Source organism: Sciurus vulgaris (assembly GCF_902686455.1).
Source record: "Sciurus vulgaris genome assembly, contig: HiC_scaffold_287_arrow_ctg1, whole genome shotgun sequence".
Classification (NCBI taxonomy): domain Eukaryota; kingdom Metazoa; phylum Chordata; class Mammalia; order Rodentia; family Sciuridae; genus Sciurus; species Sciurus vulgaris.
Window position 1 is genome coordinate 172,898 of NW_027632765.1, and position 72,089 is coordinate 244,986.

The 72,089-nt window shown below is 41.5% G+C and overlaps 1 long non-coding RNA gene across 2 annotated transcripts; it reads right to left on the minus strand.

Annotated features, from left to right (window-relative positions):
• Positions 1 to 516: 516 nt before the first annotated feature.
• On the minus strand, positions 517 to 37,473 carry LOC306652560. 2 transcript variants are annotated; one of them, XR_013761454.1, is made up of 4 exons: positions 37,318 to 37,473; positions 36,427 to 36,542; positions 33,386 to 33,482; positions 517 to 1,087 (listed from the first exon to the last, which is right to left on the minus strand). It is a non-coding gene; the product is annotated as an uncharacterized lncRNA (long non-coding RNA). The 2 variants fall into 2 exon arrangements; XR_013761455.1 differs by having other exon boundaries at positions 37,163 to 37,473.
• Positions 37,474 to 72,089: the final 34,616 nt, after the last annotated feature.

A 72,089-nucleotide genomic window follows, 5' to 3' on the forward strand; every position in this document is an offset into this window, starting at 1 on the left:
GGACTGCTATGGTTTGGATTTGGAATGCACCCCAAAGGCCACGTGTTAAAAGGCTATTCCCCAGAGTGGCATTATTGACAGGTGGTGGGGACTTTAAAAGGTGGGCCTACTGAAGGTCTTCCAGTCCTTGAGGGCATGCCCTTGAGGGGCAGAGTGGAACCCCAGCTTCCATACTGGAGAGGAGCTTTGATCTGTCATGCATGCCACACTATGATGTGCTGCCTTGCCACAGGCCCAAAAGCAAGGAATCCAACTGATCATGAACTGAAATTCCTTAAACTGTGGCCCAAACAGACCTTCTCTCCTTAAGAGTTGATTATCTCAGGTGTTTGTTTCACTGAGAGAGCCAGCAGACTAACACATGGGCTCACATTGTCTTTCTCTCACACAAACATGCACACAAGTTGCCTCGATACTTTTGAATTAAACCAAAGAGGAAAATTCTGTTGTTTCAAAGACTATGAATCTGCTGCTTGGCACATAAAGCACTCAACACAGAAAACACACTCACCAGGGCTTTCTATGCACTTATAGTGGTAGGGATTAATGCAGACTTCCTTCTGCTTGAAGTGGAAAGGAAACTTGCAGCACTCCAGGGGCTTCAGCTCATGGAGGCTCTGAAGATCTGGCCAGCGCCACACGTAGCAGTAAATGACATGAGGCAGTGCCTTCTGGTTGGAGACCTGCAGCCTGCTGTCCAGTGGACAGGGGATGGTACACAGTGACTGGGCTGCCCAGGGTAGCTCAGGGCCTTCTCCAGCTCCTCCATGGTTCCCTCCTTCTTCTTCAGTTTTTTCACCAATGCAGTAACAGCCTTCTCTGACCATTTTTCTTCTTCGTCACACTGTTTTAACCCAAGAAGTCTCTTCATGGCTGGACTTGTGAAGGAAAACAAACTCATCACACTCATAATGACGGTGCTGGATAAGCACTCCTGGATGGGGTGAAATACAGGGGTCTCACCATGTAAAGGGGCAGCAAAGGAGATCACCCTTCATTTACATAGGATTCTCTGTAGCTTCTTAGCAGTCCTGATGGGTAGAAATCACTATTCCTGTTGTTCTAAAATGTAATCCAAAGTCAGCAACTAGAGAAGAAAAAAAGGGAGAAATGTTTAGAATCACACAACCATAATTAATTTAATTACTATGTGACAGGTGACTATTTTAAGTACTTTTATGTACAGAAGGTTCCTGGCTTACAACTTTACAGCTTTTCTACTATGTAATGGTTTTACTGGGAAGGAGCCCATTCTAAGTCAGAGAGCATCTGTCCCAGTTTGCCAAGGACTGAATGGCATTTCCCTGAAATTCACATACTAAAGCCTCAGCCCCTTGTGGGACTCTGGATATGGGCCACTAAGGAAGTATTTAGGGCAAATAAAGTCATAAGGGTGGCACCATACTCCAACACGATTGATGGTCTTAGAAGAGGAAGAAGGAGATCCTCAATGCCTGTGTCCAAGAACTGCAGAAGGACTTTCTTAGCAAAGAGTAAGAAGGCAGCCATCTGCAAGCCAGGTAGACAGCCCTCACCAGAACACTGTCCACACCATACTGGACTTTCCAGCCTCCAGGAGTGAGAGAAAATGAATTTCTGTTTAAACCACCCAGTTTAAGATATAGAGACCAATGCAGAACTATACACAATATTTAATCCTTCTAACAATCCTTTGAAATAGGTGATGAACTGTTTCCATTTTACAGATGAGTAAACTAAGGCAGTTTAAAAGTAGTGTGTCAATTTATTTATGTAAGCATTGGGATAGAAACAAATTACACCTTAGTATAATAAGTTTAAATTCTCAACTGATATTGTGATGTCTCTCTTGAGATTCATTTGTAACCCCTTAAAATATACATACCTCAATCAGTAAAAACTGAACTCGATAGAAAGCAGTAAAAATACATCAACCTTAAAACCTCTGATTTATTTCTTAAACTAAAACAGAAGGTAATTACACTTCTGCTATATAAATTTAGCCCATTAGGCTGTTTTCAGTAAACAAGTCTCTGTCTACAGGCAACAGAGCAAGAGACATAGGAAATTAATCTTTGCTTTCACATTGACATGAAACGACACTGCCATGAAAAAGAATGAAGCACATACTGACATGCTACGCCAAAGTCTTCAGTCAAATTGTCTCACTGAACTTTCCATCTAAGCTGCTCCAAAAGAAGACAGAAGAGTTGAGGTATGTTAAGAGACTCACTTTGGCTAAGATGGGGTAGCAGCGAGTACCAGACACACCATTTCTCAAAATACCTCCAAATCAGAAAACAAATTGTCCAGCTTTTTAAAGGCACCACAGAGCAACTCAGAAAAAATTTAAACGTTAAGAATTTTTTAAAAAAAATTCAAAGAGCTAAGATCCTAGAGAGAAGGAATAAGCAAAGACGTGAGCTGAATACCTTCTCTACTTTTCCTCCCCAAGAATTTGTCAAAGCTTGTTAGAGAACTAGCATGTAAGCAGAAAGCATCTATGAAGAAGCTAAAAAACTAAGCAGGGCCCCCAACAGCCCAGTAAATCTGAGATTAAAAAAACCTGTGGATGAGTGTCCACCAGAAAAGAGGAGCCCTGGTGAATACTCTGGCTTCCAATGGAGTCTCCTGCAGGTGAAGGCTCAGTGCAAAGCCAAAACTGAACAGGAGCAGTCTGCACAGCATCAGAAGCCCAGAATGTTCTCATACCTGACTGGGTAAAGGTGATGAACATCACCCTCTAACAGCTGGACAAAGAATGCAATACATCCTCCTGAGGGAGAGGACATCATCTTCAGCCTCTACAAGGTTTTATTCACAGTGTATAGCATCAATCAAAAGCTACCCAGGCATCTAGGAGGCAGGAACAAATGATCAAAACAAAACAGGAAAGAAACTGACCTGTGAGGCCAACAAACAAATGAATTTCAGACACTGGAACTGCCAAATACAGACTCTAAAATATCAACAATTATTGCCAAGGAAATAGAAGACAAGAGTGAGGATTTTAGCAGAGAACTCCAATTCATAAAAAGTGAAGCAATTAAAAATTCTAGAACTAAAAAATAATCAGTGAAGACTTTAAACAGGAAGATTTAAGGTTAGTTACCAAAGAAAACAGGGTTAGTGATCTGAGAGCTCAATAAAAAAAAGTCTTGAGTTTAAGAAGGAAAATAAGAAAATAAAGATATATAATGAATGCATTATAAAGGTCTAGCACTCCAAGGGTTTTCCAAAAATGATAGTAGACTCCAGTCATAAATGCATGAAACAAAAATACAAGTCCATATGTTTCAATGTGTCATCTCACAATAAAATACCTAAAAATCTAAGATAACTCTTTAAAAAGACATTATATTTCAAATAAGGTTGACAGCTATCATTTCAACAGAAACGATGGAAACAAGAAGACAACGAAATGACATCATTAGCATGGCAAATGTAAATAAATAGTAGGTGACTTAAAACTGGCTTCTAGCAGACTAGATCTAAAAGAAACACAGAAGTTCTTGAGGCAGAAGGAAAAATAATTCAGAAAGAAATAAGGAACTACTGAAAAGAATGAGGACCTCCAGAAGGGTAAATAAAGGTGAAGTCTAAAGGAATACTAATTTCACACAACAATGATATAAATATTTTGTTATTTAAAATATATGTAGAATTAAAATACAAAAAGCAAAACAAACAAGAAAGCAAAACGAGTTAAGTAAAGTTGGTGCTCTAAGCTTCTTGTACTATCTGTAACATGGTAAAGCATTATTTATTACTGCTGCTAAAAGTTATAAATTCATAATACAGCAACAACTAAAAGAATAAGCTAAAACACAAGGTAACAGTAGAAACAAAAACAGAATTTAAAAAAATACTTTGACTGCTGGATATGCTGGCATAAATCTATAATTCCAGCAATTCATGAGGCTGAGGGAGAATCACAGATTAGAGGCCAGTCTCAGCAACTTAACATGGCCCTAAGCAACTTAGACCATGCCTCAAAATATAAAGGGCCAAGATACTACAGTGATGCAGCCATATCCATTTTTATAGCAGCTCAATTCACAATAGGTAAGCTATGGAGACAACCCAGGTGCCCTCTAATAGATGAATGAATAAAGAAAATGTGATATATACATATATATATATACATATGTATATATATATATATGTATATATTACACACACACACACACACACACACAATTGAGTATTACTCAGTCATTAAGAAGAATGACTTTATCATGTTTGTCAGATAATTGATCTAGAAGCTACTGTGGGCCCCTTCTGGAAGTAGGCCTATGTGGCATTCTGTCAGGAGACAGACATTCCAAACAGGCCACTTGGGGACTAGGGCTCTGCTATGCCCCATGGAAGGAGGCCAACATGGCATGCACCTTTCAGGCAACTAGGGGACTTGGATTCCGTCACCCTTTTCCTGTGTTCTGTGAACAAAATGTTCTTCTGTGGGCTGTAAGACAGTTCTTCTGTGGTCTGAGAAACTGTCACCTTCTGCATTCACATGGCTGTGTTTTACCTTCTGCTACACATATATAATCTGCCAAAAAATAAACTAGTAACTGCTTATACAAGGCTTAGTCTTTAAGGTGTGTGTTTCGCTTAACTGCAATCATATAAAAGACAGTGTTATACGCGGTAAATACAGAAGCAGCTTCCTATGTGACAAGTGTTCCATCTCTCCTGAATAAAGTTCTCAGATCTTGATGTGTGAATCACTGATTGAGTCCCCCATAGTTGCTAGCATCAGCTGTGAGTCCCCTCCATAGTTGCAGACCCTGTGCAACAGACTATAATGCTAAATCAAATAAGCCAGTCCCTAAAAGCCAAAGGCCTAATGTTTTTGCTGATTTTCAGAAGCTAATGTAAAACAAGGAGGGGAGAGAACAGAACAGTTTAAGCAGAGGAGAATGAAAGAATGGGACAGAGGATAGAGAAGGAAAGACAGTGGACTGCATCTGACCTAACTTTACCACGTACATATATGACTACACCACAGTGGATCTCACCACTGTGTACATCCAAAAGAATGGGGACCTAATTAGAATAAGACATATTCCATGCTTGTATAATTATGTCAAAATGGATTCTACTGTCGTGTGTAACTAAAAAAAAAAAAAAATTAAAAGAAGGGAGGGCTGGTGTTGTGGATCAGTGGTAGAGCACTTGCCTATGTGAAAGGAACTAGGTTCAATTCTCAATGCTGCATATAAATAAATGAATAAAATAAAGGCCCATCAAAAACTAGGAAAAAATTTTAAAAAATACAAAATATGAAAATGAGGGAGCTAGGGATGCAATTCAGTGGCAAAGTGTCTCCAGGTTCAATCCCCAGTACCAAAATCATCATCATCATCATCATTATCATCATCATCATCCAAGCATATACGAGAAAAAGGGAACAAATAATAGATGACAAATGGAAAATAATATGATTTAGGTCCAATACCCAAAGTATCAATAATTACTTAAATACAAACAGACTAAACTACAGCAACTAAAAGGTGGAGCTGGGTGGGGAACACCACTTCATGGTACTGTGCTTACAAGAGACACAGATTAATCATAAGGACACAGGAAGTTAAAAGCCAAAGAATGGAAAAAGCTACACAATGTATATTCTAACCCAAAAGATGGCACAGCCAGTTATACATTCATAGAAAATAAAACCATAAGGCATCTCACCCAAGACTGAAAGGGGGAGGGTATGACATTTCATACATTAATGAGGAGAATCCTAGGGTGTACCAGGCATGGATTCAAGGTATGGACTGGGCTTAAGCACAGAACACTGGGCTCTCTTCATGTCACATGAGTACCCTCTGTGATGAACCAATGCCTCTTGAGGCTTCCTGGTCCCCAGTAGAAGTCTGCTCTTCCCTGTAGTATGGTATTGTAAACATGTACCTGAGCAGTGGCCTGGCTGTCTCATTAATATGATTGGTTCTCACTCCATATATAAACAATTACACTTCCTGAATAAACCAAGTCTGCGTCACAGAACCTGGCTCCCAGTGTCTGAATTAAGGGGTACCTTTGCACTCACTCCCTTCCTAAGAGACCAACCCACATTTGACAACATTTTAGCATCCAATGTGGGGCCTCAGAGGAAGACAAAGCCCACAGAGCCACTGGGTGAGTGACCTCCTTATGGGGAATCTACCGCCTTCACTTTGAGTTCCCATGCGCGAGCATTACAAGTGCTGTTAAGGAGTAGGCGAGTAAAAGACTTGGAATAGGAGGCTATAAAGATATGGGACAATGATATAAATTGTGCCCCATGGGTGGCATTAGGTAGAATATGGGATCCTGGATCATGGGAGAGAGTTATACTTTTAGCCCATATAAAGGAGATACAGGAGGGTAAAACCTACCCTCTCACATTTTATCCATTTGTTACTGCTCTTTTAGCATGTCTTAGGGGGATTCTTGAGGAAAGGCACTTAAGACTTACACGATATTCTGGCTGCACAAGTAGAGCGTGGGGATGGAAGATGAAACAATAAATGCCAATCAACAGGCACCAGTACAAAACAGGGAAAAATAAGAGCTAGAAAAACCACAGGAATTTAGAGAGAAAGAGGATGAGGATCACCCACAGCCAGGGCCTAGTCAGCTTTATCCTGTATTGCCTCTTGTGGCCAGAGTTCTATATTACCATCAAATGAAAGTAGGGAATCACATGGGTAGCTAAAGAATCTGTTTCTCCTCCTCCAGCATATTCAAATAATAAACCTTGGGGGCCACATTTTAATGATTTATGTCAAACTAGGGATCGTAATTCGGGAACTCCCTTACAAACACTTACAGTAAATGTCAATAAAACAGCACAGAGACATTTGCATTGGTATCCTCATGAACAAAAGACAGTTACTATTATTAGGAAAGCAGTTCAAGAAGATGGTATTTATTCCCCTTACGCTACTCAGTTAATAGAGAATTTTAGTTTAGATCTTAACACACCCAAGGATTGGAAAGATTTGTGTCATATGATATTGGACTCTGGTGAGAACCTCCAATGGAGAGCAGGGTTCTATGATCAATGTGAACAACAAGCTGAAAGGAATAATAGAGCAGGAGTACAGTTAATTACTGAAAGTTTACAAGGAGAAGGAATCTATGCTTCATCAGCTGTTCAGGCTCAGGGCCCACCTCAGTATTTCCATCAAGTGCACTTATGTGCCCTGGGAGCTTTAAAAACAAATCCCTAGCAAAGAAGGAACTAAATCACTTTCTCTCTCCCACCTCTTCCTCTCACCCCTTCTCTCTGCCTTCCTCTTCCTCAGCCTTTTATGCTATAATTAATAGTTATTATCACTTTTTCTTCTAGGATTCTTGTTTTATTTTTCTTAAATGCAATATTTTTTGAGCTCACAATTTTGATCCTACATACCTAGGTTAATGATTTTCTGATCAGTTCTATTTTTATTCAACTCTAGAGTTATTTTTGAACATCTGTTACAGTGCAATGGAGATAAATGTTACAAGGTCTTTATTCTTGTGTTATGTGTATGTCATGTGTCTGCTAAAAATTATGTACATGATTTCAAAATTAAGCATGCATAAAATTAAAATTTAAAAAATGGATCCAAATATTTTTGAATCACATGATTTAAAAAGGTTCAATTTAAATTGGGTGAATTAATAAGAGTGAAATGTCTTTGAAATTGCCTCACATGTCTCTAGGTGGTCAAACTAATAAAATGTTGATGTTTATAAATGTCTAATATCGGGTTTTCAAGAGGCAGCCTAGAGGGTGGCTGCATTTCATGTTGCTCCAGGGCTCAGGATTCAAAAGAGGAGATATTGAGACACTTGGGACCAACTCAAAGCAGCCGGGTGACTCCCACTTGTTGGGAAGGTGTCCCGAATGGGACGGTGGTCCCGGAATGCAGGAAACTTTGTGAAGTAGAACTGCCGGCGAGACGCCCCTCCTCCCGCTGGAACAGTGAACTCGGACAACTGGGAGCGCCGTAAAGGAGGCCGCTCGGCACAGCGCTGGGACTCGGAGCAACCACTGGGGCTCCGGCGGCTGCCCAGGGGAGGAGTGGCGAGGAGAGCTGTGTGGACTCAGAACACGGGGGCCTGCCCTGAGGAGGAGGAGGAGCGTGGCCGCTTGGATTCGGAGTGACTGCAACAGAGCTACAGGCGGTTACCAGAGGAGAAGCCGCGCGGCGAGCTGTTTGGACTCAGAACGACTGCTTCTGAACCCCGGGGCCTGCCCTGAGGATGAGGAGGAGGAAGAGGAGTGCGGCCACTTGGATTTGGAGTGACTACACCAGAGCTACAGGCGGTTGCAAGAGGAGGGGCTGCGTGGCGAGCTGTTTGGACTCAGACCACTTCTGAACACCGGGGCCTGCCCGGAGGACTAGGAGGAGGAGGAGGAGGAGCACGGTGGGTCGTTTGGACTCGCAGTGATTGCATTAGCGCTCCAGGCGGCTGCTCAGAGGAGAAGGCGAGTGGTGAGTTGTTTGGACTTAAAGTGACAGCGCCTGAACACAGGGGGGCTGTCTGGAGGGGAAGCGCATTGGGTCGCTTGGCCTCGAGTGGCCGCACCAGAGCCCCTGCCGGTTGCCCAGAGGACACGTGCAGCGGGTCACGTGGATTCAGAGCCACTCAGAGCGACCACTCCTGAACACCTGGGGGGTTATCTGGAGAAGGAGGAGGAACGGGGAGGGTCACTATGACTCAGAGTGATTGATTGCCCAGGGCAACGGGTGGTTGGTGGGAGGAGGAGGCACGCAGTGAGTTTCTTGGACTCCTAGTGACCGCACCAGAATACTGGGCGGCTGTCTGGAGGAAGAGGTGTGTGGCAGGTCTGTGGGTCTCAGAGCGATTGTACGGAACCCCAGGTGGCTGCTCAGAGGAGGGGCCACATAGCCAGGCGGTTAGAAGCAGAGCAGGGTCCCAGGATCTAGGAGGCTTCTGGGTGGAAGACCCGCACAGAGACAGGCTTAGGGGTGGAGGGAAGTTTCCAGGACTGCGGGCAGATTCTCTGAGGAGGGGCAGCTTAAGTAGATTCATCTGCAAAGGGTGAGGCTCCCAGGCCCAGGAGGAAAGGCCGGGCCCCTGGGAACTTTGCAGAGGAAGGCAGCCCAGCCCAGGCGGTAGCTGTAAATTGAGGGAAACCTCTAGAAGGGAATTGACCAGCAACACCTCCCCACCGGGTGAGTCTTTCCTGCTGGGTGAGGTTTCCCCACAAGGACGGTAAAACCAGAGACTCAGGCCCAAACAGGCCTTGCCTCAGCCCGCAGCCTAGGTCCCCTTTGGATGACCATTGGTCAACAAGTGGAGGCACCTCTGCCCACTAGCAGGGATTGTACCCTACCTGAAGGCCACCACTCCTAGAGAGGCAGCTTCCTTGTGGAGCACCACATTATCAACTTCCTCCAAGACTTCAGCCTACTGAAAGCTAAGGGGGGATATATATAGAAATCTTCAGGGACATTGTAAGTCAATAGAGGAAATCTGCAATATCTCAGCGGCCCACTGATACCTGAACAATATGAGAAAACAAGGAAAGAAAATGCTGCAAACAAATCTAGATGTTACATCAATAAAACCCAATGACAGCATGGCAGAAGAAATGACAGAAAAGGAGTTCAGAATGTTCATAATTAAAATGATCAGAGAAGCAAACGATGAGATGGAAGAGCAAATACATGCACTGAATGATGAGATGAAAGAGCAAATGCAGGCATTGAATGATCGCACCAATCGACAATTAAAAGAGCAAATACAGGAAGCAAAAGATCGTTTCAATAAAGAGTTAGAGATATTGAAAAAAAGCCAAACAGAAATCCTTGACATGAAGGAAACAATAAACCAAATTAAGAACTCCATAGAAAGCATATCCAGTAGGATAGAACACCTGGAAGACAGAACCTCAGACATTGAAGACAAAATATTTAACCTTGAAAACAAAGTTGAACAAACAGAGAAGATGGTAAGAAATCATGAACAGAATCTACAAGAACTATGGGATATCATGAAAAGGCCAAATTTAAGAATTATTGGGATTGAGGAAGGCCTAGAGAAACAAGCCAAAGGAATGAACAATTCATTCAATGAAATAATATCAGAAAATTTCCCAAATCTGAAGAATGAAATGGAAAATCAAGTTCAAGAGGCTTATAGGACTCCAAATACACAAAATTACAACAGACCCACACCAAGGCACATTATAATGAAAATACCTAACATACAAAATAAAGACAGAATTTTAAAGGCCGCGAGGGAAAAGAACCAAATTACATTCAGGGGGAAACCAATACGGATATCAGCAGATTTTTCAATCCAGACCCTAAAAGCTAGAAGGGCCTGGAACAACATTTTTCAAGCCCTGAAAGAAAATGGATGCCAACCAAGAATCTTATACCCAGCAAAACTTACCTTCAAATTTGACGATGAAATAAAATCCTTCCATGATAAACAAAAGCTAAAAGAATATACAAAAAGAAAGCCAGCATTACAGAACATTCTCAGCAAAATATTCCATGAGGAAGAGATGAAAAACAAAGAAGCAAATCAGCAAAGGGAGGAATTATCCTAAAGGAATTGTCAAATAAAGGAGGAGCCAAGTTGTGTCAAACAAATAAATAAATAAAATTTAAAAAATGAACCAAATGACCGGGAAACCAAATCATATCTCACTAATAACCCTGAATGTTAATGGCCTGAATTCATCAATCAAAAGACATAGACTGGCAGATTGGATTAAAAAGAAAGATCCAACAATATGTTGCCTGCAAGAGACTCACCTCATAGAAAAAGATACGCATAGACTAAAGGTGAAAGGATGGGGAAAAACATACCATGCACATGGACTCAGCAAAAAAGCTGGAGTATCCATCCTCATTTCCGATAGTGTGGACTTCAAGCCAAAGTTAGTCAGAAGGGATAAAGAAGGTCATTTCATACTGCTTAAGGGAAGCATAAATCAGCAAGATATAGCAATCATAAAAATCTATGCCCCAAACAGTGGCTCATCCATGTATGTCACACAAATCCTTCTCAATTTCAGAAGCCAAATAGACCATTACACAATAATACTAGGTGATTTTAACACGCCTCTCTCACTACTGGACAGATCTTCCAGACAAAAATTGAACAAAGAAACCATATATCTCAATAACACAATCAATAATTTAGACTTAACAGACATTTATAGAATATACCATCCGACCAAGAGCGAATACACTTTCTTCTCAGCAGCACATGGATCCTTCTCTAAAATAGACCATATATTATGCCACAAAGCTAATGTTAGCAAATACAAGAAGATAGAGACACTAGCATGTATTCTATCAGATCATAATGGATTGAAGTTAGAAATAAATGAAAGAGTAAAACACAGAAAATACTTCAACATCTGGAGATTAAACAATATGCTATTATATGATGAATGAATAACAGAAGATATTAGGAAGGAAATTAAAAAATTCTTAGAGGTAAATGAGAACAAAGAAACATCATATCAAAATCTCTGGGACACTATGAAAGCAGTACTTAGAGGGAAATTTATTTCATGGAGCGCATTTAATAAAAGAAGTAAAACTCAACAAATAAACGACCTAACAGTACAGCTTAAAGCCCTAGAAAAAGAAGAACAGAACAGCACCAAAAGTAGTAGAAGACAGGAAATAGTTAAACTCAGAGCTGAAATCAATGAAATTGAAACAAAAGAAACAATACAAAAAATTGACAAAATAAATAGTTGGTTCTTCAATAAAATAAACAAAATTGATAAACCTTTAGCCACACTAACAAAGAGAAGATGAGAGAAAACCCAAATCACTAAAATTCGAAATGAACAAGGAAATATCACAACAGACACGATTGAAATACAAAACATAATTAGAAGCTATTTTGAAAATCTATACTCCAACAAAACAGAAAATTTCGAAGACATCAACAGGTTTCTAGAGACATATGAATTGCCTAAACTGAACGAGGAGGACATACACAATTTAAATAGACCAATTTCAAGTACTGAAATAGAAGAAGTCATCAAAAGCCTACCAACAAAGAAAAGTCCGCGACCAGATGGGTTCTCAGCCGAGTTCTAAAAAACCTTTAAAGAAGAGCTCATTTCAATACTTCTCAAAGTATTCCATAAAATAGAAGAGGAGGGAACCCTCCCAAACTGCTTCTATAAAGCCAATATCACACTGATACCTAAACCAGACAGAGACTCATCAAGGAAAGAAAATTTCAGACCAATATCCTTAATGAACATCGACGCAAAAATCCTCAACAAAATTTTAGCAAATCGCATACAGAAACATATTAAAAAGATAGTGCACCATGATCAAGTGGGTTTCATCCCAGGGATGCAAGGTTGGTTCAACATCAGGAAATCAATAAACATAATTCACCATATTAATAGACTTAAAGGCAAGAATCACATGATTATTTCAATAGATGCAGAAAAAGCATTTGGTAAAATACAGCACCCCTTCATGCTCAAAACACTAGAAAAAATAGGGATAGTGGTAATATTCCTTAACATTGTAAAGGCCATTTATGCTAAGCCCATGGCTAATATCATTCTAAATGGTGAAAAACTGAAAGCATTTTCCCTAAAACCTGGAACAAGGCAGGGATGCCCTCTTTCACCACTTCTATTCAACATCGTTCTTGAGACTCAGGCCAGACCAATTAGACAAACCAAAGAAATTAAAGGGATACGAATTGGAAAAGAAGAACTCAAACTATCCCTGTTCACTGATGACATGATTATATATTTAGAGGAACCTGGAAATTCCACCAGAAAACTCTTAGAACTCATAAGTGAATTCAGTAAAGTAGCAGGTTACAAGATCAATGCCCATAAATCCAACACATTTTTATACATAAGTGATGAACCTTCAGAAAGAGAAATTAGGAAAATTACCCCATTCACAATAGCCTCGAAAAAAAATAAAATACTTGGGAATCAATCTCACAAAAGAGGTGAAAGACCTCTACAATGAGAACTATACAACACTAAAGAAAGAAATTAAAGAACACCTTAGAAGATGGAAAGATCTTCCATGTTCTGGATAGGAAGAATTAATATTGTCAAAATGGCCATACTACCAAAAGTGCTATACAAATTGAATGCAATTCCAATTAAAATCTCAATGACGTACCTTACAGAAATAGAGCAAGCAATTATGAAATTCATCTGGAAGAATAAGAAACCCAGAATAGCTAAAGCAATCCTTAGCACGAGGAGTGAAACAGGGGGTATTGCAATACCAGATCTTCAACTCTACTACAAAGCAATAGTAACAAAAACGGCATGGTATTGGTACCAAAATAGAAAGGTAAATCAATGGTACAGAATAGAGGACATGGACACAAACCTAAATAAATACAATTTTCTCATACTAGACAAAGGGGCCAAAAATATGCAATGGAGAAAAGATAGCCTCTTCAACAAATGGTGCTGGGAGAATTGGAAATCCATATGCAACAAAATGAAACTAAACCCATATCTCTCACCATGCACGAAACTAAACTCAAAATGGATAAAGGATCTCGGAATCAGACCAGAGACCCTGCAGATTTTAGAGGAAAAAGTAGGTCCAGATCTTCATCATGTCGGCCTTGGACCAGACTTCTTAACAGCACTCCCATAGCACAAGAAATAAAAGCAAGAATCAATAACTGGTATAGATTCAAACTAAAAAGCTTTCTCTCAGCAAAGGAAACTGTCAGCAATGTGAAGAAAGAGCCTACAGAGTGGGAGAATATCTTTGCCAATCATACTTCAGATGGAGCACTAATCTTCAGAATCTATAAAGAACTCAAAAAACTCTACTTCAAGAATTCAAATAATCCAGTCGACAAATGGGCTAAGGAAATGAATAGACACTTCACAGAAGAAGATCTACAAGCAATCAACAAACATATGGAAAAATGTTCAACATCTCTAGTAATAAAAGAAATATAAATCAAAACCACCCTAAGATTCCATCTCACCCCAATTAGAATGGCAATTATCAAGAATACGAGCAACAACAGGTGTTGGCGAGGATGTGGGGAGAAAGGTACACTCATACATTGCTGATGGGGCTGCAAATTAGTGCAGCCACTCTGGAAAGCAGTGTGGAGATTCCTTAGAAAACTTGGAATGGACCCTCCATTTGACCCAGCTATCCCACTCCTTGGCCTATACCCAAAGGACTTAAAATCAGCATACTACAGAGACACAGCCACATCAATGTTCATAGCTGGTCAATTCACAGGAAGGAAGTACTGTATAGAGGGAAAAGAGGGGTGGGATGGGTGGGGGGAAGGGAAAAAATAACAATGAATCAAACAACATTGTTCTATGTAAATTTATGATTACACAAATGGTATGCCTTTACGCCATGTAAAAACAGAGAAACAACATGTATCCCATTTGTTTACAATTAAAAAAATATATAAATGTCTAATATCAATTGATTCTAAGACTTTTCTTCAACAGAAAAGAGCTGGTAAATACTGTTCAGTACTATTGTCTAATATCTTGTTTTTAGAGTAAAATAAATGAATTAAGCTTAACGTGTAAGAATACTCAAATGTGTTTGTTAGATACATCTGATTGATTTGCAAAGTTAAAATGCTAATTATTAAATAGCATCAAGTACTTGTAACTCCTTAAATTTCAGGGGGTAACATACTTAAACGTTATTGGTATTTTTGTAGATTGGTGGAAAAAAAGTGTTTAAAGATTGCTTTGTGTTATCACTAAACACAATGTAACTAAGAGTTAAGTCCTTACAGGCACAATTCTGTATACAAAAGGCTCCAAATGTTTTAACTGTGTTTCCATTAGAGTACTATAAACAACAAAGTGTTTCTGGGTAAGAAAATACTTATGTGGTAAACACGAGGGTCTAAGTAAGTGCTAAGACAGTCTATGTGTAAGTAAAGGGCAAATTTCAACAAGTTTGTGTGTAACTAAGTTGGTTATATGTATGTGAAACAATCATATAAAGCTACTTAAGATTTATTCTAAGGTCAAATACTAATGTACTGATATAAACCAATGTTCAATCTATATGTTAAAATGACAAGGATTTCTTAGAAACACAAATTTACTCTTAACATCATGTCTATTAAGTTTTCTTCTTTAGAACAATTACTCTTGAAAATTAGGGTTTATCCAATTATGGTTAAACAGCAAATGTTATAGAGTATTGTACTATGTTACGGAGTCTAAAAGAAGCAATAGTTAAATGCAATTTAAATAATACACTTGTGTTAGCATGCTAGAATTTGTAAAGGCTGGAAGCTACAAAAGACAGATTCTTAGACAAGTGTGCCTATATAATTTTCAAGAAAAACTGCCAGAGTCAGAAAGTTTTAGTCAGTTTAAGGCCCAGAGACCTTTGTAAGCTACACAGGTAGGCTTAAACTATTTTTACTAGTATAATTATCTAGCCCTAAATAACAGAAATTATAGAGATCTCTACTAAACACAGGTATACCAATAAAAGGATATTTTACAAAAATCAGATGACATCAAGTAGCTTAGCAATATTTTCTGGGGACATCAATGACATTGAAAGTTAAATGTTGTGTTTACACTCCTAATAACCTGGACAGTGTTAATTTTCCCACACAAAGGTCTTGTCCTCTCCAGTCTTTGTTAGGCCTTATTATGGGAACAATTTCTCAGTTCTTCTACCTCCTGGTAAGAGATTATTAACTTCGGTCTTCATCATGATATTCATTGACATGTTCCAGATGCTGCAGCATTTATTTTGTATTAATCTCATTTCAGTACTCATTTCTCTTCTTCTCTCACAGAAGCACCTACCCCCAGATGCCTTTACAACCTGCTCTTCCCCAACCAGACTTCTCCCTTGGACCCCTCAAATAACCTGATTTCTAAAAGGGAACTCCAAACTGCTTGCCCCACACCATCTCCTCCCAGTTTGAAGCAGCTAGAGCCATCATCACCACCTGTCTTTACAGCACTAAGGAATTCCTAAAGCAAAAAGGGAAAAATAAAGCCAGAACTGGGGACAGGCAGTTAGTGTAGAAATAGGGGATAAAATTGAGGAAACTGAGGACTTGAAATCCATGTGCCTCTGGAATTTAGATGCCCTGCTGGCCCCCACAAAACTGGAGAACAAAAGAGAACTTAACCTATAAAGGATGTAAGGTGTGCTTGCTTCTTGGGACATTAGAACATCAACTGTGGTCCCCTTCTCCCTCCCAGGAGAGGTCTGTGTTATCAACTTTAAGTAGAACCTGCTTAATATGCTGAATCCTACTACAATGTTAGGATTAGCCTGCATATTCTTCCTTATAAAACTTGCAGTCCTTAAATGTTTGTGGTCCATTTTCAACAAGAGACTCATAAGGGTTCAAGTCAATGAGGTCCTCCTGAAGGAATCCATTGTCCTAGTTCTTGGCTCACAGCAGTTATGTCTCAAGGATGTAAACTTGCAGAGGGGAGCATTCCACTCTGACCACCTAGGAGTATAAAGAACTGCCCCCAATTGGGCCATCAAAACAGACAATGGACCTGCATACACCTCAAACAAATTCAAAAGTTGGGCATCTCCTTGGAATATCAGAGTAATTACAGGAATCCCATACAATCCATAAGGGCAAGGAATTATAGAAAGAACACACCATGCGATATAAACTCAGTTACAAAAAGGAAAAAGGGGAAAAGAAGGAACACGTATGCCCCCGTCATACACACTCAATCACATTCTGTTCACTCTTAATTTCTTACCCTTTGATGACCACAGTATTTCACCAGACATGAAACATTGGGGTTCCTTTCCTGGTAACACTCCTCTGACATTGGTGTATTGGAAAGACCCCCTATCAAATTGCCTTCATGGACCACACCCTTTACTAACTCAGGGGTGAGGTTTTGCCTGTGTTTTCCTAGAAAGTGAATCTACACCAATTTGGAAACCAGCCAGATCAATCAAACACGCTATGTCATATGGAGGGAACAAGAAAAAAATGTTGGCAAACCACGATGGAGGAAATGAAGAGACTCCGCCTTGAGTACACAGAGGGCTCCTCAACTAGGCAAGGACAATCATCAAAACAACAAGAAAACTAAGAAAGAAAAGAGGTCAACATGTACCTCCAGAAACTTGGGGGGTGATTAAAAAGGGTAGCTCAGGAGGTTCAACAAATGGCTCCTGATGTTGATACTTCCCCATCCACTTTGCTTTTCTTAAAGTGTGCTGTTATCACTGTCAATTCACAGTGCACTGGTGCAATGATAATTGGAATCCCCAATCCATCCATGGTGCTGCCATTAGGCTTAGATGCAGAAGTCCTGCCTTCTGTCTTAACTTCTAGTATTTTCTTAGGCATTCCTGCCACTTCAGCACCTCCTCGTCAAGCTCAATTTAATACTACTGCTAACACTACTGACAGTTGACTATTCATGAAGTTGTCCAACTGTTCATTCACTTCTGAACTCTCATTATGTGATCACGTGATCTGTTTATGCCCTGATACTCTCCTAGATCATACTATAGGAAACATCACAGGTCTTAGACCAGTTAAATTAACTTCTGTACCTAAGAATAGTTCTACAAATGTCTTCCCCAGCCTGCCTGTCTGCCCATGGATTCCTGCCAATATCACTAAAAATGTAAACAGAATTAGACCATTGGCAGACATCCATCCCTGCCAGTGTGTGCAGTCACACTCCCTTTAGAGTTACCCAGTAGCTTTCATCCTTTGCCAGATCTTTAGTAATAAATGACTCAGAATCTGCCCCAAGATCACAGAAAATATATTATAATTCTTCTGGAAGTGCCTCACTATTAGGTACTCAATTATTATGTAATCAGAAAAGATGTTAAGATAAAGCAACTATACTTTTCCTCAATGGGATTCATTTTAATGGAACATCTTCACAAATGTTTAATGTGCCTCACTGTGCTCAGCATCATTTTATTTCATTGTCTCTAATTAAACCACCAATATATCTATATATTGTGATGATTCTACACAGAGCTTCCTGACCAATTGTTGGTCTCCTGGGCTTTCAACTGCATTGTTAGCTAGAGTACCTCCGTACATTTGGGCTATATCAAATGATACTCATACTATCTAACCAATAGTTCTTACTAAAAATGTACAGTTAATACATGCTATAGGAGATTTTGGACTTATTGCATTGCTTTCAAGTATCATTATCACTGTCCTATCTGCTTCAACTGCTGCCATGATAGCCTTAGTACAAACTGGTGCTAATGCCGCAGTGCTAAATGCACAGGCTACCAGAGTCAGTGAAGCCTTTGCTCTTCAACACCAAACTAATACACTAACACAAGGGGTATCCTAAATTTGCAGCAACAAATAGATCTCACAAGTGAAAGAATAGATATTATGCAAATGACAATGCCTCTGCAATGCAATTCCACATTACCTTATGTTTGTGAAACTATGGCTACACTTGACAATGTGACTAAGTGTAGGCAAGAATTAAGTACAGATTTAAGGGGTCCTTGGAACACCTGGTTTCAGAACTTAACACTCAAACTAGGTCATGCAATCATGTCAATCAATGAAACATGAGCCCAAGTTGTACTAAATGCTTCTTTCTCCACACGATTATGGAACAAAATCACCTCCATATTTGATACTGTAAATATTGTGCTATTTGGTCTTTCCCTTGCTGGCATTGTAATATCATTTCTATGTATCCACCACCTTTGTAACAGAGCCTCAAAAATTGAGACTAGGCAGGTCATGTTAACTCATGTTATGGTGGCAAAAAAGAAAAAGTGGGAAAATGAGGAGAATTCTGGGTTGCACCAGGCATGGATTCAAGGTATGGAATGGGCTTGAGCACAGAACACTGGGCTCTCTTCATGTCACATGAGTACACTCTGTGATGACACAATGCCTCTTGGGCCTTCCTGGTCCCCAGTAGAAGTCTGCTTTTCCCTGAAGTACAGGATTGTAAACATGTAACCTGAGCAGTGACCTGGCTATCTCATTAGAATGATTGGTTCTCACTCCATAAATAAACTATTGCACTTCCTGAATAAATTGAGTCTGCATCACAGAACCTGGCTCCCGGTGTCTGAGTTAAGGGGCACCTTTGCACTCACTCCCTTCCCAAGAGGCCAACCCACATTTGACAACATGTTAAGGGTTGACCCACCACACAGTCATCTCACCCTCCAATTTATATGCAAGTTATAACGGCATCCATAAACATAAAGCAAAACCTGAAAAATGATAACCTCACAATCCAGGAGGGAGATTAAAATATTAACTGAGAAAACAAGCAAACAAAAATTGATACATATAGAAGAGAGACATGATTGAAAACTTGATCAACTTCATTTATGTAGATCACTGTTAGGGTTTAGATATAAGATGTCCCACACAAAAACTGATGTGTAAGACAATGCAAAAATTTTAGAGGTGAAATGACTGGGTAATGAGAGCTTTGACCCAATTAGTGCATTAATCTGCTGATAAAGATTAATTTGGTGGTTAACTGTTGGCAGGCAGGTTGTGGCTGGAGGAGGTGGGTCGCTGGGGGTGTGCCTCCAAGGTATATTCTGTCCTTAGTGAGCAAGTTTCGTCCCTCTATGCCTCCTGGTTGTCATGTTCTGAGCTGCTTTCCTTCTCCACACCTTTCTACCATGATGCTCTGCATCACCTTGGGCCCAAAGCAATAGAATTAGCCATCTATGAACTGAGGTTTCAGAAATCCTGAGCCCCAAATAAGTTTTTCCTCTTCTAAAACAGTTTTTTCAGGTCTTTTGGTCACAGTGATAATAAAGTTGACTAAAAAATCACTATACACCACAAATGTAGAATACAAAATATTTTCAAATACACATGGAATACTTACCCAAATTGACGACATATCAAGCAAATCTCAACATGCATCAAAGAAGTAAAATCATTTAATTACTAAGATTCTTTAACTTTTTTCTCTTTTCTATTATCAGGAATTGAACCCAGGGACACTTAACCACTGAGGCACATTCCCATCTTTTTTTATATTTTATTTAAAGCCAGTCTTACCAAGTTGCTTAGAGGCTCCCTACATTGCTGAGGCGTACGTATTTTGAACTCACAATCCTCCTGCCTCAGGCTACCCAGTTACAGGGATTACAGGTGCACCAGGCTCCTTTAATCTTAATTTAAGAAATCAACAAAAATATTATCACTGAAAACAACCACACTTTTTAACCAATGAATCAAGGAAGAAATTAAAGTGGAGACAAAATATTTTTAACTGAATGAGTATAAAAATGACACATCAAAAATTGTAGGATGTGAATTGAGCTATTATTAGAGGAAAATTACAGCTTAAATGCATACATTAGGGAAAAAAAAAACTTTTCAGTATTCTATGTATCTACCACCAAGAGGAAAAAGGAATACTAAATCAAACCTAAAAAAGTAGAAGTAAATGAGAACAGAAAATTTTCTTTTAAAATACACTACAAAAGAACCCTGTTAAAATCAAAATTGGTTCTTTGAAAATACTAATAAAATTGGAAAAATCCTTAGCAAGACTAATTAATAAAAGATAAGGCACAGATTACCAATAACAGGAATAAAATGGCAGAAATCATTACTGAGTCCCAAGTTTAACAAGATAATTATGAACAACTCTAAATTGCATAATTGTGTAGGCTTGCAACCCTGTGTCTGTTACAGGGTGACAATCTACACATCCCTTCCTCACTGGAGAAGGTGACTTAGGTACTCTACCGTTTCCCCTTTCTTTGGAGTCTGAAAGTGTACCTGGCACAAAGCAGATTATCAATAAATGTCTGATGAACTATTTTAGCCCTCTAAAGAACTAAGAAAACAAAATGTGAGGGCTCAATTTTATTCAGTAGGTTACAGGAGGTTAGTTTTCTATTTTAAAGAAAAGAACTTTACCAAATTTATGAATTATTCTGAGGCTGGTACTGTTGCTTTTAACAAGAAAGAGAAAAAAAATCAGGCTAGTATCAAAAGTCACACTTGTTCAGAGTGTACCTACTGGTATGGTAATTTACTTTTTACTATAGATTGGTTTTGCACAAGAACCAGAAAGACAAATTCTCTTCAGCCACCAGTAACAATTCATAGAGGAACTATATTTCTTCCTGCACTGTACCTTGTTTTTTAATCCCCAAATATCTTTTTAATCAATGATTTTCAAATAGAGGGGGTAAATTATTAAAATCACTTAGGGCAATATCCAATTCTGATGGGAGTGATTATATGAAGGGAGTCTATTGGAGGTGATGTATTAAGAACAAATATTTCAGTCCCTTGTTTTAAGTATTCTAATTGAGAATCACAAAGCTGTGTTAAGTACCTGCAAGAAACAGAGATAAAGAGATCCAACATCCTAAAGGAGCTAATTAATGATTCAGAGGAAGAGCCCATGTGTGAACAACTGACTCCACAAAGCAAACTGCTAACTTGCCTTCTGACTCCAAAGCGCTGTACTGAAAAGTTTTATCAGGCCATTCCCAGGACCTTGGCCAGAAGACATTTTCAGTACCAAGGTCAACCGTGGGCATAGAAACAGAAAAAAAGGTCCATGTACTGTGGATTTGTATGCTGCTCACAATGATACAGTGTGATAAACGTTGTAAAACAAGTACAAACAAAGGTGAGGTCTGCATGTTTGTGCCCCCATCCCCACAATGTCTATACTGAAATTCCAACTCCTGAGGAGATACTCTGTGAGTTGGGGGTCCCTGGGAGGTGTTATGAAAGAAGAGTCCTCTTAGATGGGATGACTACACTTACAAAAGACCCCAGAGAGATGTCTCCACTCTTCCACTTGGTGAGATTGTAATGAGAAGAGGCCATCTGCCTAGAAGGAAAGAAGGGTGCCTCACCAGACACCCACTCTGTCGTCAGAACCTTAATCTTGGACTTCCACCTCTGGAACTGCAAGAAGTAATGTTCTGTTGTTTGTGAGCCATAGTCCAAAGCATTTTGTTACAGGAGCCCACGTGGACTAAGGCAAATCTAAAATGGTGCAGAAAAGAAAAGAACAATTAATTCTAGGAAGTTTTTCCAAAGGGATAGTAACAGGCAGGCCTTAAGGGATGAGCACAATTTTGCAAAAGCAACAGAACTCAGTGGACAATGGACACGGTTTCATACCTCACATCTACTGACTCCTTTGGCCTCACCAATAAACTCTGAAGCAAAGGCTGCTGTTGTCCACATTTTATAGATAGAGAAAGTAAAATATTAAAAAGTTAAATATCTGGTTCATATTTACATACAGAGTTGTAAGTGGCAGAGCCAATTTCTGAATCCATTTTGCCTGACTCTAGAACCTGGGGTTTTAAACCACCTTTCTAACCCACTACCTTCCAGCAAACAGGTGATAACAATGACAGGCTTAATCTGGGTGGAGATGATACAAAGTTAATATGAAGGACAGGGGCGAGACTGGAAGGGGTCTGTGATGCATCTTGCCTGTGGACAAGTAGAGGTCTTAAATCAGTGTACCAGTGTGATTCAATCTACATTTCAGGAAGACAGGTAAGGCAATTCTTCAATACAGAGAGACTTCCACGCAAGGAGGAAAATTTTTAAAAAATTAAAATTTTCACCTCACAAAACTGGAGGAGCCACCTGGACAGTAAATAGCTAAATGCCATTTACAAAATTAAAAGTGAAAAAACATAAACCTTCATATAAACCTGTATATAAACATGCATAGAAAAAATAGAATATAGACTGATGACTGATTTTTACCTACTTGATTTAAGCATGTTTTATAAATAAATCAAATATGAAACCTACCTTACATAAGGGACTCAAGTGAGTCCATGATACTCTGGCCCTGGCAAGATAGTCAATACTATCTGTTCCTTTTTATACTTCCTGACTTAGTTCAGGTCAAGAGGGAAGAGGACTTATCAGTCTAAAGTGCCAAATAAATACATGATTCAGCAAGCAGAGATTTCCTTCCCTCTTATCCAAATACAAACACTTCACATGGATGGAAAAGAAAGCACCCATCCATCAAAGAACCACCACCTCCCCACCCCCAAAGCCTTAAAAAATATAAGGAACTTTTCTTCAGAAGAAATTTACTCTAAGGAAATATTATAAAGTGAAAAGGAAAGAAAGTTTCACACAATGATTTTCATAAGAGAATGATTTACAACAGAAGAAAAGGGAAACTCCAATAATCAGAAAATAGCTGTCAACTATGTGAATCCACTCAATGGAATACTATGAAGCCCTTAAACTTATGTTCACAAAAACTACATAAAAATTTTAAAAAGGGTTTGGGGTGTAACTCAGTGATGAAGTGCTTGCCTGGCACGTAAGAGACCCTGGCCTCCATCCCCAGCACCATACATACACAAACAAAAAATGTCCTTTGTAGCCAAGCTTGGGAGTGCACACCTGTAATCCTCACAACACAGGAGGCTGAGGCAGAAGAATCACAAGTTTGAAGCCAGCCTCAGCAATCACATGAGTCCTTCTCCTCCCGCTCAAAATTAACAAAAATAAAGGGACTAGGGGTATAGCTCAGTGGTAAAGCACCCATGGATTTCAATTGCCAGTACCAAAAAATTAAAATAAATAACTTGGAAAAAACTATAAGCAAAATATAAAATGGAATATATGACATGAACAGCTATGTAAATATAATAAAATAACAGTAGCTGAGTCTGGGAGGTTAATTCTCTCTATTTTTCTAAACTTTTCCAAGTTTTTTAGTGAAAAATCATGATTCTTTTTTTAAGTCCTTCTATGCCAACATTTGATAATTATAAGACACACACACAAAGGAATTCATGAGATAAAGTCATATATACACTGTACTCAGAAGTCAGGTTGATTTCCTCTGTGCTCCAATTCTGGAAGTAATAACGATGAAGCTTAAGGCTGGGTTCTAATTCAGAAGCCTTTCCTATGAAGTCACCCCCAAGAGGATGATTTCTAATAGGTCTAGACTACATCATTGTAATACCTAGAAGATGTCCTTATAATACTCTTCCTTAGATATGGTATTCCTTATTTTTAAAAAGAAAAAAATCAAGGAATTTTTAAATACTTCTAAGAGCTGTGTAACCAGCCTCACATTTAAAGAACACCTAATGAGCCATGGCATTCTCTCCACCATGGCCTCATCAAATAAAGAAGCATGTAATTATCCAATTGTGTGAGTGACAATGATACACTCTCCACCACTGCACATGTTACAGATCCCAGCTTCCCAAAGGAAATTCTAAAGGACAATTATTCTAGCTTGTGTCTGAAGGTACAGTTGGCCCCCAATGCCCATGGGTTCTGTACTTGTGGATTCAACCAACGGTAGACAGAAAAGAAAAAAAAAAAAAAAACTGCACATGTATTCAACTTATATGTTTCCTAAACAATAAAACTATTTGGACAGTACTTACATTGAATGAGGTATCACAGAGATGATTTAAACATAGAGAATGAGGTGCACGGGTTATGTGCAAATTCTAGGCCATTTTATATAAGGGACTCAGGCATGCATATTTTGGTATCCTTGGGGATCCTGGATCCAACCACCCACAGATGGGAATGAAGCTTTAAGATAAAGATGAGGGGAGAGGAAGGCAAAAAATGGCCAACACTCTATCAGCTTCAGCGAGATGCTATTTTATGATTCTTGCACTGGTATGGAAACCAGGCAACTAGACAGTATAAATGAATCCATTAAATACTGAGGACACAATTATTCAGTAAGAAAAAACATGGATTCAAAATATGACTAGGGAACAAAAACCAGACTCCTACCTTATAAAAAAGGAAACTGACCAAAGATAAGTGGCCTACAGTCACTGAAGCAAGGGGCTCATCTTTCCCCTCACTTGTCCTTTGGTTCACTACTCTGATTTAAGTAATGGTAAAATATCATGGCATAAAAATCAAAAGAATTGAGAAACAAAAACATATTATCGATTAATTTGCTTTGAAACTGTTTAACAACTGGATAAGTTATTCAAGAAAAAAGACAACTTCATAATAACTCTATAAACCAATTGAACACATATGTCCAGACTTATGCCAGGGTGCTACCTTCTTAAACAGATAGACCAAAAAAGCAAGACCTGAGCTCCTGCAGCAGATGAACGAGGGGTCTTCACAGTACTAATGAGCCAACTATTGAATTTTGTAGTCAAGTGTTTTTACAACATAAAACCATTCTGCTGTATGCTTGCTAGATACCACAGAGATGTAAAACACCTCAGAGGTAGGAGGTAAGTCACATAAAGTGATCAGTGGTGATATTAATTAGCACTGAGGAAAGGTCTATGTAATCTAGCCTAGCATCCAATTTTAGATGGTTCAAGAACTGATGAAGTTAATTCCTGCCTCCTAAGATACTTAAATTAAAACATCAAGAAGGGTCAAAGGGGAACATACCAAGGGACCTGTAATGCAACTTCCATTACTGCTTGATTTCACTTAAGTACTGAAGTCAGCTGTGTAATTCTAACAAAAGCAGAATCATCAAAACAGATTTTAATTCCCAAGGTTTTTTCCAGAGACATCCTAAAATTCCTGACACTCACAGAAACCACAGACTAACAGAAGACTAGACTAGAATGGGGATTCTCACAGGACTGCATCCTGTACCTAGCAGTGGAACATATAACCCAATTGTGGGTGCACAGGATAATGGATGGGAGTGTAGTCTTTCATTAAGCAGTTTAGCTACATGATCAAACACTTCATTTAACAAAAGAGAAAAAAGTTTCCTTCCCATCCAGGTCCCCTTTCTGCTAAACATTCAAATGTACGTTGAAATTCTTAATGCACAAATTTCTAAGAAAAAACATTCTGTTTTATTCAAATATCTCCAAGAGTAATTTGATCATGATTCTTTTCTAATATACAAAGCAGCACTTGGAACAATAAAATGTCTAGAAATCAACATTTATATAACCACTGGGGGAGGGGACATTAAGATCAGCCAGATGTCACTCTATGTGACAATCAATGACACCTGGTTTTCAACCTGCCAAAAATTGGAGTGGACTAACAATTGTTCACTTGACCACCTCCAAAGCAGCCCTCTTCCTGAGTAGTAAGAGCTCTCTCAAGCTAAGAGCTAAAAGAAGAAAGTTCTCCCCTGCTTTTAGAAAACTAACCCTTCAGATATAGGTAAGCACTGTCCACAGAACCAGGTGGACCTGTACCATAAATCTAGGCCTTTGGTGCCTTCGATGTCAAGTTCAGTCCACTTCTATCCCATAACTTCCCTACAGTGACAGACTTACCAATCAGAATTGAAACAACCATGCACTGCACTTCAAAGACCTGAGAATTCAAGTTCTCCTCTTGTATGGGTTCGACATCTAAGACACCAACTATAACTGAAAATATTATCTAAATGTTTACTACCAACATAAAGATGTACAGAATGAAGAGGAGAATGATACTGTTCCTACCACCACCATGCTCACCAAAATGTGTGCATGAGATGCATGGGGAAACATCTAGTAGGGTGCCCTGTGGTAAGATCACAGCAGTATGTTTGGGCTGTTCATCTATGGAGGAACACATGTTCAGGCATGATGGCCAACAGCCTGTGCTGTTGCCTTTACTACCATTGCATCCCATGCATCCCTAGCTTCATGTTACTCACCTTGCAATGGAAATCTAAATGAGTTCAATTAACTATCAACTAGTCACACTATGGGATATGAAAAATGGAATGGATATTCCCAAGCAGCCTCAGCAAAAATCAATTGCTGCTTTGGAATGCATTATGATTTAACCAAAAAAATCTTTTAACTACTTCTATTTATCTTAGAATGACAATAAAGCTACTATGTAGACAGCAGATAGTAAATTTGACAGAACTTCCTGTTGGAGATTCAAAACTTGTGGAAAATATGTAAGTGGATGACAGCTAACCCTCGCAATTTTCTCATATTATGAAAACCTTTAACATGTGATTCTCTCTATCCTCCTCTTGGAATTTACAGTATCAGCAAGAAACAGGCCTTTTTAGAGAGTATCTGAAACATTCTGGCTTGAGAAGACACTTTTGTCACTCTTGTCACTAATTTCAAAGGGAAAGAGTGTTGTGACAATCTATGGAGAACATCACCAGGGCCAGTGCCAGTGCCCATCAATCTTGAACGCAGCTGAAGTCTTCAAAAAGAATGAAAATCCCCACATCCTCCCCACCATCACCACCATGCAGGCACTTGACCTGTGCCACCTCTCTCCATCCTGATGAGACTACTGTGAGCAATACTTTAGAGATGACAAAAGTGACGGTCAGATAAGCTAAGAATTGTGCCTAGGCCCTACCCCACCCCTACCTCCTAGAAACCTCCTCCTTTCTTGATTATAAAGCTGAAGGACCCACAAGCAAAGATTCACTTCTAGTTTTGTTTTCATCCCTCTATGCTTCCCTTCCCAACTCATTTTTGTGTTTTTGTTTCTGTTTTGTCATTTTCCTTCATGACACCTTCCCACTTTTCTAGAATATGTAAAAACCAAGAATGTTACCAGGGCAGAAATGAAAAATTAAATTCATTTTCATCTAAAGAGCTTAGAATAAACTTAAGTTATAATTTCACAAGAGGAAATTAGACCTCGGCTTCACATCCATAGCTCATGCCTGTGTTGAACTTTTAATATCCTTTCTTTATGATGAGACTGTGAAATGTTGAAATTAAACTCTTTTTAAGAATTCAGTTTCTTTACATTCTCATGGATTATTTTATGGAAAATAAAATAATACAAAAAATTAGTGGCTCAATATTCACATTGAATAATATTTATCAAATACCCATTTGTAGTGTAAAACACTACAGTATCCACTGTGATGCCTGGTGTACAGCTGTACATTGCAGTGCTCCCAGGACTCTGGAGGACTGGGGTTGAGGGGTAATGAGCGCAGGGAGAGAAAGTGTACATGTAAGCTACAGCAGCCACATGGTCAGCTAGCCACCTGCCTCCTGACCCCTTCTCTACCCTCCACCACAACTCTGTTGGCTTCAGCATCATGAGGAGACCAACTAGCCTCACAGGCCCCTACCTTACCAGATGCCAACAGTGAGGTCCCTCCCCCTACCCACTTCCCCAGTATGACAGTCAGAACCTTTCCTGGGCTCTGCTGGGCAAACAACTCTATTCCACACTCTTCCTCTCCTTTCTCTGTAACCTCAGCAGCTTTGTGTAGCTGTAATTCTAGACTCAGAATCAAAGAAGTGCTGGCTGCTTCCAGGGAAAAGGGGGACATGTCAAAGACAGAGCTGTTCTCTCTTCTCAAAGGAAAAAGAGGGAACAAAAATCAGCTTGGCTCTTAAATCGCATGCCTGAGCACCTAGGACAGGCTCCTCTGTCTCTCAAGTGCTCCTGTGAGAGAAGACCTGAATGGCTCATACCCACAGCACTCACAGGCACCAGAGCACATTTCTGGGCATGTTTTTAAAATCATCAAAATGGAAATATGCAAGCCGTGAGCAACTGGTGTAGTGTAGTTCCAGGGGGACTTTTTAAAAGCTTCCCAATATAACCCTGGAAGAGGGTCCCCTTGGGTTGGCAGACTGTTCATGAGACTCTGACATGCAGATGTGGGGAGCACTGTGCTCCACATGGTACCAACACCAGGATCAGAAGACTCTGCCCATACCCTCAGGGGACTCGGTCCATAGTTAGTGCAATAGCTGGAATCTAGGTGTCCCAACAGAAGCCAGACTAGACAAGCAGGTTTGTACTGTTACTCAGAGTTACAAGATCCTACATTTACATTCTGTATCCCAACTTTATCAAGCTGTATACGCGATATGCTATGAATACAAGTATAAACATACACTCAAACACTTGCTGACAATGAACTAAGTAAGAAAAGCAGGCAGGAAGAGAAAGTTCTACCAATTACATCAAGCTTCTTTCCCAGTCCCTTGATCGGGAGCCCTATCCCACTTAGAAGTGAAATACCTTCAATCTAAGACCAAGTGATCTAAGACCAAGTAAAAAAGGCTTGTCATTTAACTTTTTTATATTGCTGTCATCTCTTCTTACCAGTTAGATTAATTCTTTAAAGTAGAGATTAGTATTGCACTGTCTTCTCCTCTACAACCATGGCCCCATGATGGATGCATGGTACTAATCCATTGTCTTTTTGTTTCTGTTTTGTCATTTTCCTTCATGACACCTTCCCACTTTCCTAGAATGTGTAAAAACCAAGAATGTTACCAGGGCAGCAATGACAAAATTTGTGGTACATTTGTGTTTACTGACAGTTTTTCCTCTCAGTGGTACAAGAAACAATGTCTCATAATTAGCACCACCTCAAATTAGATAAAATATGGAAGAATAATTTCATCTCTGTAGCAATTCTGAGACTGACATTGAAGCTTTGCAAATGCAAGTGCTGGGTCTGGATTTAAGCCCTGGCAACCTGACTGTAGGGTCCCACCTCTGAACCTGTTTGCTATCCCCAGGTCCACCATGCCAGAGTGACACTAGAAGGCAGTGATTACCTCTGCTCACCCCAGGCTTTTCTTCCACTATTTAGAACTTGAATCTTCTCTCAACTCTCTGAAATACTATCAACAACAGTTCTGACAAAACTTCTCCAGATTCTTAAACTCCCCTGCCATTTGCTGATTCCCTCACTTGTCCACCCTGACACAGGAACTTACTTGCCTCCTGGGAGAGTGGTAGCTGGCATGAGCCCTGCAGTGTGCATTCCTCTAACCTCGACTTCCATTCTGTTGCTTTTGAAGACTTGTCAATGCATTCATTTGGTCATCTGACCTTCATTCCTTCACCCTGAATCTCAAACTTCCCTCTCTAGATCTACTCTGGTGTTTCTTCCCACAGCTTCCTGGTTTCAGCTCTCCTCTGACTCTCTACCTTTCTTCCAGTTCCTCCTTTTTGTATATTTCACACAGGCCTCTTCCTTCTACTAACTCCTGTGGGCTCCAATGCAGTCAAAGCACTGGATGTTTATTCATGGGTCCCTCAGAATAAGAAGCAGGCAGCTGCCAAGGGAACCCACACAAAGCTCAGAACTCTTCCCTGAACTTCAGGTATGCCCCTGCAATGTACCTGAAGAACTCTCAGTCTCCCCACCTTAAATTCAACATTTCTAGTCAACCCCAACTTATCATTCATACAAGGCTTTCTCCTTCCACAACCATTTCTCCCCTGCTAAGGTTGGAAATTTAAGATCCACCTCTGACTTCTTTTGTTACTGTACAGCCAATCACCAGTCTCTGCCATTTTGCCTGCAAAACTTTCATTTTTCCACTTCTACTTTCACCAGAAATTTAATACCACACAGATAATTCAGTAGATTTCTTATAAATCTCCTGGTATCTAAGTTCTACCTGCTTCAATCCCAACTGCAACCCCAACACTTTCAGTGACTTCCCAGTGCTTCCTATTTAACACATCAAGGCTTCAAACTGTCATACCAATCCATCCATTCTGAACATCTCCTCTGCCTCACCCTGCTGGGTTCCACTGGGAACACCAGAGAGGTCAGGTGGAGATGTTCACCAGTCACCATACCTGGGCTGCTTCATGACAGCCATCATGGTTACTGAAACAGAAGTAAGGTAGGACAAAAAAATGCAGCTCCCAGTTGTCCTGGCCACTTTCTAAGTGCTTGGTAGCCTCCTGTAGCCATAGATATTTTATTAGCACAGACACAGAACATCTGCTTCTACCGGAGAGTGCTGCTCCAGCCTATTCAGCACCTGTGCTGATCTTCCAAGCACTCTGTACCCAGCAGTGTCTCCATCCTACCTGTGCAAAACCATGTGTTCTTCCATACCACAGTGATCTTCTCATGAGCTGCAGCACAGCTCATTCCTACATTAATTTGTTATAACTCTTACAATGTTGTTGCATTTAAGTTTTCATTATTGTGTCTTAAATTATTGTGCCTCTTAGAACTAACAAATATTCATTGAATTAATTAAGAACATGTACTTATTACAATACCACACCAAAATTACCAAATATGGGTGTAATTAATATTCCTCCTTCATTAAAAATGATGTTTTCCTTTGCTCTAAAAAAATGAACTTGCATTTAGCTAAATGAATAATTTAATGCCCAAATATAATAGTTCAAAGATAGCTAGTTCTTTGTTTTATGATGTTTGGAATTGAAAGGAAAAAGCTATACAAGGTCTGAAATACCTCCACTTTACATAAGTGTACCACAAAGAAACCACAAAAGATAGATCAGGACAGGAAAATGAAGGAACAGTATGAGTAAATATACTCTAACAATCTGAGATTGTAGGAAAAAATATCAATATTAGACTAGCCCTAAAATTAGGAGAAATTATAAATATAGCTTTAAAATTTTTGTATAAAATATATTTTCAAAATATATAATAAATACATTTATATTTATAAATATATAAATATATATAAACATACATAAATAAAATATATATTCAAATCAATAGGCAGACTCTTATATCCCACTTCTCAAATATGACAATATTTACATCTTGAGCTCAAAAACACACATATGCATAAGTTATTCTTGTATGTATATGTGCTCTTTCTTTAAATCCAGTTCTCTTATCCAAAAAAGAGTTAAGAAACCAATCCACTATACCACAGAACTGGGTTCTTGTAAAAGGATATAGCTCCTTTTCCAAACACCAAGAACCAAGCAGAAGAGATTTGGGAGAATCACACCAGGTAGATTCCTCAGACCTTAAGAGGGTAGGAAGCTTTATTTTCAAGAGAGTCTTCTCTAAAGTTGTTAGTTGATGACAAAACTGGCAGAGATGCTCAGTTATTCCAATACTGCACGTCCAGTGACTTCTGAGGTACCATTTATGAAAGCTTTTGTTTTTCTATCCAAAAGATATAAGTCCCTTATGCAATCGAATATTCTAGAGCCTGCTTATTTCTGCAAGTCAGCCAGCAACAGAAGTAAATGTTACTTTTTTGCCTATAAAACTAACTGCTATAAAACTGACATTACCTTAATGCATACATCAATGAAGAATTTAACTTAGATGGTAAGTAGTACATGCTATTTAGCGCTATCATTCTTTTCTTTTTAAAGAATGCTATAAGTTTTAAGTGTTAAAAATACTTTAGAGGGGCTGGGGAGATAGCTCAGTTGGTAGAGTGCAAAGCCCTGAGTTCAATCCCCAGTAACGCCAAAAAAAAAAAAAAAAAAATATATATATATATATATATATATATATATATTAATAAATATATATATATATACACACATACTTTAGGTATTTTTCCCTCAAATCAAATAAGAGATCACCTCATCAGACTGAGTATTTGTCTACCAGATAACAGCAGAAAAGGCAGATGCAGAGTCAAGAGCTTTCAGTTTGAGGCCCAGAGGCAATGCCCCTGTTTCCAAAGAATACCCTGCCATCATCATACCAACAATTAAAGCTATATATAGAGAAGTACCAGAGCACTTCTACCTCACAGTTGCTTTATGACTTCATACCAATGTTCTCTACCATTTTACAATTAAATTATCCTTATTCTTCTCACACATTTCCAACTCTCTCCCTAGTGACCCCTAGCCCTTCTCTAAAGACCCAAACTTCAGCTTTTGGTGAAGAATGTGATCTGCTTTGGGGAGTCTGCAGGAGTTTCATGTATCCCTATGTCAGAACTGTCTAGTTTAATCTGAATTTTGTACAATCTTGGAACTCTCATTTTCTAATAAGGTCCCATTGATTAAATTAGACATAGGGTTTTTCTTCTCCATTTCTAGAATGAAAGAAAAATATCAATTTCAACATGGAGACACAAGTATCTCTCTGTCAGACTTGATTTCTATTTAGCTCAAACAAAAGATATAAACTGTCAGTATGATGCCAAATAAAAACTCATCTCCCCTCTCTTGGCCCAAGCTCTACTGGACATGCTCAGTCCAAAGCCTCAGAAATGTAGGGAGTGTGGAAGGGAAAAACAAACAAGAGGAACACCCTGTCCTCATATATAAATACACCACCAAGGTAACCACACAATGCCTGCCTGGGTGCATTAGATGCAAACCAAAATCATGCACAACTGCAATCATGGAATCCTAATTGGAACAAGTTATTCTATGTATATATAATATTTCAAAATATACTCTACTATCATGTAAATAATAATAATTATAATAATTATAATAAAAATAAAGAATGCTTAACAACACTAGGAGGATCCAGGGTTGGCTTCTCTGCTTGCAAACACTATGGGGGTAACTTTAGACCAGCAGATCATCTTCTCTCAGCCTCACACTGATCATCTCAACATGAGCCATCTGGATTAGAAAGTCTTTAGAGCAATGTTAAACATTAAACATTTCTAAATAGGCAGTCATGAGTCATTTTTTATGAAAGCACCTGGCAAGACAGTCCCAAGGATGTACTTCACCTGAAGGATCATGCCCTGGGGTTGCATAAGTATATACACAAACTCACCAGGACATGGACATTTTTGGATGGGAGGATGGAAGAGAAGATACAGGACTCTTGATTTTATCAGATTCTTAAATGGTCCACCACTCCATTCAAAAAGCTGAGAACAAGTGAAAGGTAAGACATTAAACAAAAGAATACTCAAACATTTACCAAAAAAATCCCCAAGGAATTTGCAATGAACTAGTCTTACCTCACAATGCATGTTTAACCACTCAGGAAAAACAGGGTAATGTCAATGAGATAAACTGAACTACTAGAACTTTCTTCATAAGTACCCATTACCTTGTGATTATACAATAAAACTCAAGAAAAGTGGCAGGAATTATAGAGAAAAGGTGAAAGGAAAAACTAACTGGGCTTTGAAATGCATTACTTCTATGTCAGATTTTCTTCAAATTATGTGTTCCTTAGATAAATATTAAAATTACTTTTCCCTTTTATACATTTACAAGGGGACAAATAGAAGACAGCCCCAAAAAAGAACAAGAGGGAAAATAAGTCTAGAGGCCTAAAAAGTAAGACTTTTTACACTGTCTTTTGTACACTGTCTACACTGGCACAGTAAAGCACTGCCATACAATGCCTAACTGGGTGCTCTAGATGCAAACCAAAAGCTCAGCTAAGGATGTGGGTCTGGAGTCAGGCTGCCTTGTCTGGATCCCAGCTAAGATAATAAATCATAATCACTCACTATTTATGAGCCTGAGGGAAGACAACATACCACTCTGTCCTCAGTTTATCTGTAAAATGTGACAATAGTCCTTAGGAGAAGTTTTGAGGCTAAAAACTATTAAAAATAATGCCTGGCATGGCACTTGGTAAAAATTCTGTAAACAAAGTACCATTATTTCTCTTATCCCATGCTGTAAATCCAATTAGAATCCATGACATTAATGACAAATAAGATCTACAGGAAAGTCAATCTCATTTTATCCAATAGCTTCAACTGTCACTTCCAAACTATGTGTTAACTAGAGCACTTAAAATAACCAATATATGTCTGTCTCCTTCAACCTCCTCAATTCACTAGTAGCTATAGGAGACAAGTGAGAAGAGAAGGGAAGGTTCTCAGGAAGCACTATCTAGACCTTTCTATGATGATGGAACTATCCTATATACACACTGCTCAATATGGAAGCCACATATCACGTGTGGCTATTTAGCACTTAAAATATTGGCAGTGCTGAGAAAAAATTTAAATTTAATTATAATTCATTTAAACAAATAACCATATGTGACTATGGGGCTACTTTACTAGACTACATGGCCACAGATGATCCATAAACTAAAAAAGAAACCTAAGTAATTTGAGCAAAAGCAAGGATATTCTTTTTCAAAATTGCTCATGTGTTCAATGCAAATATCTTTGTGTTTAACAGAGATCTGGTCACTGATGAGTTAGAGAAATAACATGTCAACTCATGCATCAATACAGTGCAAACTCAGTGCTAATGGAAGGATCAGGGATAAAGAATATGTGGTCCTTTGATACTGTAAAAGGACCCTAAAGCCAAGTTAAATTCAAGCTCATGTAAAGCATGATTCAATACACAGACCAGATCTGCAAAGGGCCAGCACCAAAGCACTTGTTTCTATACCACCAAGTGGAAAGCTACTTGATCAATGCACACTGAACATATCTGCATTTGTCTTCAATTTTTGCCTCAGAAATTCATAGTTCTGTAAGTCTTTCACTCCTTTAGAAACACTAGTGTTCTTGGCTATCTTTGCCTTTCCATTATGAACAAAATAAATGGACCACCCATGTCTGAAGTATAATGCCAGACTCCTGCTTAGCTGCCCCTGTAATGTGGTTTAATTATGATAACTGAACTAATAAGCTGACATCATACAGCTTCACAGGCTGACCCCATGTCAACCTGATGTATCACTCTGTACCACTTCAGTGCTGTAAATCAGTTAAGATCTCAAGCAAATTGAAAAGACTGGTAATGATATTTTCTCTGCCATCTCTGTAGATCCTACTTCATACACAACTTACATTATTTATAATACTTCAGGGTGCCTCCATTAGCCTTGTAAGACTACACAAATGAGATCTTTTATACACATACAACTTGGACTTAATTATGTAGGCTACTGCAGCTTTTTTCCAGTCTACCAAGTTATTAAATTTTATCTTGAACCCAGAATTGCTAAAAATAAAAATTAGAAACTGAATTTTTATTTTTAACTAAAAATGTAGTAAATATTGCTTGAAAAATGAGACTTACTTCCTCTAATTCTTTAATGAACTTAGCAGGAAAAAAAAATTACTTAAGTCTCAAGAGGTCTAAGAGGTTAACCTTGTTAATTGCCTAAAAACTGTCATTTCTCTAAAACACAAAGATCATCAGCTCTGCAAGGAAAGGAAAATGCATTTGGTTACATACCTATGGTAATAGGGGTCAAAACTGAATCAAGGACAAATCCCTACCCTCAGAAGAAATCTGATCCTGTCTAGGCCCTCTGGGTACTTTGGCATCACCATCTCCAGAAAATCACCTTTCAAGATCCTAGTTACAGTTTCCCAAGAATTGCACTATTATACTGAATGGTACACCTGCACAGACATACCAAATAACTGCAAATGGTAATGAGGGAGAGTGGAGGACAAACTCTTTGATCAGTACATCATATTTAAGCCTGGCACCTACATCAGAGCAACGCTAATGCAAAAACATTTACACTCATTGAAAATGCTGGGCAGTGAACACAGGATTTGCCTTGATTCTTTTTAAAAAACACTCGTTCCAATACAGCTCATCTGCCACCAATACAACGTTGGGTTGCAGTAATAAACAACAGGTTAAATCAACCTGGGCCAGGAAGTTTTCTCCTGATGTTCCTGAGGTGTGAGTACCTTATCCAACCTATGCAATTTGAGCAAAAGATGTTCTTTCAGAAAAAAGGGCATTCTGTGATTCGGCCACTGAGAGCTTCTGCAACAGGAAGACAGAACAGAAATTATGCACCTTTTCTATCATTCCATACTTTGGGGGGAACCAAGGAAAGAGAAAGGGCAGGCTGTCAGTACTCACGAAAAGGATGCTTTCTCCAGAGATGGCATCTCGCTGGTTATCTCCAGGGAGTATTTTTCAAAATCGCGTGTGGCAGTAGTTTTGAGATCTGGCGGGCATCGGTTCCTGCTGCCTCCCTGAAGAACATCAAAGAAATGTGCTCCCTTTAAGCCTGCACAGGCATTCAGCAACCAGAAAAGCATGTCCCCATAGGACTCTCACACCCACCGCCCCGCCTTCTTCCAGAAACAACCCGAGAAACACTAAGAAGGACGAAGAGTAAAGGAGCTCATGGACACAGGTGCAGTGAGACCAAGGAATCTGGTAATGGGAAGGGATGAGAGGACTAGGAGATACTGGGGGTTGTCGGTGGAAGAGGGGCGTATTGCACGCCGCCGCCAACCCTTTGGATAAATCGAGAATTTCAGTGCGTGCTTTCCAGGACATGGACCCCAAAGAGGCCGGTGGGCACGGAAGGGAACCCGCGCAGGACACCCAGGACCAGGGCACCAGGCTTTCCCCTCCTGGGCACACCGCTTGGCCTGGGCGGAAAGGGCAGTGCCTGCGGAGGTCCTCCCACCCCCGCGCGAGGGTCCACGGACCAGCGCGGGACACCACAGGCCATAGACAGCGCGGGCCTAGGTCGGGCTGCAGAAAGGGAAAGAGAGACATGGACCGGGAGGGGGTTGCAAACCGACATAGTGGCGCAGGGAGCTGGCGGCGGGGCAGGAGGGGAGGCGAGCTGGCAGGTCTGTACCTGGAGCAGCCTGGAGGCGTCTTCATAGGGGAGCGCCCCTCCCGCGCAGCCCACGACCGTCCTAGGGGAGACCTGGCGCTGGGAGGCCTAGACAGCGGAGCAGACTGCTGGGACGCTCGCAGGGGAAAGCAGGGTTCGGGTCCTTTCACTTTTACCGGCTTGGAGGCGCCCCGTCAGGACAGACGCTGGAGTGGTCGGGCAAGCGGGGTCCCTCCCCTCGCCTGGACTCAGGATCAGCCGCTGAGTCTCTCTTTCCTCAGGCCGGGGTCCAGAGCCTGGATTGATCTGGTTGCCAGGCATCTGGGAGTAGGAGCTGCCCACTGCTCCTTCACTTGCGCACTTGCGCATGCTGCAGGTCGCTGGACCAGGGATCCTCTCCAAATTCCGCGCCCAGCGGACAGCGCAGGGGAGCAGCAGGAGCCAACTCCCCCAGTTCCCAGGCCCATGCTCATGATCAGCTCCTTCCAAGGGGTAGCAAAAGCACTCTGGCTTTCTGGCTTTCCCAGCCAGGACTCTAGTCCGAGTGGAGTAGGTTTGATGCAGTTTGTGCAAATCAGGCTCGCTGTGCTGTGTGTTTATTTATGACATGGTCATTAACACATCACATCCACCTTGAGCACTGATCTTCCTTAGAATGCAGGTCACATTTTCTCTCTCCCCTTTTATGTCTAGTTTTCATTTCCCCTCATTCTCTCCACAAAAATTTGCAGCCCCAAAAGTTGCTTGTGTCCAGAATTGGATAGCCTATTAACTATAGCAAACCCCGAGTTCATAGATGCATTTGTTGTGCCCAGTGGCTCAAGACCCCACAAAGACCACCAGAGACCACATCAATGCAAGCAACAAAGAATCATTTATTAGCAAGCCCAAGCCTGGTCCTCTGAGCACTCCATAACCAGTGTTGCTAAGAGGCCCTGAGCCTTTGTTCAGCAGGCTTTTATAATGAAAGGCAAACAGTTTTACAGTGTTCTTTTTAATTGGTTAACATTTGAACAGCTAAACATTAGTCCTCCTCTGCTTGGGTCCTGCCAATCTATTTGATTCTCATTGAGTCCCACCAGAACTGAACTGGTCCTAGAGGAGGAAGGGAGGAGGGAAGGGGTGAACTATGCAGGAGATAAGTTGGAGTTAGGCCCCCCTGTCCTTGATAGATAAGGTTTCTAGGCAGCTGCACATTCCTCAGACAAATGTCTCTTAACAACCTCGATAAGCATGGGGGCCCAGCAGTCCTGTTTGCGCTGTATTAGCTCTTTTTTTTTTTTTTAATTATTTTATTGTAAACAAATGGAATACATGTTGCCTCTCTGTTTGTACATGGCGCAAAGGCATGTGTAATCATAAATCCACATACAATAATGTTGTTTGATTCATTCTGTTATTTTTTCCCCTTCCCCCGACCCCTCCCACCCCTCTTTACCCTCTATACAGTACTTTCTTCCTCCATACTTGCCCCCATCCCTAACCCTAACTCTAACCCTAACACTAACCCTTCCCTCCCCCCATTATGTGTCATCCTCCACTTATTAGCGATATCATTCGTCCCTTGTCTTTTTGAGATTGGCTTATCTCACTTAGCATGATATTCTCCAATTTCATCCATTTGCCTGCAAATGCCATAATTTTGTCATTCTTTATGGCTGAGTAATATTCCATTGTGTATATATACCACAGTTTCTTTATCCACTCGTCAATTGAAGGGCATCTAGGTTGGTTCCATAGTCTGGCTATTGTGAACTGAGCAGCTATGAACATTGATGTGGCTGTATCTCTGTAGTATGCTGATTTTAGCTCTTGAGGGTGCAGTTGCAACTGCCTGCATCCTGGTGCTTAAGACAGTTAGCTGCACAGATATCACCCTGTTCTCAACACATTTTCAACTCAGGATTCAATGGTTTGAGTAGGGCCCTGCTGCTTCAAATAATGACAGAAGCCACAAAGAGATAGCAGTTCATATTCTAGTTGTTTGGTCCAATTTTTACAACCTTTTAGATGTCACAAATGCCTTCAGAACATAAATAAACTTCTGTCTACCTGAATTACATAGACACTGAAAAGATGTTTGTCTAAGAATCAACTTTTTTTATGGCCAGTTTCTGAAAGCTAGAATGGAATCTTGAATAATTACCATAAATGTTTAGTTGTGTTTACAGAAGGATTATTCTGTGGAGTAAATTTTATATGAACCAAAAGAATCATTTACAGAAACATTAACATCAAAAACTATGGTAAATGAATGTTCCTGCAATTATCCCTGTACCTGTATGCATCAAGCATCCCATTTAAAATTATTGCTCATTAACCAATTATATATATTTCATATTTAATTATTCAATGTAAATGTAACAAATCATATAAAACCCATAAAATGTCATTTATAAGTTATATATCAGACTATGTCTGCTAAGTAAATTTGAAATCCCTTATTTGTTAAACTATTTGAGCACTTACAGGTCAATTCTTGGATCTCATCTTATTTTTCCTAAGAGCAGCATTTATCAAAGTTGCTCATTTTCTGCTTCTTGGAGTAAGAGCTGCAGTTAGCCTTGTAGAATGCCACTGAGATCAGGTCATTCTCCTGTCCAGAACTCTCCATTGGTAAATAAAATGAGATCTATCTAGTCAAGGGAACATTATTTAGTCATAAAAAGGAGCAGAGTACTGACATATGTTACTTGGATGACCCTTTAAATTATTGCAAGTGAAAGAAAGTAAACATTAAAGACCACATTTTGTTTGCTTCATTTATTTCTAATATCTAGAGGAGACTAAACTACTGAAATAGAAAGTAATTTGGAATTGAGCAACCTGGGGATGATAGCCAAAGGTTTTATTCTAAATCAGTTTCCAGTAGTGATTGCACAACTTTGTGTGTATAGTCATTGCATTTTATGCCTTAAATGAGTGGATCATATGGCATGTGAATTTTATCTCAACAAAGCTGTTAAAGGAAAAAAAGGAAGATATAACTAAATGCAGTATATGATCCTTGATTGGATCCTAATGAGAGAAAAGGTATAAATTGGCATTATATAGTTGTAACAATGCTAACACTTGAGAGGCATCTTCTGCTTATAGTCTCAGAACCTTCCAACAAGGTATACACCATCATCCTCATTGTTAGATGATAGCAGTGCTTATTGAATTAGGTCTTCTATGGGATGATGATGATAGTGGAGGTGATGATATTATCTAATACTTGGGTTTGCAATTTGTGAGTAATTGTTTTGAGCCTTATGCATATGTTATTAACCTCTTTATCCTTCAAACAATCCAATGAGGGATTAGAAAACTTGGAGGGCCTAGGGAAGGGGAGAGGAGACTAAGGGAGAGTCATTGGGAGGGAATTAATGTAATCAAAGTATGTTATATACAAGTACAAATATGCCACAATGAAACCCACTATTCTGTGTAATTAATATACACTGATAAAAACACCATGAGATAGACACTATTTTCTCTAAAGATGCAGAAATGGAAGCACCAACATGTTATGCGACTTCACCAAGGTCACATAGCAAGTATGCTGGTGCCTAGAAAGTACTGGATGTGACACCTGGCATCTTGTATGTGTCACAAAGGTTAGTGATATTCTTTTCTTTGAATGTTTGTGGTGCTGTGCTGAGAATAAAATTTCTATTTCCAAGTCAAATATCTTATATAAATTCATACCAACAGAATAATTAATGGAGTAGTCAGTTTTTGAAAGTGATGACATGATTTCCAGAAAAAAAAAAAAAAAACTTCAATTGTTTTACTTCTGTTAGCAAATTCTCTCCACTAGACATACATCCATTGTCAAATTTCCCACATTGAAGGACTGATTTTGGCTGCAATTCACACAGAACCTAAATAACACTGATTAACCAAAATAGGAACTTATTTAATCTCTTATAAAAAGAAGGTCAGAAATAAGAATTCCTGAGGTGGTGAGATAATGCAAAGGTTTTAGGGCCAAGGTCTCTGCAATCCTCTTATCTTCTACCTCAATGTTGATTATAAAATGCCTGCTGCAGCTTCAGTCATCCTATCTGCATTCTAGAGAGAAGAAAGGAAAGGACAAGGCCAAAAGAAGTGAATGGCCTGAAACTCCTGGGAGGAAGATGCCACTCACCATCACCACCTGGGGCAAGCGTTGACCACTACTACAACATCTGCCTACAACTCTTGGGTGAAAACACTTCTGTGGTCTTTACTGTTTGCAAGGATGGCTGAGAAATATCATTTTAAATTGTTTAATCTGGACAAATTGTCACTCCAACAAATGTCACTCTGACAAAATGAGGAAGTAAAGAAAAAGGTAAAAGCTAAGTGCAGTAGTGTGCTTGATCCATCTAGCCACAGCTTGGGAAAGCTCATGACTCAATCCTCAGGTTTTTGCAAGCTTGTTGTTTAATGCATTGATCACCTGAAATTAGCCATATTGATTTTATCTGCAACACAAAAACTGAAGAATGCCATAAATAAGGTCCTGCCTCCTTTTTTGGAGGGTCAGTTTAACATTACCAGCATACCACAGAATACTAGATAGATAAATTTGTCAGTGCAGTAGAAGGCTTTTCATTTTGTCTTATTATATTCTGTCAGTTATTTCTGACTGTAATGGGAGAGACTAATGATGAAGCAGGTGATCTTTTGAAGTATCTGCTGTAAAAAAATCTCCCTCTTTTTAATTATAAAAATATGCTAGGATTATCCATTTATATTACTTCTTTCTTTAGAAAATGTACCATTTCTTTGGTGGTAACTTAGGAGTGCCATAAAACTACTATAAATTTCTTCTCAAGATGTAAAGATTTTATTTTTAAATATTAGGAAAAACATCAGTCTAACATCATGTTCTAACAGCTTCTCAGTTTGTGTTTGAAGCAATTGTTACATCAAACTGTTGCTGCAACAATCAACTTTTCTAAGATGTAATTTTAATAAAAATATAAAACATCTTTTGGGATAACTTCTTCTAAAATTTATTCAGGGAAAAAGAAATAAAGTAGAATATCATCTTTCCTGGTTATAAGGAAGAGCATATTTTTTTCAGTGCTTGTAGTGGAACTCAGGGTCTCATGCATACAGACAGATGTTCTACCACTGGGCCACGCCTGCCTGAATGATTTTAACTGCTTCCTGCTTCCCTTTGGGATACAAACAGGTGCTTCAGACACAGCACTGACATGGACAAAGGAAGTCTTCCTTTGGCTTGAGAAGAGTCAACAAGAGTGATTTCAGTAGCTGAGTCAGAAATGGAGAAGTATGCTTCCAGGTTCTGTGAACATGGTCCCACTCCACCTGGGAGGTTCCACCTCCAAGCTAAAAGTGTATTTAGGGTATTTAGAAATGAGTACCTGAAACAAAGTCACATATCAGTGTTGCAAAATGTACTTTAGATATTTCTTTTAAAAGTCTTGCTGTTTGACTGGCTTAATGTTGTCAGACTGTAGCCATAATGATGAAGAATCATATTTGAAAATAAAACAATCATTAGGGACCTATCTAAAAGTCCTGTGTATCCAACTGACTCATACATCTGTTGGGGATTTATGGTGGAGGGTCAAAAAATAACACCTACTTCTCCTAAGTACAAGGTCATATGAGAACCAATAAGAAGTCAAAGAGATGGAAGTCTAAATATGATCTTTATTACCTATAAAGTGTATTGGAAGGTTTGATCTAAGATCTGTGGTCAAATTAACTTGCCAATATTGTACTTGCAATTAGCAATGTTCTGAAACTCACTGTCACTAGTATAAAGGAAGAGTCACAGGCTGCAATTTACTGTGCAACTATGGATCAAACAAGACATCTTCGAGGATGCAGTTGTGTGCACCTGTAACTCTAGTGACATGGGAAGCTGAGGCAGGAGGATGATGAATTCAAAGTCAGACTCAACAACTTAGCAAAGTGCTAAGCAACTCAGTGAGATGCTGTCTCCAAATAAAATGTAAAAAATGGCTGGGGATGTGGCTCAGGGGTAAAGCATCCTGGGTTCAATTCCACATACAAAAAAGAAAAAAAAAACATAAAGGACATCTCACTCTCAAGGGAATGTCTTTCTGGTTTCCTGAAGGATTCTTCCACTCTGCATCAGTGTGTCCCTTAAGTTAGTTCATCTTTCAAAAGCAAAGCTAATGTTGCACTTGTCCATTTGAGACAAGGTGAACAGCCCAGTTAGCAAAGGGATGTTCCACTTTGCCTAATAAAACTCCCCTTAAGTTTGCATATTTTGCATGCCTGCCAGAAACTAAGTTTTATCCATTTCAAATTTGCTACAGTTATGTTGACACCCTGCCCCACAATCCATGGTTATTAAATGAGAGCATTTCTTGTAAAACCGTAGGACTGAGGACATGGAACACTAGCTAGAGAAGGCATTGAAAAGTGAAAGAATATTAACTTAGCAGTATTTATTGAGCATTTACAGTGTGCTGGGAACAGTTCTTGGTACTAAGATGACTGTAGCAAATAGGACCTTTCATTTTAGGTTGACAATTAATTTTCATTGGGGAGATAGCACAGGGGCACAAGATGTGATCATTGAAGCTGTGAAGACAGTAAAACAGGGTAAGGTGACAGGGATGGTAGGAACTAGGCAGGGTTCTATTTTAGTCCAGATGGCCACAGAAAGCATCTCTGAGGAGAACTTTGAAGTGAGATGAGGACAATAGAAAAGATGCTGGGGAGTTAGGTCCCATCTGTTACTCTCGCCAGCACTTCACATTTTATTCTGACTGCAATAGAAAGTCATAGAATGGCTTCAAGTGGGGCAAAGCCCAGATGGGGGTTGCCTTTCCCGGCTTCTCAGTAGAAAAGTGGGAGCTGGAGGACACTCTAGAGGGAAAGCAGGTGAACCAGAGAGGATGTGACTACAGTGGTCACAAGAGAAGATTGTGGCTTCGACAGGGCTAGTATTGAGACAATGGACCAAAGAGAAAAGGCTGCTTCTTTGTGAGCTTCAAGAGTACAGGCCAAGGGAAGGGTGGTCCCCTTCCTGTAGTACCAAGGCCCCATGAACTTCAGGAAATATGTATTTTAAAACATGCTTGTCTCACATTTATATTTCTCAACACTGTTCTCAAAAACTGCAGGTATCTTCAAAAATAAAGAATTGCAGAATTTCCCCACCAGCAGTAACTTTTGGTTTCCTGTGGTCCTAAATAAAGTTGGTATTGTCATCCAAATAATGAATATGCTCCAATATCTTCAATCCTCAAAATACAAACACATGAATATTCATAAACATATAGAGACTCAAAAATAGAGCCACTCCTGGCCCTAAATATTTCCCTAGTTACACCAATTTTCTCAGTGTCTTTATCATCCTCATTTTCCCCAAAAGTAGTTTACACCCCTGGCTATCTCATTTGCATAAATCTCATTGACAACATCATCCACTCAACTCCATGCCTAGCTCTCCAAGGCATATTGGGAGGATTCCAGGTCTGCTCCCTTGGCTGACTTCCTTAGGTTAACTTTGCACAGTTCCAATAAAATTATAAATACCAATTTTTAAACTGTGTTTTATTAAGAAACCTATTTTGCTGGTTATGTAATTTCATTTAAATAGTTATAACTATTATATCCATGTAAAGTTATTTTTGATGTTCTAGCTAATCATAAATTCTTCTATTTAAAGATACTTTATTGATTAATGTCAGAAGAATTTAAATCTTGTTTAAATCATGATGATGTGCAGAACTCTTTGGAGTCTACAGGCGAGGCCTACAAAGGAAGGATGGTCTGCACTATACAGAAACTTCAGGGTGCCTTGGGAACATGAGGATTTCTGGTCCCAAGAGCATCTGGGTGAGGGCTACAGATAAATTATATGGTGCATTACCCAGAAACATATGGGATTGTGGGGGGTATGTGGCCTGCAGCTCCCTTATCTTCTGAGTGAGGCTTGCTGAGGAAGGATGGGTTACACTGCCCACAATCCTAAGTGGTACCTTATGAGCATGTGGCCTGTAGCTCCCAGAAGCCTTTACATGAGGACCCCACAGGAGGAATGGGTTGCACTACACAGAATCCTTGGGAGTGTATGGCTAGTATGTTCCCTGCAGATTCCAGAATCCATGGATTATGATTGCAATGATTGCAAAGGAAGAATTAACTGTAATACCCAAAATCCTAAATCTTCCAGGTAAGAATGTGAACTGCAGTTCCTAGAAAACTCTTGTTGAGGGTTGCCAAGATGATTTGGTTTCACAATGTAGAATCTTCAGGGGTGTGTGGTGATCATGTGGCCTTCAGCTCCCAATAGCACCTGGGTGAGGTTTGCAATAACCAGAATGCTTTGGGTTCCTGGTGAGCATCTGTCCTGAAGTTCCCAGCATCCTCTGGGTGAGGCTGAAAAGTAAGGATGGCTTACATTGCCCAGAATCCTCAGGGGTGTGTGGTGAGCATCTGGTCTACAGCTCCCTAGAACTTCTGAGTGAAGGTCTCAGGAAAAATGGGACACTACCCAGAATCCTCAGTGTACCTGGTAAGACCATGTCCTGCAGCTTCCTGGAGCAGAAAAAATAGGCTACACTATAAGCATCGGGGTTATCTAGGGGTATGGGCCATGCAGATCCATGGATTTTCTGGGCAATATTTGCCCAGGAAGAATGGTTTACACTGGCCACAATCTTCAGGGGTGCCTTATGAGCATGTGGTCCGAGTTTGCAGGAACCTCTGTGTGAGAACAGTAAAGGAGAGATGGACCACACTACCCAGAATCCTCAGTGCAGTGTAGTGAGCATGTGGCCTGCAGCAGAGATGGCTATAGTCCATCTTATCATGAAATATGGTTATATTTTAATTTTTTCCATATCTTTCATAAGCTTTTTCATTGGCTTCCTCTGTTCTGAAATTTTGCTCATGGTGGACGAACCAGGATGCATTTCACTTTTCTCTCCTTTGCACATTTAGTGTGTATGTAGTTTTTCAGCATCGTGGATCATATTGATGCCTACAGCTGGCCACCAGGCAATTTCCTGTCCCTCCTGTCTTCTTGCTTTCCCTGCTCCATTCCTCCTTCCCTTCCTGCTTCCTTCCTAGTACCACCCACATCTACTCATCTTCCACCATCAATAGGCTCTACCATAGGCATGAGACAAAGGTCTGTATAAGGCCCAGCACAGCCTCAAAAAAAGTTTATTTTCTGGAGAAAATGAGACAGTTCTTAAGTCTTTAGGTTTAGACCCAGCCAGTATGCTAGTGATGTGTGGTGAAACATAGGGTGTGGCACAGCTGTGCTCCCAAATTGAGCTGTGGGGATCAGCTTCAGGGGAAAGGGTCCAGGGCTGCCTATGGCCATGACAGTAACCCAAGTGTGGGGTGTGCCTATTTTCACTTCAGACCAGCTTCTGGGCTACCATCCCCTGTGTCAGAATAGAACCTCCCATGGCAGGCTGGCCATGGTGCCCCCTTCATCCTAGAAGAGCCTCTAGGTACACTACAACTGGGGTTTTAATCCTGTGGTTGTGCAGAGCTCCAAAGTGATCTGTACCCCTTCTTGCTATGTAGGATCTACTTCTGGTTCTGTATTATTTTCTCATAGTTAAGTCATGGTACCTCATTGCTCATGACCCTTGAAGGAGAATGTGAATCACGACTGAAGCCCATCTCCAGGGCTGTCCTCAGTCAGACCTTCCTGAACCTAGGAACAGGGCAACCTGATGTTCACCTAGGACCCAGTGATCCAGGTGGACCTTCTTACACTCCCTGTGATGGGCAAGCAACTCAGCAAATGCCTGTAATTACCTTGACTCACCCTACGGATTTATACTCAGAGTGTGACCCAGTCTTCTGAGACTCTTGCCTTGCTCCTGACCCACCCTCCAACACCCACTCTCCATTCTTACAGCTGAGCCCCTGGAATTCCTCCATCATGCAGCAGGCCCCTGGGCTTCTCCCATGGTGTCCTTTGGAATACTCCTCTCCCCACTCTCCCCACTTTGCTCTGCCCTTCTTCTAAAAGTCCTTCACACAGCCCACACACAGCCCAACTGATCAAGTGCAGGGAACACTGCCCTAAGTCTGCACAGCATCCTGTCCCCTCTCTGCTTAGCATGCTGAATGACATTTGCCTGGTAGTCCTCCTTCTCCCCTGATCATTTGTGGCTCCTGAGGACCCACACTTCTTGGTGGTGTAGGGTACTAATTATGGTAGAAGTTCAATAACTACTTGAGAAAGAAAACTTCAGTAGGAATGGGAGAAATAGATGTGTCTCCAATTCCATGTTCAAACTTGAAGAAGCATCTTGTGATGACAATCTTCTGAGCATAATCCCTGGGCAGAGGGATGGATCAAAAGCAGGGAAACCTTCTCCTATCAGAGGACAAAAGGTGAAAGACTCATTCCCTGTGGGCCCCTCTCAAGGGATCATGGACCCCATCTGCTGAAGTCATTGACCCCAGACCTGTAGGGCTCCCAGATGTTGTCCACTAAATGAAAGTAACTTGTATGGGTGAGGATGTTTACTGACAGCACTGTAGAGGTGAGCAGTCACACAGAGGTGCTGCAGGTAGCTGTAGGATGTGTCGTGTTCTCAGGTTCACTGAACCTGTGACTGCTCAACAGAAGGGTTCTGCCCCTGTGGGATGCAAGCACAGAGTGGAGGGAAGAAATGGGTTGAGGACACTGGCCTGAGGTCAGTTTGCTTCCAACCTCAGAATACATCTCAAATGTTTAGCATGTACCTCACAGATTAGCCTGTCTCTGGAGAAGTGTCTGACCTGTGCTTGGGGTGACAGGAAGTCTCCTAGACCATGGGATTTCTGCCTTTCACTAAGGTGCTGTGAGAAGTTCACTGTGCTCATTCTGACAGTGTACTGTGTCCTGAAATTCCACACTATGGATGCATCCTCTGTCTCTGTCTGTTTTCCTTGATAGAACACAGTGGTCTGTCAGGCTTTGCCTGAAACCCATCATTCATCTATACTTATGCATTGAAAAGATGCACTCTTAACCTCAGATTAGTCCCTGATTTTGGGGAGTAAAGGGGATTTTAAGTCCCAAATCAAAGTCACTACCTCCCCCATCTAAGTGTTCTGCTGCACCAAGTCTGGATCCATGGCAACCCAGAAGTCCAATGATCCTCTTCATATGATTCTTTTTTAATTTTTCTTTCTCCAAATATTCTACTTTTATTGCTCCAATTTTTTCTCTTTTTTATGCAGTTTCTTGTTTCATTTTCTACTCCACTGCTGCTGAGCCTGCAGGAGAATGCAGATGCATGTTCATGGGCTTCTTTAACATAAAGCAGTGTGTCACCCGATAAACAGGATAAAGGCAAACACCAGAAATACCTCACTTCGAATCTCCCTCTGTTCAGTAGCTGCACAACTCTGAGGAGGTCACAGTCCTGTCATCCCTATTGAGAAAAGTGGAATCTGCCAACCAATAAGGGAGCAGTGGAAAGCAAAAGTCGTATCACCAGTATGTCTGGATCTGGAGGTCTTCCCTCCAGCCCCTCTCCAGGGGTCTGTGGGGAGCAGATAGCAGTCCATGCAGCTGTTTTGCTGTGCAGATTACACTCTAAATTTTTCACTCCAGCCAATATTAGCATTTTCCTTTTCCCTGGATTTAATTTTGCCCTTAGAACAGTGATCTCAATTGAATTGCAAGGAGTCTGCCACTTAGCAGGCTGATCTTGAAAATACAAGTGCTCTTTCTGATCAATTTGTGAACGTTCAATGGAAATCCTACAACTTTAGAGCAAAGCTTCTCCAAAACTTGGAGTCTGGTTCCAAAACACCATTATCTCCAGGACCATAAGCAGAAGTGCAGTTTCTTGGTTCCTGTTGCATAGCTCCTCAAGAGATATGTGAATGTGACCTGGAATCCAAGATTTCTTCCAGTACTCCAAGTGACAAGACAGGAAAGCTCTCATCAGCTCTGTTCACAACAGTAGGATCACATTTCTTTCTGGCCATTGAGACCCTAAGAAGTTATTTTCCTGAATGCCCATCATGGTCACTGGTAGAGACAGAATGAAACCCAAGTTGGATGTGCCAAGGCCCAGCCCTCTCTCTGGTGCCCTCAGGAACTAAGGAACTAAGGAACTTCCAGCTCTGGTGTAGATTCATAAGGAAGAACCTTGTATGAACCAGAGAGCTTTTGCTGTTGGATCTCTCCCCTCCCATGGGGCCCTCTGACTTTATTGCAGTGTGTCAGAGTTTCAGTAGACCTCCTGTCCCAGCAGCTACTGCAGACCTGAGATTCCTCATCCAGGTCCCTGTGAGCATGCTGGAGAGCCTCTGCAGAGCTTGGCTGAAATAGGGGCTCACTGTGGATGACCACTGGAACCAGGATGTGAACCCACAACTGAAGTCAAAGGCAATGCTGAGGAGTGAGATGCCTTCCATGTGTCATACCTGAAATCCCACTGCTTATGTAAGTACTACTGCTGACATGTGTAAGCCACTTAGCAATATGGCAGGAGGTATGAACCTGAGAGAAGGAACTGTCCTCCAGCAGGAAGATTTGACAGCAGTGCATTTGCTCAGATGTCTTTCTTGCCCACTGGAAATCTCCTTTTTCAGTGGCCATCCAGAGAGAGGTCAAGGACTCAGAAGGCATGGTCATTCTGTAGAGAACTACCCATTGGTGGCTGCATGGTGTGACCAAGGAGAACCTGGCTTCTTGTCAGTCCTGTTTGCCAATGTATCTCTGCCACTCTGATGATGCTAAGTCCTTACATCACGTACATGTTGGTCATTATCACCAAGGCCTCTCATTCTCATCTTCTGAAAACTTGCCCTCAAAGTCAGATATGTCCTTTGACTTGCTATAGCTGACACATGTGAATGGCATGATGTGTTACTTCTGGGGAGAACACTTCAGAGATGGTGAGTGGTTCTCCAACATTCTCTTGCCTATCACTGTGAACCTGAAACCTGATGCTCCATTGGTGATGGAGACTCTGCAGCTTGACTCTCAGGGTCAACTATCAACCAACCCCACTTAAAATCCCTACTCCAACATCTAATATGTGGGATAAATGAAGCCTTGGTGTGTGGAGAGCTGGGGAGTGTTTGTTACAGCAGCAACCTAAACTCCCCTGACTATCATACAGGCAATATTCTACCTATCATAACAGAGCAGGTGCCTTCCCATCTGTTAACTCAAGTGATCACCTCTGCCAACTGGGAGCCTTATTTCACAGGTGAGTAAAAGTCCAGCAAGGCCAGGATCCAACACTCATATGCAAAAACTGGCTGCATGCCCACCTGCCTGCTTCCAAAGTAGATTTCTTCCATGAGACTTCCATGTCATCTTCTACCCTGGAAGAAACTTGACTTCTCTGTTTCTCCAGAGCCTGTGGGGGGCCCTCAGCCTTGTTCAAGAACTGTGGGCTACAGCATTGTAGGCCTATCACCCAATTATGAAACCAGAGTGATGAACACTTTTCTCCCATGCAAAGCAGGTTAGACAGCAGGCACCCATGGGCACACAGGACAGTTCAGCACCTGTGGCCTGGTGAGGATGGAAGCCCAGGGACCTTGGGGTGGGTGGGGCAACCTTGTCCCAGAAGACTGACAGTCACTGGGGGTAATGTAAGATTGGACAGGCACCTGGAAGGCTTAGGATCCAGACCTGGCTCCATTGGCCTTGGTGAGTCACCTTCCTGGCCCACTTCCCAGATGTGGAATAAGTCCTTAGAGCTCCAGTGCTACTGTACATCAGCATCACCTGGGGAACTTTACAAAGACAAATATCCACTTACCTTCAGAGATCCTGATTCAGTGGCTCGGGCAGCACATAGCTTGTGGAAGGAGGTGACAAGGTGACTTACAGGCCACAGGGTGGTTAATTCTGGAACACTGTTCTCTTTATCAGTGGTGAGTCATACCCCATGGATGATTTGCTCCTTTCAAGGGGATGTAGCCATTCCCAGCCCAGGCATCTCTCTGGAGAAACATGTCTGAGGTCTCTGCAAGGACTGTGTAGCCACTCAAGACTGTGGAGCCACACAAGCTCCAGGGCACTGGAACCCCAAGACCTTTATGCCTACCTTCCTAGCAATGCCCCTGTGAATGGGCCACCTCTCTGGTGTGAGGAGCTGAAGGCACTGGAAGGCTGTGAGAAGAAGAAATCCCAGTTGCAGCACAGGAGGCTGTGTGGCCAGGACACAGGAGTGCCATGGAGAATGGTGTAGATCATGTCCCACAGGCATACTTGGCAGCAGTCCACAGTGTGAGCAAAGGCCCACCACTCAGCCTGGAATGGAATGCCATCCAGTGGACTTGTGTTTCTTGCCTGTAGCCTTGGGAACATCTGCTATAAGCAGAGTCAATGACCTTTTCATTGGTTGATGCAGAAGGAGCCTCCCCTCACGTAAGCAGCTGCATAGTCTATGTAACCAAATGCTTTGTACACAATAAATGGATTTTCCTTCACCACCACCTCAAATGTGTACCCGGTGACTGTGTGTAGGTGACACCATTGCCCTCACCCCTCCAAGGAAGAAACCCCATTCAATAGAAGGGTCCTCCTACTCCTGCCTTGGATCTCACACTTGTTCCATGTGCCACCCTCACTTCCTGGAAAACGTAGAATGTCCAGTCTGTTCCAAGTGTTCATATCTGGCTCTCTCCAGGCCTTTCCCCCGGAACTCCCGAACTAGGCTATCACTGGCATATCAGCTGTGAGTTAGGATTGAGGAGAAACTCCAGCAATGCCACGGAATCCACAGATAGGATTTCTGACAGCCTATTATCAGAACTCAAGGTAGCCCTTTGGCTGATGTGTGGTTGCTGGTCCCACCTGGCCCTCAGGCCAGACTCCTCAATGAGCATAGTTGTGGCTGCTTCAGATGGACAGCACATTCCAGCTCCCACAGTCTAGTGGAATTATGTAGCAAATTAGTCACCAATTAAAGCAGTCAAAGCTAAGGCTGCTCCTCATTTTCACTGGGCTGCTTCACAGTGCAGTGTGTGACAGCCTAATCTTGGTCCTGCTCCTCTGTGGGTTTCCCTGAACTATCCAGAAAATACTCAGGGATGCAGGAGGGGTGTTGTTCTCTGCAGGGCCTGGAGGCCTCAGCAGGTTCCTGACTGCCTTTGCTATTCTTGGTGGTATGGTATCTTCATGGAGCTCCCATCTACTCCATACTATGCACTGACAGGGATTTTCAGGTTTTGCCTGAAATCATGACCCCACAAGCCTCACCTGCATCTTCACCATGGTCTCTGGTTTGGGATTTGGGAAGCATTGAAGAAGAATGGGTTCCCAAAATGGTTGTATGTTCTGCCAATTATGGAACAAAAGCCTGTTCTCATGTCCCACTTAGGTTTCTACATCTTTCTACTTGCAAATATTATTTGATGAAACTTACCATCAATGAAGCCATTGCCAACCAATCAAGATGAGGAAGGAGACCAATGGGCAGCTATGGAAGAAGCTGGGTGAACATGAGGAACAGGAAGGAGTTGTATCAGGGTAACAATGATTCCTGTACACTACTGCAGAACTGGGCATGAGGCCCTGACATGACAGCTGTTGCTAACACAGGAACCAGGGTACCTAAAAAACCCTGCCAGGAAGAGAAAAAGTCAGATGAAAAAGCAATCACCTCCTAACACTGAAAGACAGATCATTTTAACAATCTTTCTATAAAGGTTTCTGAACAATAAATTATTTTAACTCCATAATTTGTTTTATCCAGATGGCCCTGCCTAGAAAGAAGAAAGAAAAAATGACAAGTTGTCATTTAGGGTCATATTTCTATGGAAGCTGGAGTGATACCTTTGAATTGCAGTGTGCAGTGATGGGCCACATAATTATTAGTATGGACACTTAGTTACAACTTCCATAGGGCTGATATGACTTTGAGGGGTCAGACCAAGGATGATAGCAGGGGTTCAATCTGCACAGAGTCCAGGATCTGAGGCCTGAGAGGGTGGGTCATGGGAGGTGGGAGCTAGGACTGCCCAGGGCAGGTCCATTGACCTAAACCAATTTCAATTCCATCACCAATGGGTCCTAAGATCCTATCCACCCAGTTGCATCAAGATGACCAGGACATAGGTGGACAGTTTGAGGGGGCTGATTCCAGTCTGGGGACTCATGGCTCACCTCCACAGTAGAGCACTAGAAGCACCATCTCCATTCTTCTTCCATAGAAATAGATGATTATATCTGGGCCTGTCTCCACAGCCTACCTCAGACCATGCTCATGGGGAAGTTCTGCCCAGAAGAAAGGTGAAGGTCTCTCCTTAGGTCGACTGTTGCTGGCAGGGTGGATTAGCCCAGTACAGAACTCACTTTAGAAAACCAGTCTGTGATTTATTCGATACAACCTCAACAGCACATCAACCAAAACTGACAAGTGCATTCATATCTAATTAAAATCCTCTGAATATACAAGAAAATAATCAATTGAGTCAAGAGACAATCTCCAAAAGGAGGAAAGATATTTGTAAGCTTTTCATTATGCCCAGAATCTCTAAGGAATTTAAACATTTCCACAGGAAAAACAAGAAACAAACAAAGCACACTAAACAATGCACCAAAGTTCTACGTAGACATTTTTCAAAAGCAGACCCATGAGTTATGCCACTGCAGGGTCCTGTTGGGAGACCACCCAGATGCCAAACTATGGGATCTGGTCAGGATGACCTGAAACCTGCCCTGGCCAATGTCACTGGCACACACAAGCTGTGAACATTCAAGGTCCAGAGGAGTCTGGGCCCCAGAAAAGCAAAGGAAAAAAAATTCCGAGAAGAGGAACAGAAGGCTTGGGCTGGAGTTTTGGCTCAGTGGTACAGCACTCGCCTAGCATGCATGAGGTCATGGGTTTGAGCCTGAGCACCACATTAAAAAAATAAAGGAACAGAAGGTTGGGAGCAAGGCCAACCCGCTTGGGGAGAAGACTTCAATGACTTCTGGGGCCAAGAAGCCAGCAGCAATCTAAGCTTCCCTGGAGGTGGCCTGCATGGAGCCATGGAGCTGGTGCTCATCTTCATTAAGGTGGAGGTGTGTGAGGCAGCACTGGCCAGCAAGACCAACTGCAGGGAAGAGAAGCAGCAGAAGATGAAGGGAACCTCACAACTGTGACACTCCAGAACTTCCTGCAAGTGCTGGAGTGCCAGCAGTCACAGAAAGGCCCACTGAAAGAGCTGCATGGGGAGCAGGATGCAGGGCAGGTTCAGGATCTGGAAACCAAGATGAAGTGGACCACCTGGCTGAGCAAGATGTACTGTGTGATGATCTGCAGCAATGTGTGCCTGCACCTGTAGGCCCTGAAACACAAGGGGAAGCACTGGGTGCAGCCACACAAGTAGGAGAATCGCTCAGCCACATATTGGAGAAAGCAGCAGACTCAGTACAAGCAGCACCAGAACCTGCACAAGAACAAGGTGACTGAGGTGGAGTGGTGCCTGCACAGGGTCTGGAGGAAGGGCTGTATGGCTGCAGGTACTGGAGTGGCCAGTCTTGCCTGAGAAGCTACATGCTGCACCTAGGCCCTGCACCAGCTCCCCTGCAGGACACCTCTTCATTCTGACTGGTGTCTCTGAGAGGCTCAAGGTTCCCCGAGTGATATGTGAGGCTGGGTACATCCCCAAGAAAACCAGACAAGTCCTAGCCTCCCAGAGCTCTCAATGAGTGCATACCATGTGCCCAAGAGAATATTGTTTCAGTGTGATCACTGAACAGGCCACACCTCAGATGCTGGGGAAGGGTGAATCAGATGGGCAACTGGGTACCAGGAGAGCTTCCCTGGTCTTCAGGGTTATTAAAGGTAGACTGGAGTGGAAGGGGCAGGGATTGTGGCATGAGGCACTCTCCTAGGCACTCCTGCTTCCCCTGGGTTCCCAGGGGCCAAAGACAGAAAGAAAAGGGCCCTGGCCAACTGCCTCATCAGTTCAAAACTCAGCAGGAACGGATTCAGTCCAAAGGACCTGATTGGCTCCCACAACTGGGGAGAAGACAAGACAGGCAGGAATGGCTACTCCAGGGTGCAACAGCAGGCCTCCTGGTGTTCCCTGCCTCCGCACTTTTTAAGTCTATTTCTCCTGTTCCCCAGAATTTCCTGAAAAATGTCCTCAGAGCTGAAGCCCCAAAGAGATAAAGGGAGCTGCACCTCCCCAGGCCCATGGGTATGACTCAGTTTGCAGGACTAATGAGCTGGAGGCTGTGGTGCAGTGATAAGTGTGCCTTGGCACCCTCCTGGATGCTCCTTGCCAGGCCCATGGTAGTGACTGTAAGGAAATTTCCACAGAACCATGCCGGACATGGGAAATCACATAAGGGAGTTTATTAAGCAAACAGAGTGTCTCCCTGCAGGGTAAGAGAGAAAATGAGAGGAAAAGAGAAAGGAAAAGAAAGGACATGCACTAGAGAGAGTGGAAAGCCAGGAGGATAGAGAAAAGTGAGTAGGACAGAGGAATGGAAAAGATGGCGGGGAAGCTACAGTAAAACAGTTGAATTCCACTGGGCTAACTGGGGACCAATATTGGAGAAGGATACTTGCAAGCTGACTGATGAACCAATAGCTAGCTAGGATGTTCACAGATTGACAAATGGTTGGGAGGTGGGGAAAATGAGTGCACCTGATGGGCAGGAGAGCAGCTTTATACATTACATTCCCCCATTTCTTTTTTATAAGAAAATCTTTTGCTCTCCAGTTCTTTTTGAAGCCTTCTCTCTCCTTCCTGCCTAAGTGACTGGGGTTGGTTTTGTAGGTGAGATGTAAAAAGTTCATTCTCCTTCCAGACTTCCAAAGGCAGATGGCTTTCATGGAATTCATTTCCTCGATTTGACTGATCCCCTATTTCTACGCTAACTGCCTGTCCCCAATTCTGACTTAATTTACCCCTCTAATTCTAGGAACTCCTTCACTGCTGTAGGGAAAGGGGGTGATGACCGATCTGGCTTCTTCAAGCTGGAAGGGGGCAGCATGGAGCAAGCAGTTTGGAGTTCCCTTTTTAGAAATCGGGTCAATTGAGGGGTTCATGGTAGAAGTCCAGTTGGGAAGAGCAGGTTGTACAGGCATTGGGGATGGGTGCTTCTATGAAAGAAGAACAAAAAGACATGAGTACTGAAATGAGATTGATACAATATAAATGTCGCAGATTCTGGAACATGCCAATGAATGTCATAAAGATGACAGAAGCCAATAATTCCTCACCAGGGGGTGGAAGAACTGAGAAGTTGTTCCCATAACAAGGCCTAGCAAAGGTTGGAGAGGATAAGGCTTTTATTTGGGAACTTTAACATTGTCTAGGTTATCAGGAATGTAAAAACAACATTTAGTAGAGATACTAGCAAACATAGATTATAAGCCTACCTGTGTTTGTAGGCCTTAAACTGACTAAAAACTTCTGACTATGGCAGTTTTATCAGGCACATTTGCCTAAGAATCTCTTTTTTGTAGTTTTTAGTCTTTATTCTAGTGGGCTAACACAAGTGTACATAAGTATTATTTCTTTTAAATGCCTAAGAATGGCTGTATTTTGGTTTTAACTGTTTTGCTAGGTGTTTAAGATCAAGTTGGTCAAAGTGATCTGTTCCTGTCCATTAAAGAGTCAGCTGAGTTTCCACAGGGGTTACTCATAGAGAACTTAAGAGCAGCTTCTTAGCTCCATTATTGCTATGGTTTAGGCAGGGTCTCCTCGATGAGGTGGCTTTCCTTGAAAGCACCAGGGATGTCTCCCTTTTTCCTTTACCCTCCTCTGCAGCAGGTGCACTAAGTGGCTTTTCCTCTAGTGGCCTCATCAATCTCCTTGCTCAGGAGGTTGTATGACCCAGAGTTGCAAACCTCCTTAGAGAAGTCCTCGTTCCCTGGGTTCAGGCTGACTTTGAGGGCAAGACACAAATATGGACTTTTCTTGACCTCTGTATTTAATCTCATTCTCTAAGTTTGATCTTAACCATCAAGCAAGTCAGTCTCACCAGTCATAAAGTAAGAGTACTGGGCTTTAACTTCAATGTCTATGACTTTACAGTTATTTACCCCCTTTTATCTAATTGGGGTTTACATTATCTGTTCTATAGGTAATGGCTTACTATTCCAAGTTAATTTATGGTGTTCACTCTTGAAGCAATACTTCTGCAAAATACTGATCAGGCAACAATTAGAGTTTACAAGGAAAATACAAAATGGAATAACCAAGAATTATTCAGTTTGTGCAATAGCTATCTTAAATTTGGCTGAGTTCCCATTTGAGATCACAGGAATCTTTACAACAAACATCAAACTTTTGAACACAACTTTAAATGAGTTAAAGTCAGGCTTACTTCAGAGCCATTGTAATGTGTAGCAGGGTTGTGAGGCAGAGCCTTATCTCAGGTAACGTGGGGCTTTTCAGTGAGGAGCAAAGGAGTATTAGAAAATAAAGGGTTATAAACACAGATTTTGAAGATTAAGCTGAGATCAGATGGAGCTCTGTTCTTTGATGGAAATGTGGATCTAAAAGAGTTATGTCAGCAATCTTAATATATGTGCAATGTTAGGTTCCAAAGTTACTGTAGGTGGGCAGGAACCAGAGAAGGGAGCTGATGAAACACTGGTTATCTAGCAAAAGAATCCTTTCCTGCCCAAGAGCTGTGTGCCTGAGATCAATGTACTGCCACAGCAGTTAGGCATCTCGTGCCCCTGCACAGGAGCACTCTCAGGCACCAGGCATGCCACAGCCATGAGGTCATCTGAGACCCCAATTTCAGTCACTGTTGTCCCATTTTTGCTACTGCGCATTACACTCTTTCTTAAATGTCATTTTAAGAAGTTTACATATATTGACTCCTGAGTCTATACGAACATTAATTAACACAATTTAATATTGTATCCTTTTGTGTGGCAAAGTGGTAAAATGCTTTCATGCTTAACCTTTAAACAAATCAGGCTTTCAATAACTTTAACAAATTTTACATATACCCTATTGATGACAGGTCCTATAATAGAACATTAAATGATAGGTTTACCATTACAGACAAGTTTAATTTGGAGAATAGCAACTTGATAAATTTTCTGCTTTAAAGGCTTGTATACCTGGAAAATATGAACACATTTAATATACAAAGAATAATGTCTTTAAGTATGTTACTCCATGGAATAACTTTATAAATTAATCAGATGTCAAATGTGTCAAACACATTTGAGTAATCCCATACATGTTGACTCTAATTTACTCACCTTATTGTAGAAAAACCAAGATATCATACAAGTGTACCAACAGTATTTGCTGTCTCTTTCCTGTTGAAGAAAGGTCCTAGAAATATTGATGTTAGACATTTTATAAATATCAACATTTTATTAGTTTGACCACCTAGAGACTTGTGAGTTAATTTTAAGGACATTTTACTTCTATTAGTTTACCCAATTTAAATTGAACCTCCTTAAATCACATGAATTAAAAATATTTGGATCCATTTTTAAAATTTTAATTTTTATGCAACACATATTTAACACAACAGCAAAGACGTTGTAATACTTTTCTCCATTGCAATGTAGCAGATGTTCTAAAATAACGCTAGAGTTTGATAAAAAGAACTGATCAAAAATCATTAACCTAGGTATGTAGGATCAAAATTGTGAGCTCAAAAATATAGCATTTAAGGAAAACAAAAGTGCTAGAAGAAAAATGATAATGGTTATTAATTAAAGCATGAGAAAATGAGAAGAACAGAAAGGTGAAAGGGAGAAAAGTATTCTGAGTTGTAGCCCAGGAGAAATTTAAAATGGACACTTTTTTTCTTTGGGTTTGAGACTGATCTCCCACTCCTCCTTCCTCCATTTACATTTCAATGTAAGCCTTGACTGAGATAGGAATCTGAAAGGGGCTAAAATGTTCTAGCAGAAATTTGATGCTTAGGTCCTTTTAACTCTTTTTCCTGGTTAGTAATTAATTTAGGTTTGGATGAAGAAAATTGTTAAACAATTATCCCCCGCTACTTGTCAAATGGGGCTGCTTATATTACATGGGGGAGCAGGGGAAGACAGAGAAGCAGGGTCTGGAGGCGCTTGAGCCTGCAGGAAGAGCCAAGAAACAAGAAAGAAGAGATTTGAAGATAAAAAATCCCTTTCTATCTGCTCACTTGGCTCACAGAAGCTGTGTGCCATTACACAAATGGATTTGGTGGCTTTAAGTACCTGGGGTTGGGCAAAGGGTTCCCAGGGTTGAGTCTGCCAGTTTGGAGGACCCAGATTCCATGGTGGGGACTGATACAGCCGACTCTTTGCCCTGGCGTCTCGAGGCCACAGGGTAGTCAACTGGAGATGAGAAGGCGGCACATAGATGCTGTCATCACACAAACATCCATGTGGGTCAGGCAAAAGCCAAGAAGAGTTGAGGACCTGATATCAGGGTTTTTGAGGGTGAATGCACGAGCGCGAGATGAGCCTCACCCTGAGAGAATCTCCACCATAAAATCAGGAATCCACCTGGCAGATAAGAACGATGATAGGGGGAAGCCGTAACTATAAAAGTTGTGGCTGGAGTTACCCCCACCCCTCAGCCTCCTCAAGGGTATAAATTGGCCTAGGGGAACCAGCCTACTCACCAACCTGAAGTCTGGTGATAAATGCAGAGCAGAGCTACTGGGCAGAATGGAAGGTGGAGCTATATCCAGGGGCACTGGGGGCTAGATGAGGTTCCACTCAAGACAGTGGAAGGACCCATCCTAAGTCACGGCACCGGATGTAAGGAAATTTCCACGGAACCACACTGGATATGGGAAATAACATAAGGGACTTTATTAAGCAAATAGAGTGTCTCCCTGCAGGGTAAGAGAGAAAATGAGAGGAAAAGAGAAAGGAAAACAAAGGCTGCATGCTAGAGAGAGTGGAAAGCCAGGAGGATAGAGAAAAGTGAGTAGGACAGACAGAAGAAGAATGGAAATGATGGCGGGGAAGCTATAGTAAAACAGTTGAATTCTGCTGGGCTAACAGGGAACCAATATCAGAGTGAAAGACCCTCGTAGCAGGTCTTTCGTCTAGGGAGACCCTTCCCAAGGAACAGCGAGACCACTCCTACGGATGCAAACGGCAAGAGGTTTATTCAGGAACACAGGTACCTGGGGCGACAAAGTCTCTCGGTAGACTTGCGCGCCTGGCCGAGTTTTCAGGGGGTTTATATAGCAAAAAGCGCGGGTACAGAAGCGAGATGCATAGTTACAGAGTTCCTAATGGTCAGTTTAAATGACAGAGTTCCCATTGGTAAGTTTAAATGAGGCCATGGTTCGAAAAGCGCGGGTACTAGGAAGCGCGGGTACCAGGAAATCAGATATGGGCTGACGGGGCTCTATCTAGGATACAAGATGTTTCTCTTATGAGCTAGTGTTCCCTCCTTAGGCCAGATGTTCAACCACAGATATCCCGTTTGGCAACCTAGGGGTACTGACCTTTCTTTGAACTCTATTTGTTCATTTCAAAGCCTTGTGAAATGGTGTTACACTTTGTAAGATGGCGTTGCAGTAGCCACGCTGGGGTGCTGGGGTCTTTCACCACCAGACTAAAGACTCTGGCTATGAATGCCCCACCCACCACCTTCTGTCTGAGCATTGCTCATCTCTGACAGCCACATGGGAGCTCACTCATGTGTGAAGTTCTATGCTAGGCCATTCACTTCACATTAACTTAGAATTGTTCACCCTGTGAGCAGGGACATCTAGTTTTGTCCCAAAGCTGGAGCACTGTAAAGAAGGAAGTGTTTTATAGTGAGATAGTTGAAGATGCCCTTTACCCAGTGTTCCCATGTGAGATGATTTGAAACCCTGTCTTGTGGCCTCATCAGGTGCTGACAGCAGCAAAGTCAGGATGCCAAAGGTCTCCAGTGCTGAGAGCCCCTCCTGTCTCCCTTTATTCACCTCTGCTCCTCCCCAGCCCTGCCAAATCCTTAATCCCTGATATCCCTTACCTGTCCTCTGTGTCTGTAACCTGGTCATCTCACCTGTGTTGCTTCATTGGACTCAGGTTGCATGTTACCTTTTGTGTATTTTCAGTTTGGATCTCTATAAACTTGTCCAAGTTATTGTGTGGCAACAGTTTATTTTTGGGCAGGGGATATGGCTTAGTTGGTAGAGTGCTTGTCTTGCAAGCACAAGGCTGTGGGTTCCAATCCCCAGCACCACAAAAAAAAAGGTTTATTTTCTCTTTGTTAAGTGGTATCCTGGTCCATGGTTGTACCAGTCTCTTGGTTTGACCATCTGCCCTCATTGTATTTCAAGAATGCTTATGGCTAAGAGCATTGTACACCTTCATGTGATTGCATAGTGCCCTCAAATATTTTGCTGTTTTCTTTAAGGATTGTTTGCTTTTATTTTATGTTGAGTTTTAAGAATACATTATACACTCAAGATAGTAATTCTTTGCTCAAACCGTGGTTAACATTTGTTTTGGTGGTGGATACTGGAGATTAAACACTGGGACATTTTCAAATGATATACTTCCCCCGTTCTTTTTATTTTATTTTTATTTTTAAGATACGGTCTCACTAAGTTGCTGAGACTGCCCACAAATTGAGGCTGAAGTAATCCTCCTGTCTCAGCCTCCTATGTTTTTGGATTGACAGGCATGGACACCACACACAGCTTGCATTTTCATTCAGTCTGTTACTTGTAGTTTTATCCACTGAACCAGGGCTTTCACTGAGCAGGAGCTTATCAATTTTTCAATCTTTCCTTTTCTACATTGCACTTTATTGTCAAATCTGGGAATGCTTTGCTTAACCTAGATTCTGAGGGTTTCCTCATTTGTTTAGTTTTTTTAATAAATGGTATGGTTTGAACCTACAATATTCCCCAACCTCAGGTGTCTGTGCTGCAGTGTTCAGAGGTGAAAAGCTTGGATTACAAGGGCTCTAACCTTATCAGTGGGTAAACCCATCTAATGGGTTAATAATTTGTTTGAAGAAGGTTGGGTTACAGCTCAGTGGTAGAACATCTGCACAGCATAAATGAGGCCTTGGATTCCATCCCCACTGTGAGAAAAAAAAAATATAAATTAAATTAGTGACTTGAGTGGACTTAGTTGGAGGTGTTGAAAATGAGAAGCAAGTTGGGTTTAACTAGGGGAAGTGGGTTCCAGGGTGTGGCCTGGAGGACTGTATGGTCCCTTACTGCCTATCTGTCTCTCTGTCCCTGATTTCTGGTTCTAGAGCTTAGCACTTTTCACTTTCCTGCCCATTGTATATGAGGTTTCTGCAGCAAAGTTGGTCGACCACACTCTTGACACCATAAGTCAAATAAACCCTGGCTGCTCAGAGGTGCTCTTGTCAGGTATATTGGTCACAGTGGAGAGGAGCTGATCAACACACTCTGCATGATATAGGGCTATATTCCCCTTCAGGTCCATGACCCACCCTAATTGTTGTATAAGATTTGAGACAGTTCATTTCCTTTTTCCAGTGGATGTTACCTGCTATCTCTGCACCATTGTGAACCAAACTGGCCTTCTTTCACTGAATTCCTCCCTTGTCTTTGTGCAGAGTCAACTGGCCCATTTCTCTGACCCCCTTCTGGGTCTCTGTTCCAAACTGTTGACCCTGTGTCTCTCCTTCTGTCCACCTCACAATTGGTCTTTCTGACTGTAGTCATGTGACTGTTGGGGGCTGTGCCATGTTGACCACACCAGAACGGTGCCTGATCACATCGGCAGTGAGGAGGTTAATTGACATAAGCACACTCAGGTGTATTATCATCCACGCACACAATGTATGCACATGTGTTCTCAAGCATTCCTAATTGTGCCTGCTCGAACATCTAGCACCTTGCTAATCTTTGTGTAAGAGGCGTGGCCCTGCTCTCCACCTCCTGGAGGTGATATAAGCATAGGCAGAGCAAGACAGTGCAACAAACAGCAGCAACTACCAGAAAGAAGCGGCGCAGCAGCTAGTAGGGAAAAGCACAGCAGCTAGTAGAAAGAAGAACACAGCAGCTAGCAGAAGTGGCAAGCAGAAAGAAAAGACAGCAGAACAGCAGCTAGTAGAAAGAAGCGGAGCAGCAGCTAGTAGAATGCAGAACAGCAGCTAGCAGGAATAGGGCAAGAAGAAAGAAAGGAACACAGCAGCAGCTAGTAGAAAGAAGCGCAGAGAAGCCATTAGCAGAAAGGAGAAGAAGAAGTGACAGCAAGAGCAGCAGCTAGTGGAAAGGGGTGACAGTAAGAACAGTAGCTAGCAGAAAGTGGTGGAAGGCAGAGCAGAGAAGTGAGATGCATCACTAAAGCACCTTAGGTAGACGCACCCTTAGTTCACAGGATGCAGGACGCACCAGTAAGAAGCAGCAGACTTTAAGGCATAGCAAGTCTCTCTTCCTCTAAGCTCTAAGTAAAGCCTGTCCTTCTCTCAAAGTCTCTCTCTTAAAGTCTCTCTCTCTGATAAGTAAAGTCTCTCTCTCTTCTCAAAGCAAGTAAACCTCATTTCCTCTATCCTCTATAAACAAGCAAGCAAGGAAGCAGCCCAGAGATATAAGTGGCTCAGTTTCCACTCCACCACCCATAAGACCCATGCAAATTGTCGCTGCAAGCAGTGACAAATATCTGCGGATTTGGTACCGCAAAGAGCCAGCAACATGAGAGTCTGGAAGTCTGGTGGACCATTTTCCACCAGCTCATTCTCATTTTCAAACTATTTTAGCTATTCCCATTCCTCTACCTTTCAATACAAGTTGACATGACTTTGTTTGTGTCTAAGAAAGTCTTGATATGATATTGACAAGCATTTCCTTGTTCCATATTTCCTGGTCCTAAGTTTTTTTCTGAAATGAAATGGTGCTGTGACTTTTGCCTCAATCATCAAATAAGAGTATGAGCTTTGAGAGGAGTGCCTGTTGTATCAACATATGCTTCTGTTTAATGGGTGTTTTCATTATGCTGATGTCACCTAGACTCACTTTTCATCATTTCTTTCCGGACAGAGACTTCCTCTGGCCCCTCCTCAGGGCAGGTTTGCTGGTGGCAAGTCCTCTCTTTGCCTTCTCTGGAGAGTGTCTCCCTTACATCTTCATTCTGAAGTGTGTTGCCCCTGGATGAGAATTTTGAGAGGTCTTATAGTTTTGCACCTGAAAAATTTGTACCACTTTCCTCTGGCCTTCATCTTTGTGATGAAAACCTCATTGGCATTCAAAGGACTGATAGTGGGGAAAACTCTTGAGGTTTTGCTGTGAAGAGGAATAGAAAAACTGGTCCATAGTTGGATAAAGCAATTATATCAAGTCAAGCCTCTGGTGTTATTTTCGAAGAGAATAAGAGAGGTTTGATTCCATGAGCAGTTTGTAGGTTCTACACTCCCTCAGCTGTACCTTAGTGACCAGGAGAAATTTTGAAATACTTGGCATGGTGGCCAGAACTATCAACCCAGCCATTCAGAAGTCTGAGCCAGGAAGATCAAAATCTCCAGGCCAGCCTGTGCAACTTACAAAAACCTAATCTGAAAATCAATTTTAGGACAAATACCTTTGAAATAACATGTGAATTTCTTACCTTTTCTACTCCTTCTTGGTGGGTTTCAGGCCTGGAGATATGCTGCTTCATCTGGTAGCAGCCAGTGTGGTGGTGACACAGGTTTTCTGGAATACTACAAGCATGACCAGTCCAAGAAACTCTTAGGGAGCATCATCCTGTGCCTCTGTGAACAGGTGGACACAAACATGACCCTTCAGAAGAAGCAGCTGCCATGTGGCTTTGTGTTCCTCATCAAGACCAATATGTGCACCTTTTACCTGGTGACAGACACAAAGGAGGACATGCAGTGGGTTTGGAGCATCTGCCAGGACTGCAGCTTCCAGCAGGAGGTGGAGAGCACAGGTACATAGACACCAGCATTATCTGGGGGCTGAGATGGCCCTTGAGTGTCCTTTGTAGGTAGAGCAGGTGTCAGCCATGGCCAGATGTCAGGAGGATCCCTTGCACTCCCTGTGATCAAATGGGAATCCAAGAAATGTGGGTCATTATGAAGCAAAAGAAGCTCTGTTACCTAATCTCATACACCATGACCCCTCCTTCATCAACCATTGTGCCATCTTGTCTCTCCCTCAGCTCACACATGCCAACTGTCTACCATCCTCAGGGGAGACCTCTTGGGTCCTCCTCTATCCAGCCTCTTCAGGTAGACTGGCCCTCAGTCCTCTGTGATTATTTTCCATGAAAAATCCAGAGATCCTCCGCTTCCACCTCAGAATAGACAGGTCAAGAGGGAGTGCTATTTACTTTTTTTTTTTTTTTTTACTAATTTTTTATTTATTCTAATAGTTATACATGACAGTAGAATGCATTTATATATTTTATTGAATCACACACAAATGGAGCTTAATTTCTCATTTTTATGGTTGTACATATTGTAGCATCTCATCAGTCATGCAGTTATATATGTATATTAGGTAATAATGTCAGTTTCACTCTACCATCCTTCCTACCCACATATCCCTTACTCTCCCTTCACTCCCCTCTACTTAATATGAAGTAACTCTTTTCTTCCCTAGCACTGAGCCCTCTTATTGTGAATTAGCCTCCACATATCAGAGAAAATATTCAGGCCTTGCTTTTTTGGGTTTGGCTTATTTTGTTTTGCATGATATTCTCTAAATCCATCCATTTATTGGCAAATGCCATAATTTCATTCTTTTTAAAAACTGAATAATACTCCATTGTGTGAGTGTGTATGTGTGTATGTGTATGTATTTCACATTTCCTTTTTTTCCATTCATCTGTTGAAAGTCACCTAGTTTGCTTCCATAGTTTAACTATTGTGAATTGACCTGTTGTAAACACTGATGTGGCTGCATCTCTGTAGTATGCTGATTTTAAATCATTTGGGCATAAAACAAGGAGTGGGGTAGCTGGATCAAATAGTGATTCCATTCCAAGCTTTCTGAGGAATCTCCATACTGCTTTCCATAATGGTTGCACTGATTTGCATTCCCACCAATAATGTATGAGAGTACTTTTTTCCCACATCCACAACAACATTTATTGTTCTTGTGTTCTGGATAATTGCCATTCTGATTGGAATGAGGTAAAATCTTAGAGTAGTTTTGATTTGCATTCCTCTTATTGCTAGAGATGTTGAACATTTTTTCATATATTTATTGATTGATTTATCCTAGAGATTAATGCTTTATCTGAGGTGCATGTGGTAAAGATTTTCTCCTAGGTTGTAGACTCTCTTTATATTATGATTGTTACTTTTGCTGAAAAAAAGCTTTTTAGTTTGAGTCCATCCCATTAATTGAGTATTGATTTCTTGCACTTTAGGGTCTTTTAAGGAAGTTAGATCCTAGGCCAACATGGTGAAGATTTGGGTCTACTTTTTCTTCTAGTAGGTGCAAGGTCTCTGTTCTAATGTGTAAGTTTATCATCTACTTTTAGCTGTTTTCTGTGTGTGTGCAGAGTGAGAGATAAAGGTTTATAATCATTTTTGGAAAAAATAAGAACCCTGAATAGCCAAAGCAATCCTTAGCAAGAAAAGTGAAGCAGGAGGCATCAAAATACCAGAACTGAAACTCTTCTACAGAGCTATAGTAATAAAAAAGCCTGGTATTTGCACCAAAACAGACAGTTAGACCAGTGGTGCAAATAGAACACACAGAGACACACCCACATAAATACAGTTATCATGTACTAGACAAAGGCACCAAAACATTAACTAGAGAAAAGAGCCTATTCAACAATAGTGCTGGGGAAAATGGAAAAGCACATGTAATGAAATGAAATTAAACTTTTAGCTCTCACCCTGCTTTTGTGTTTTGATTACAAAATTCTCTTTGGTGTAGTCAGACAGTCTGGACTTTGTAATGACATTTGTACAGCTGTGTGAATGTACTAAAACCAATAGTAATTTGCATTTTGAGATGGTGGCATTTACAGCATGTGAATTATTTCTCGATAATTTAAAAAAAAATTCCTTGGGTTATTGGGGGACCAACCAAGTTCAAGTCCCCTGGACTTGGGAACAGCTGTGTGGGCAGTGTACTGGGCTGTCACAAGGCCTAGAAGGGCTGTGCTCATGCCAGTGCTTGTTGCTGTGCTCCTGAGGTCCTGTAACTTTTGAACAGAGGGCACTGTGTTTTTGTTAGGAAAAATTAAAAAAATGCAAAAATGCAGCACCAGATGTTAGAGGCAGTTGTGGCTCACTGATAGCTCCCAGAAAAACGCTCTGCAGACACCAGGTCTCACACAAGGGACTTTATTTATGCGGTCTGCTCAGGGAGAAAAGAAGGGGCAAAAGAGAAAGATGGCGCATGGCTTCTCCCAGATATTGGAATCTCGCAGACTCAGAGGAACCAATAGCATGTTAGCACATAATGTGGGAGGCAGGAAGATGGCAACAGCGTAAGCCGGAATTTCCTGTAACGTAAGAGGTGGGCAGAACACAGATTGACAAGTGGATGGGAGGTGGGAAATTCCTGTAATGGGAGAGGTGGGCAGCTTTATACCTTACAGTTTTGATGTTACACCAGGTCCTAGAAAGTGTGTGACCAGTTGCGCTTGGAGTGAATACTCTCACAGCCAGGTCTGATTTTGTGTTGTGATGCCTGGCCTCTATTTCCATGTCTTTGACCCTTTGGACATGAAGCTTCTCTGACCTCTTCTACCAGGTCTGCCTTGACCCTGGCTCACTTGTAACTGATCCATATTGCCCCAGGTTCTATGGTGAACTTGCCTAAATCTACATCACTTCCCAGAGATGTGATGCCAGTCTTTGTTAAAGGTTATGATTTCTTCCATGAATTGGGATCTAATGCTTTCTGCTTTCATCCAGTGATTCATGGTGCATCATGGACATTTTGGGAGCTGATGTTGGTATTTCTGAAAGATGGTTCAGTGGAGGGGGAGACCCTGCATCTCTCAGTCCCATGGGAAAAATCCTTCAGGGCTCCCAGTAGACACAAACTACTATTTTTCATTTGTTAAGGGATGCATAGGGAACCATTACAACACTTGAGGCTCGTTCAGTTGAAAAGAGTATTTTGGCAGATGGAGTTTTTTTCTTTATGAAAATTTTGTCTTTTCTGCTTTTGTAGTGGGTTTTCCAGGTATAATGCATGTTGGCCTGAGTATCTGGGCTCCAGGCCTCCTCCCACCTGTGAGCTGAGAAAAGAAGATGTGCCCCCACAACCAGCTCTCTTTTTAACTCTTCTTGCAACACCTGGATATTTATATCATTTGCAAACATCCAGTTGCCTACATAATCCACACAATCATACCCAGTATAAAGCCTATGCCTACAGGATCAATAAAAGACTGGGAGGGACACTGTTTGAATATTAAATCCAGGTGGCATAAAATAACTTCGTGACCACTCTTTCATAAAGGGATCTGGGGAAGATGCTCACAAAGGGGAAATGGTTCCCAGAAGAAATATGAAGATTTGGTATCACATATGGAGTTTGTTTCTGGGATTGTTTTTGAGGGTGCTTTCCTGTCCCTGGGGTATTTCTGGGGCAGGCAGGATGAATCTGAGTCACATATACAGCAGAACACTTAGTACATAGTCTGGCCTGGCTGTTGGGGCTTATTTAGCAAAGCTGGCATCAGGATGGGTGTCCCCCCTGCTCAAGATCTGACCACACACCACATGAGTCACACTCCCTCAGGCTACTCCAGAGTAGTAAGAGCTAGGTTACCAGAGACCCACCCTGTTTTCATGGAGGGCAAAGAGATAGCAGTGATGTGCAAGGTGGGAAGGTGCTGCTGGGTCTCACAATGATGTTAAATATCTGTCCTTCCTTTGATGACCACTTTCCCACATGTCCTTACTTTTTATCCTCAGACTCCCTGAGAAATATTTCCTTAGCCAATCAGTATCCCTGGTCATACAGAACTGAGCTGAGCTGCTCACATCAGCAGAACCTTGAAGAACAAAGACACTCTGCCCTGTCACACAAGAGTCAGCCTGCAGAGCTCACATAGAATGCCTCTTTGGGGGAAGAATCACAGGCCACCTGGCCCTCCAGAGCACTGCTGCAATGCATCCACCAGTACATCCACTTGGATCAGGGCATGAGCCATGGAGCAGAGAGTGCAAGGTAGGGATGAATGCAGCCCATTGACCATAGAGGGCCAGTGGCTCCTGTGCTGTTGCTTAGAGATGTAAGTTGAGACAAGCCTGGTCCAGTAACCACATCATGCTTTCGAGATATAAGATGGGACTAGCATGGTTCCATGACCACACTGGACCAGGGGCTCCTGTGCCCCTTATTCAGAGGTCTAAAATGGGACAAGCATGGTCTTGTGACCACACCAGACCAGGGGCAACAAAGATGGGACTAGCATTTCTCCGTGATCACACCAGACCAAGGGTTCCTGTTTCCCTGCTTTACAGTTGTAAATATGGAAATGAGGACCTCTCTTCAGGTAAGCACACTACAGAAGATGATCTAATATAACCCTCAGAGTTCCTTGGCAGTAGCAAGTGGATATTGGGTTCCAGAGAAACTTCCAATTGTCAAGAATCAGAAACAAGCATCAGGGTCTCAAGTTTTAGATCTGGAAACAAAATCTGACTGTGGAGCCACTCAAATTTTGCTTCTGCTTCAGAATTGTGCCATTCCTTGTGCTGACTGCTATCCACATGTGCTGTTTAGATTGGAATAGATTAAAATTAAATGAAATTAAAATCCAGGGTCACAACAGGTACCATGGCACATGTCTGTCTTCCCTTAGTGTTTGGAGGCTATGGTAGAAGGATGGGAGTTTGAAGCCAGCCTCAGCAAATTAGGAAGACCTTAAGCAACTTAGTGAAACAATGTATCAAAGTAAATCATAGGTAAAGGGCTTGGAATGTAATTCTATGATTGAGCACCTCTGGGCACAATCCTTGTTATCAGAAAATAAAATTACATAACATAAAATGACATAATATACCATAAAATGAAATAAAATCCAGAGCCTCAGTTGACCAGCCACACATGAAGCACCCAGTGCCACATGAGGCTTGTCCCATCTTCATAGATACTCTGGGGCAGGGACTCAGCCTGGAGCAGTCATCTGTTTTCCAGTCCCACCTGCCCCTCACAGGACTGCACCTGTAGCCTGCACACACTTACATTGTTTTTTTTCCCATTGTTTGGCCATCCACAGCATGGAGCTGCTTGGCTCTGCCGAAGCTGCTTCCTCTTTGCTCCCAGGGCCAGCAAATCAAAAGTCATGCTCCTTACTAGAAATGCTCCTTAATTTAGAAATATCTACTTTCTGTTACAAAGATTAAGATAAATTGAGGTTACTCACTTCATGATGTGTGTGTAATGTTTTCAAACACAATCTTGATTGAGTCAGCCAAACCCTGGGCCTTGGTCTTACTTTAGAGACAGTGGCCAGGTTGGGACAGGCTCTGCTGCAGTTTGGCCTCAGTTTAGGGTTGCTGGCTTTCACATCTGGGACTGCAGCTCCTAATTGGTCTCATTTTACTAATTTATTTTGACACATGGGCTCACTGTTGCCAAGGTTGGCCAGGGATTTACTCCCTTCTGTCTTAGTCTCTTGAGTAACTGGATTGAAAGGACACACCACTGAGTCTGTCTCAGACCTTTTCTCTCAAGGTTGCCTGATTCCCTGGAACAGCCTGGCACCTTCCTTCCAAGAGTCCACAGCTCAACCTCCACAGGGAAAGGAGCTGAGTCCAGGAGAAGAAGGACAGCAAGTCAGGGACCCTGGGCTAGGCAACTGCAGTACTGAAAGAAGGCAGCTCCCCAGTTCTCTGCAGTGGCTCAATGGGGCTTCTTGTCAGTCACAGTGTGGTCCAGATTCAGGTTCTGCCACTGTCTGCCATCTTGTTCACTTTGTTAACTCCTTGACCTCCTGTAGACTCTTCTTGAGAATGGGAACAGCTAATGCAAGGCTTTCAAGGAACATCTAGGGGTCTGTGACAGATCAGTCCTGTTTCCTGCTGTCCTCCTCAGCCTGTAGCCCCTCCCACTAATTGCCAAGAAACGGAGAGTACCAGGTCTTAAAATCACATTTCTATTCAAGGTTCTTAAAATTTGTGCCTCAAAACTAATGTGCATGTGATGCATCTCAGGCTCTTGTGGGATGTTCCTTCTGACACAGGCAGCTGGGGCTCCTGAAACCCCACCTGCCTGGAGACCTGTAGACACCCCTTTTCAGCTTGCTGCAGATCACATCTGGCACAGAGGCCCAATACAATGTTGGTACTGCACCACCTCACTTCTGAGACACTGCTCATGAGACATGTCTGTGACCCTGATGGAGTGGGCAGTTACTCTATCATCTTCCTTTGAAAACTTCTGTTAGTCTTTCCAGCTGGAATTTGCCTTCTTGCTGGATTACCCTAGTTAGATTTCCTAAGACATTAGTGATCAAACCCAAGGTCTTGTTGATGCTGTGCAAGCTCTTCACTTACCTCCAAGCCCTTTTCTGTTTTAATAAGAGAGAGGGTCTCATTAAGTTGCTGAGGTTGGCCTTGAACTTGAGATCTTCCTCCCCCAGCCCCTTCAGTAACTGGAAATACTGGCATGGCCTCCACTCTAGCCACTTCTATGATCTCTCAGAGAAATTGAAAATTCTGCCTAGTATTATGGTTTTAAGTTACTGCTCTGGGAAGACAGACGTCAGAACACATGATAGGTAAATGATAGACTTTTGAATAGGCTATGCCTGAGGGAGAGTGTGACAGAGGACCTAGAGCTACCCATATATGGGCAGCATTGCTGGGTCTAAACTCTCAGTCTTATAGGGTTTACAGATATACCGGTATGCTAGTAGCTAGAAAGAGAGTCTTCAAGGCTTAAAGTTAGAATAACACACCAGGATACAGGTGGTTGGGAAGCTAGCTTGTCTTTGAAAACTATTTGTTCAGTTGAGTTACCAGGAAGCCAAAGCCAGAAAAAGAAAGATCATGAAAACCATACTTTCTGAGGCAGGGCAGCAATACATCCTGCCGCTTGCCGCCGACCAGCAGGACAAATGACACGTGCACTTCAGAGGTTCATGAAGCAGCTTCTGCTTTATTCAGATAACACCCTCAATATATAAGCAGCCTCATGCATAAGCAA